The following is a 72,089-nucleotide window of genomic DNA, read 5'->3' on the forward strand; positions in this document are numbered from 1 at the left end:
CTCTTTTTCTAGTTCTCAAATTCTGGGAAACACTATTAAATGCAGAAATTAAAAAAAATATATTGTTGGATCATTTGTTTCAGCTTTGAAACAGTTAAGATATAGTTGATTTTCTACAACTCACATAGTGCTAATGTATAAAATAGATTTTTAAAAAATTGCTGGCAAGTTAACTGCTTCTGAAGAATTGAGAATTCTACCCAAGTTCTATAATATGAGGATGATGGTGTATATGGTATTTTTAGTAAAAGACTAGCCATTGCCCCTGAAGAGCTTATGACACAAACTACAGCTAGGTTCTCAGGCTTTAAACCTCTAGTTAACAGACCCATGGGTACCAGTTTGTGGGGTTTATCTTAAAATAGACTAGAGAGGGAGACAGGAAAAAGAAAAATGTGAACGCATTTGAATTTTCTTATCGTTTACTTATTTGAAGATCATTTTCGTGCTGCGTGTTCACTACTTCTGTTCTGCTTTGATTCAGTGACAACTGAAACCCATCTTCAACTTTCCAAGAAAATGACATTTTATTTTTGATACCCCACAAACAGCACTATTTTATTCATCCTTTTCTTTAAAAATTACTTTTCTATATTATTATCTTCGTTTGTTAATCGCAGACGGAAGCATCTTGTTAAGTGGAAGAAAATGAGCTTCATCGCCATAGAAACTGCGGAAGTTTTGGATGAGATTAAACAAGGCAGCTTTAAACAACCAAAAAGTGAATTTACCCCTGCCCTTGCTGGCCAGATCACACAGACCTCCAACCACCTGTATCTTCTTTCTAGCATCTCATCTGATTAAATAAATTCAGTTGTAAAAATGTTTCCTTAAGTCTAAGTTAAAAAAAAAAAAAAGGCTTTTTACCGTCTCCCCCAAGAGCAGGAGGTATAAAAATTCTCACAATTAATAAAGGGCATTTGTGTCATTAGAATGTCTCCATTTTCTCCTATTAAGTCTCCATGTTTTAACCTGAGTTGTCAGCCCACTCACCAAGATGTGCCCCTGGTAACAGTATGACATGATTTTTTCACTCCCCCAAAGCCGTGTTCCTAAGACAATGCACATTTCAGCTGCCCTGTCAATAACAGTGTTGTTTAAAAACTCGAGAGGCAGCTCCCTCTGCCTCCCTTCTTACCCAGCCCTCCCCTGACTCCGAACTGAACCACACCTCTCTAGAAATACTCGCTTTCTTAATGAAAACCATATTTGAGGGGGGAAAAAAAAGGTTTGCATGACCTGCTGAAACGCCTGGACAATCTTTAATGTCAGCTTCAGACGACACGTGTCTTATGAAAGTCTGGGGCCCTGCTTGTCTGGCAGAGCGAGCTCTGTCCCACATCTTTATGAGAAAGAGGGACAAAACTTCTGTTTTTGGCATTTTATATTGGAGTCTGTTTTAAGCGAGGAGGAAAAAAAGGAGCAACGTAGAGTCTAGACAGAAGAGATGGGGGTGAAATCTGGAAGCCATTCACCCGGCGAGGGCAGCGGCAGCCGTCGGCAGCCGGGATCGCCTTACACTGCCTAATTACACATGAAAAATGTACACATCGTTTCTCTCAACTGCTCGGAAAAATAGATGCTCAGATGGCGCTTTGGACTGTGGCAACTGAGCCAGCCATATATTCTGGACGTCGGATGCCTTACTCCCTGCATTTTGCAATATGATTTTTTGTTTTTAGGGAAAAAAATCCCTCCAAAAAAAAAAAGATTTCGTGTGTTCTAAATTTGGCAAATGGTCACATTCGATGAAGAATATTTAGATGTTAAGTAGGTTATATGTGGGATGAAATTAGACACACTTCTATTGTAAAGACTTGCTCAATAGTAAGATTAAGGGTCTGCTGTCCAAGGACAGGGGAATAGCTCAGTGGTAGAGCACATGCCTAGCATGCATAGGGTCCTGAGTTCAATCCCCAGTACCTACATTAAAAAAAAAAAAGACTCTGTGATCTGGAGGCTTATTTTAGGATCTAATGTATGGTTTGAGTTGATTCCTTGTTACAATAATAACTTTTAAGTCTTTAACTTGGCCTGCTCATGCAGTCACAGCCTTCTTGCTGGGCATGGTTCTACATTTTATGCAGGATAATGATTCTTTAAGAATCCTTTAATAGAGTGTCTTTTCCCCAAGACTTCAAAGCATTTTTCAGACATTGACACTTGGTCACATAATATTCCCGGGACCTAAGGAGATGCGGCCGTAGCCAGGGACCGAGTCGGCAGAGGGCGCTGCGTGCGGGCGCGGATGCTGTGAAGTCTCTTCACTTGGAGAAATGAAAGGGGGCGGGGAAGAAATTTAGACTCTGTCCTTAACTAATGTGTGTGTGTGTGTGTGTGTGTGTGTGTGTGTGTGTGTGTGTGTGAAAGCAAGAGACAGACAGAGACTGAGATAGAGACACAGAGAGATAGACAGAGACAGTGGGACAGAGACAGAAACAGACACAGAGAGAGAAAGAGAGAAACAGAGGAAGAGAGGGAAAAAAAGGCCTTGTTTATAAAATAAGAAATGACATAAGTTTTAGTGACTCGCCCACATTCTCCCAGTGGCATTTATGATTGAGACCAAAGTAAAGTCACCCCCACCATCTCCTTCATCTTCTCCAGGCTTCAGTAAGGAAGCTCAACAGAGGAGAGTTAACTCAGGAACGTAATAGGACGTGTGAACTGCCAACATGCAGAACTTGTTTTGACTCTTTCTACAATTTTTTCCTGCCTACCCATATCCTTTCTGCAAACCTTGGCTTTCGACCTAGAAACCCATTCAACGCTACAGATTAATACTTGGTTTGAAGCTGATAGGAAAACTTCATCTGTCTTTATGAATTTAGGGTTTGCCCCTAATTGGAAGGCTCTGGTGAGATTAGGGATTTGGGTGCCAAGGAGTGGCAGCTGGTTTTGAAACTGCTTCCATGAAGGTGTCCTCACCTTTTCAGCCAGGTAAGGGAAAGGCTCATGAGTCTTCCTTTATGGCAGCATCGAATCCTGGAAGGGTAAGAGGAGCCACATGGTGTTCAGTGGGAAGAGATGGGGCTGGAATGGAAGGAGGGTTGGAGAGAAGGAACAGAAGAGCTGACAGAGGCCTGTGAAGGGGGAGGATTTAGTCTCCTCCTGCCAAGGCCTAGGGTCGCCGTTGGCCCTGGTCCCAGGCCTTCCCTGGAACAAGATTGAGTGGGAGGGGCCCAGGCTCCTGGTGTGGAGGAGGCCTTCCCACCCCGCTGCCAAGGTTCCATCTTCCTCCTCAGTGGGAACCTCGACATCATAGACGAGAACCCTGTCCTTTGTCGGCCATGGAGCCCCTTGTCTCTCAGGTGACACCTGTGGACTTCCTCTGGAGAAATGTTTCTAGATCCATAAAATAGGACACATAGGATCAAAAAGCAAATCAAAGATACGGATACCAGATACCAAAATGTTACCAAAGCAAATATGCAATCTACATGCTGCTTTATTCACCCACTAAATAAAATGATCTGTTGGTGCATCTAATGGTTATCATATCAGTGTCATGAGGAGCAAAAATCAAGGTTGCGGCAACAACTGTAGTGTGTGGTGACAATAGGTGTGAATGGTGTTGGTGACAAAATCACATGCACTGCTCATAATAATGGGGAGAGGGTACCTCATGCATGCATCACGAAAATGCTAAATGTCAGTGAGGCAGTAGTGAAAATGGGGATTTTTTTCTCTCATCCAAGTTCACCAACTCGAGTTTACTAACCGAAGCCTTAGTGAGCAGAGCTCTTCTAAACATCCCTTGAGCAATAGCCCCACTCTGGCTCCCCACCAGGAGGGGGCAGCAGAGGGTCACACATCCACAGCATGTCCTCCCAGAATCCCAAGAAGACACCCCCAGGGGTGGCGGCCTTCTCACCGCACTTGGCCTCAGTCTGGGAAAAGCAAAGCATCACTTGATGTTCTCAGCTAGTCCCCCGCCTCCAAACACTATTTTCTTTAACTTGTCATGGCCCATGCTTTCACCCACTAGTGTGTTCACTCGGCACTGACTTTGTGTTGTCCACGCTGGGAGGTGGGGGCAATTGAGAAAACAAACCTTAGCTCTTGTGGAGCGTGCATTCAACGTCGGGGGGAGGGGGAAACGGGCCACAAAGCAATAAACACGTGCAGAGGTGCCTGGCAAACCGGAGGCAAGACAAAGGCAGTGAGGGGGCAGCAAGGCCACGGAGGGGCAGAGATCAGGGAAGGCCTTGGATAAAGCAACTTTTTTATTGAAATCAGTCACTTTCCAATGTTATGTTAATTACTCATGCACAGCATAGTGATTCATTTATACATATATATATATATACATATATATTCCTTTTCATATTCTTTTTCATCATAGGCCATTACAAGATATTGAATGTAGTTTCCTGTGCTAAACAGGAGGACCTTGTTGTTTGTCTATTTTATGTACAGTAGTTAGCAGCTGCAAATCCCAAACTCCCAGTTTATCCCTCCCCACCCTTTTCCCCCCACCGGTAACCATAAGTTTGTTTTCTATGTCTGAGAGTCTGTCTCTATTCTGTAAATAAGTTCATTTGTGTCCTTTTTTTTTTTTCAGTTTCCACATATAAGTGATATCATATAGTATTTTTTCTCTTTCTGGCTTACTTCACTTAGAATGACGATCTGGAAATCCTTTCATGTTACTGCAAATGGCACTACTTTATTCTTTTTATGGCTGCATAGTATTCCCCCCAAAGACACACATATATCTGTCACAACTTCTTTATCCAGTCATCTGTCAATGGACATTTAGGCTGAAGATACAACAACTGTTGGACAGAAGCCAAAGGAAGGGAAGAAGGATAACAGGGAGCTATTTGAGGAGGGGTCCCGTGTGGCAGGTTGGGAGAACAACCAGGGCCCAGGAAGAATGCAGCCTCATGGGTGGGATTCTATGTGCCAGGTGCTCTGGGTCTCAGGACTGGGTGGGTCACCTTGCACAGGGCTCCCTGGCAACTGTGGGGCCCGAGGGACGATGCGGAGGGCAGGGGAGGGGTAAACTGTAGCAGTAATGCTGGCAGAGTCGGTGAGACTGGACCAGAAGGAGGGAGGGTCTAGAAACACCTCCCTGACTCTGATTCAGGGCTGACTGTCATCCCGCCAGGACCCAAAGATGATTGTAGCGGTGGCGGCAAAACACCAAAGATGTGCAGTCCTTTCTAACATTAGATTCTGTGTGCCCTTCAGTGAGGACTGTTGGACCATGCACTGTGCAGCTGCCAGGAACACACAGTGCTGCACTGGTTGAAATTCATCCAACTGTGAGCCCTTCATTTTCATCTCTATAAATCAGGCTCCATTATTAAATAACAAGTTAATTAATTTAAAAAATTAAGTCTAGTCTGAGCTTTGAAGCCCCTGAATTTCCACGGTCCTCTGTTTCTGATTTCAGCAACAGCGATAGATAACACTTATGTGGTCTTTGCAATGTGACCAGCGCTGTCCTGAACATTTGCATTGATCTGTTCTCATCATCACCACAATGCTATCAGATAGATACAATGAATATCTTCGTGTTGCTGGTGAGGAACCAGAGGCGTGGGAAGTTACTGAGATTCAGCCTGCGTCTGGTAACATAATAAGTGCAGAGCCATAAGCATCCTCGCCGTCCCTCCTGAGGCAATTCCAAGAACCACCGAGAAGCAGATACCAAAGGGCTCTGAAGAGTACCAAGAGCCTGGACCAGTGTGTGGTAACCACATCTGGCCGGAGTGCCCACTCTGAGGGCTCAGAGCCTGTTGGTCCGTGGAGTTAGGAATCACTGGTCAGTGGTCAGCATCCGACCAAGATTCTAAGAATGATAGCAGCTCCTGAACTTCCCCCGGGAAATGCATAACTACCCTTAACCCCGGTCCTAAGAGCCCTGTTTTCTATCCTCAATCATCGCTTTGGCTCTTTTCTGAATTCTATCCAATTTTCCTACACCCCTCTGCATTGTTTTTGAACACTCCTGACCTTTGAAGAAAGTTTGAAATAGTTTGCAATAACAGACACTGGCGGTAGGACCGGCAATAGACGGACCAGAGTACCAGAAGATCTGGGCATCTGGGAGTTACAGATGTGTTACCAAAACCCTGGCGTGGACGCCGAACTAGGTCCCGAGTGTTAAAGTCGCCAACGAGGAAGTGTTTCTGTTGCAAGACCAGGGGTCCCGTGGGCCAGGGAGGAGGGTCTGTGATTGCCATCCAGGATGGTTTTGGAGGCCGTGATTTCTGGAAGTCTCTGGGAGCACACAAGACTTCCCAGACACCTACCCTGGCCGGGGGCTCCACTTCCTAAGTGACCACTGACAGGCTGGCTCTGGCCAGGCGGCTGCTGTAGGGCCACATGGTATGACTCCAGAGTCCAAGGCCTCCTTCACGAGGTTGTCCGGGTGCAGCCTCAAGGGCACAGGGAGACCCCAGAGGGAATCCTGCCACTGCCATGGGGCTGTGCAACTTGGGCAAGTTCCTTGAGCTCTCTGGGCTTTCTTCTCCTTTTCTACAAAATGGAGATAGTAATGCCTTCCTCCGAGGGTTTCTGAAAACCAGAAGTGATCAGAAGTCAAATGCCTGGCGTGTAGTACGCGTTCCGCAACAGCAGCCTTTGTGATGACGGCAGAAATTTCACCTCCCGTGCTCCCTCCCACCGTGTGCTGTCCAAGGGCCAGAACCTCGGTTTCCACGGCTGTCACTTCCAGGCAGACATGGTGAGGGTGAGCCGACATTCCAGGCCTTTCCCACAAGCAGATTTCCATACCCGGAGTGGCAGAGAGGATCACTTGGGCTCATGGGAAGAAGAAAGAGCGTCACAGAAGATGGGGAGGGGTGCAGAGGCCGAGCTGACGCCCCGTCTGGGAGAGCATGCTCCCTGGCAGCCTTGGGAATCAGCTCCCATGGCTGCTGCTTTTAGGCATTTTTGCTGAAAACCTCAAACCAGCCAGGGGGACGCTGGAGGGTTTAGCCAGAAATAACCCCGCAGCCCTCTCTCTGGACCCTCAACAGTCCCTCAGGAAATCTTAGCAGTGCCGCAGTCTTAGGACCAGTCACGCTTGTTTCTTATACTGTGTTTTATTCCAGTACATATAATTTAAAAACAAAAATTTTAAAAGAATAAAATAAAATAGATGATAAGTACTGACATGGCAATATATCTGCTATTTGCTGTGAGATGGCAAATAAAAAATCAGTGAGTTGCCTAGTTACAATAAACAAGACAGGGAAGCAACCTACATGTTCATCGACAGATGACTGGATAAAGAAGTTGTGGTATATTTCTACAATGGAATACTACTCAGCCAGAAAAAAGAATAAAATAACACCATTTGCAGCAACATGGATGGACTTGGAGATTGTCATTCGAATTGAAGTAAGCCAGAAAGAGAAAGAAAAATACCATATGATATCATTTATATGTGGAATCTTAAAAAAATGACACAACTGAACTTATTTACAAAACAGAAACAGACTCTCAGACATAGAAAACAAACTTATGGTTACTGGGGGGAAAGGGAGTGTGGGAGGGATAAATTGGGACTTTAGGACTTGTAGATTCTAACTACTATATATAAAATAGATAAACAACAAGTTTCTACTGTATAGCACAGGGAACTATATTTAATACATCATAATGGCCTATAATGAAAAAGAATATGAAAAGAATATTATATATATATATAAATAACAGAACCACTATGCTCTACACCAGAAGCTAATGCAACATTGTAAACCAATCATACTTCAATCAAAAAAAAGATTAGTGAATTGCATGGAAAAGACATTAGCTGTGTTTCTATGTGGTGTGTTTAACATGTTTGACTTCGCATATTTTTTAATGTAGAGAACTGAATCGGTACATCCCACTTTCTGAACTATGATTATTCCCTGGGACTGGGATTTAGATGGTACTTTCTGCTGCTCTCCATACACTTCTGAATTGCTAATTTTTTTTTCACATGTTTGAATTATAAAATTTAAAAAATTAAAATTAAAAAAAGTTTTCATAACAGCTGTTGAACATTCTGGTCTTTTCTGTTCAATCAGAGAACCAGGCGTTGTTAGAGTTGGACAGGAATGTAGAAGTTGCTGTGCGTCTTCCTTTGTGATGTCCCCCTTTCTCTTCCTGCTGGAAGGTGCCGTGTCTCATTGTGGGGCAGCCCCGCTCTCCCGGGATGCAGTCTGACTCAGTGAGCTTGTGAGGAAGGGACAGCCTCTCCCAGGTACACACTCAGCACCTGAGCCCTTACGGTGAGGGAGATCATGTCTGGGGGTTCACATGCCCCAGGTTAAGAACCTCTGGTGTGCTGTCTTGGGGTACCTGCACCCTGGAAGGACCCTCTGTTCTTCTGTCACTCTTCCAAACTTTGGGAGGTATTGCTCTGACCCACCGGAGGGCATCCCTTCCTACAGCGCCTGAAACCATCCCTGTCAAATGCCACTTTGCCTTGCTTGTGGGTAAGAGCAATGGAAAACTTCCAAACACTGGGTGACCAGCCAATCTGCACTTTGAGTGGCAGTCCTTCAGATATAATGGGTGGGTGAGGGAAGGCAGGCAGGGCCAGGACAAGCCTGCAAAAAGAGTAATTTATGAGCCCGCCGACAGTCCCTGGACTGCTCCGCCCTGTTCCCCACGCCGTCTTCTCTGACTTTGCCTGTGGGTCCATCTGCCCTTTCCTTCCACAATCATCCAGCCTCTCTGAATGTTCGCCCCCATCACCCACTTCCTCCACTCTGTTCTTCTCCCACCCGCCACATCTCTTCTTTTTTTTCCCTTTTATCTTCCTTCTCCAAACTCTCTGCTAACCAGAATGTGGAATGCAAACCCTGTTTTTTTTTATATTGGATTTAAAATAATCCTTTTAATTTTTTAAATTCAAAAATGTATTTTTCCAAAACATCTTCAGTGATTTAAGAATTTTTTTTTCCCTAATGGCCCTTGATGGATTTTTTTGTTAACTGTTGTGATTTGATTGCTCATTTCATGACTTTATTTGTAACCCATCTTATTCCAAAATCTCCATCAGGTGATTTTTGAAAATCTGTATTTACATCTTTCAGAAAAACTATTTCTCACTCAAGGCTTAAAGATTTAGTAGGACAATAATGTGTGAGACCTTTCACTGAGAAAAAGGAAAAGAAAGCAGAACTGAAGGCTTCCAAGGGCCCAGCTCCACCCAGCAGGAGTCTCTCTGTTTAACTCATCTACTTCTCACACTTGGGTAAAATTGTTTTTCCCCATTTCTCAGGCAGGTGGCCCCCAGGGAAGCTTCACTGTCAGCCTGTGGGGTCTTTGAACACTCTTCCATTGCCAGGTAGCAAATCGAGAGAAGGTGCCCGTGACCTTCCGGAACTGGAACACTCTGACACAGCCACATTGGAGAAAACACAGTCTGTAAACTCCAGATACGGCTCTTGATTGTTACAATTGCGCTTGTCTGGGCGTGCCATCTTCTAGGAGAGGCCAACGTGGTCTAGGACCAAGCAGGTAAAACGGTTTGGACCATTGTGAAGGGTCTACTGAGACTGGACTGAAGTAGACCAAGGACCACAGATGGGAACCTACACCACCAACACCAGCCCCACCATCTCCCCAAAAGCAGTGGGGAAAGTGTCACTGCTGTCGTCAGAGTCCACAGTACGAACTATGCCATGTGCATGTTAGAGTGAAGAACCAGGTTCACAGAGCGGACGGTAGGCGTGATCTCAGACTTCAAAGACACACAGCCTCGGCGGCTAGCAGAAACACAGCCTAGGCTGGCTGAGTCACCAGCAGAAATAGGAATCAAGGGATGGTGCCCAGGCTTCAACATGAATTCTTCCATTATTTCTACTTCTCAGGTCCTGGTAGGTGTCAGAGAAGCTGACCAGAGGAAGTGAATCACTTCCTGCGGTCATTGCTCTGCCCACGGTTGCTCTATTTTTAACTATCTGCATAAAAATCATCAGTCCAACCCTGGGCGTGTATATTATTTGTTTTACAAGTGCCCAATAAGATGAGGTGTGGGTGGAGACAAAAATGGGCAGAATTAAGCCAGCGAGGAGGCGGTAGTGCAAAAAATTCTCCCAGATAAAGAAAAATCTCTCTTTTTTTTTTGTAACTTCTTTCGGAATGCTTGTCACAAAGGACGAGAATCAACTTTTGAGAATCACTTCTTAGAGTAATTTTCCACTCCCTATGGAAGAAACGATGCTTAACGCGAAACAGCTGCCCAGCTTTCACAGTGTCTATAGGAAATTCCTCAAAATATTCCAGCCACCAGCCGGATGACTTTTGAAAATCTCTCTGCCCTTTATCAGTGCTATTTCCTTTGCTTCAAATATGTGCCATCATTTATAGCGAATCTGTGAATAATTAGACAAGAAATGGGAAATGATTCATGAGGAAATGTTTGCATATTAAAAGGACAGCTCCACTCCGACATTGAACGAGGTGGTGTATTTGCTTGCTCGCTAGGACTGCCGTAGCAAAGTGCCGCCAACTAGGTGGCTTAAAACAACAGAAACCCATCTCTTCGCAGCTCAGGAGGTCAGAAGTCCAAGATCAAGGTGTGGGCAGGGTGGGTTCCTTCTGGGGGCTGTGCGGGAGAGGCTGGTCCAGGCCCCTCTCCCTGGCTTGTAGATGGCATCTCCCCTCTGAGTCTTTGCATCGCCTCCCCTCTGCGTGTGTGTCCTAGTCTCTCCTCTCACAAGGACACCGGTCCTGTTGGCTTGGGACCCACCCCAAGGACCTCGTCTTAACCTACGTGCCTCTGTGAAGACCCTGTCTCCTGATACGGTCAGAGTCTGAGATACTGGGGTTAGGGCTTCTCTGACACGTGAATTCGAGGGATGAGTCGGAGGGGGATGGAATTCAGCCCATCACGGATAGAAGTTCCAAGTGGGAGCTGATGTGTCTGTTACATTGTGATTTCAGCATGTACCAGGGTTTCTCAGCCATTAGGTGTCTATCCAACACCTCTAGACTCTCTTCTCTACATGAGGATGTAGAGAGAGGAAACCAACGTGAATTCTGGTCCTGCCTGCTGCAGACACCACTATTCAGAGACCTGGTCTAGGTGCTCCTCCTGGCAACATCTCAGATGCTCCAAAACCAGACTCCAGACCGAACTCTGGGAATGATTTCGGATGTAACATACACGACGTACCATGAAAGCCATACAGGGGACTGGGACCGTCTTCCCTGCCCCTTAATGATGCTCTAGGAGTCAGCAAACCTCTCCTCGAAAAGGCAGGGTGGCAGACATTTGAGACTTTGTGGGTCACTGGGTTTCCTCGCAGCATCTCTGCTCTGCTGCTGTCCTGAGAGCGGCGGTACGCAAAAGAACGAGTGGGGCTGGGTTTCAGTAAAACATTTTTCCATAAAACACTGAAATTAGACTTTTATCTATTTTTCATGGGTCACAAAAAATCTCTCATCTTCCAACCATCAAACAATATAGAACCACTCTGAGGTCACAAAACCACAGCAGGTGAGACTTGGCCAGTGGTCTCAGTGGGCCCACCAGCTCTGTGCCTTTGTGCTCCTGCTGAACCGCAGTCATCTTCACCCTGTACCTGTTTCTTCCTTTCAGGTCCTGATTTATGCCTTTTGGTCCACATTGACCAGCTTGTCACAACACAGCCCTGCATCCTTTTCGACTGATTTCCCGAAAGGCGCTGCTTCAAGTGCATTCTGAGAGATGAGCGCTGCGTGCTGGGTGGGGAGCCTCCACCGCCATCTTCCAAGTCTTGGTTCCCCTTGATCAGAGTCTCATTCAGGATCAGGAACTTTCCTGGCTGTAGCCAAGGGGTGGTGGTGAGAGTTGAAACCTCTGGCTGTAGGCAGGGTCACTTTTTACTTTGAGAGGAGCTGAAAACAGCTCTCCTACTGAGCCAAAACATGGACACCATGACACTTCTTGAACAGCCTCCATGTCCTCCCGCCACCACCCGCCCCTCCCAGCAACAGCCCTGGGCGTTCTTCTTTAGCCAGTTCAGGCTCAGTACCATGTCGCTGATTTGCTGGCTTAGTAGAGCACTGGGTGTTACCAGCAAACCTTCCCTGAATATTGCTTGAGTGGAGGTGGAAAACCCACAGGGTGATGATATCTCTTTATTGCAAAAACCATTTCCCTGAACAACGCATTCCCCTGAACAATGCATTCCCCTCTCCTCTGTGCTGGAGGCAAACCCAGTCCTCTGCTTGCAGGGAGAGAGTTATGGAAACATCGTCGGTGCGGAATGGTGGCTCAGATGTGCAGGCTCTAAACTCAGAGATGGGTTGATGTTATTTTTCATGCTAGTAATTCATTAATGAGCAAGTGCTCCCCTGGTAAATACACAGGAGAGGACACCCACCTTTCAGGAGAGATATAAGGAAGCAGGAAGCCCATGTTAAGGAGATAAGTTACAGACTGTGTTTGTCATGTGAACCATGATGAGGAATTTTCACGTAGCATTAGAAGCTTTGACTTGGATGCTAAAATTCGCCTTGTCTTGTTCATCTTAAGTTACGGTATTAATTATGTTTTAATCAGACTCGGATGTTGCCCATATTTGAGAAATGGAGACCTATCTGTGGGATAATTCTCCCAAGGACTAAGCCGAGTGGCCAGGACGTACTGCCTCCTTGTGTGTGGGCTCAGACCTCAGCCAGGTCTTTGCTTCAGCTCCACCTTGGATTACAAAATCTTTGAGGGCAAGGGCTGTGGACTGAAGAACTTGCTCGGGGCACTCAGGTCAGCAGACTGCAGTGATGTGGGAAGACAGCTTTCCCTGCGTGGGAACAAAGGTTGGCGACAGTCCTGGGCAGGTGCGTGCATTGCTGCAGGGACCTCTCCCGGCCATGAGCCTAACTGCAAACTGTCGTATTGCTTGCTGGCAGCTCCACACTTCATCTGTTGATTCACCCCGGTTCCTGGATGACTTTATAATTGGATAGTGACTTTCTCCACTAGGTCATGGGTTCAAAAGCAACTCAGGTCCTCTGGACATGGCTATAAAATGCTGCTATGTTCTCCCTGCTGCCAGTGTGCACAGCATTGCGCCGACCCCTAGGGGCTGCCCATCCTGGCTCTGCCCTGTTTCCAACCTGGGATGCAAGCTGAGCTCAGAGCTGGCTTTGAAGCATGGAGTTTCCACAGAGCTCCCTGGTGTGAGGCCACCACGAGGAGCCAGACCACAGAGACAGGAGCAAAACCAAGGGGCAGCAGGAAGCTGATGTGACCTGTGGGAATCCGAGCCCTGTGCGTCTTCTGGGCAGCCGAGGCCAGCTCCTCCAACAGCACCCCGCAGATGAGAGCAGCCCTGCCAGGTCAGCACGGGTCACAGAGCCTTTCCATCCGAGAAACAGACTAAGAGGGGGTTGTTAAAAAGGAAGCCATACGGACTGGCACAACAAATACCAACTCACCAGGGGGTAAGATGTTTTCATACTGAGAAATGATCGTCACTCCCATCATTTTCCTGGTGCAGCTCCATCCTTACCGCTGCCTCCCTTAGATTAATTTTTAAAAGATTAAGAATATTCAGTGTTGCTGTTCCCAGGATATTAAACTGCTCAGGATGTGAACTTGGGGTGCAGCCCCTCCAAGAGGGCTGTAAGACATGGTATTGTTCTGATTCCGAGGACTGAAAGGAAACAGGTTTTCACAAGTTACCCAGTTGTTTTCTGCCAAGTGCCCTGATCCTAAGCTTGACCTCATCCAAGGCAGGGGCCCAGCCCCTGCTGCCCCAGCCCTGGTACCACAGCCCTCTGCCCGGCACATCTGCTTGGCTGTTAAGAGAGAAGTTTCTCATGGTTTACAGAGAAAATGAATTCTCACCAGGGGCTAACCAGCCAGCTAGGGGCCAAGGAACAGTGACGCTAGAGTCCACGATCCAACTGAATTTCAGGAGACAGACAGTCTGCTGGGGCAGCCGTAGCAAAACACCATAGTCGGGGAACCCTGAGCAATGGAAGTGCACACCCTCAACTCCCTGGGGCCAGCAAGGTCCTAGATCAGCATGCCGGCGGGGCCGGACTCCTGGGGAGGGCTCCCTTCCTGCCTTGCAGAAGGCTGCCTTCTCACTCTGTCCCCACATGGCCTTTCCTGAGGGACAGGGAGACAGAGAGACAGAGTGAGCTCTCTGGTGTCTCTTTTTCTAATGACACGAATCCTATTGCGCCCTGGTCCATGGGTTGACCTCATTCAACCTTAATTACTTTCTTCAAGGCCCCAGCGCCAAATATAGCCACGCTGGGAACGGGGGCTTTAACACATGAATTTCGGGGGTGTGTGGAAGGGGGCACAGACACTCAGTTCCCAACCGGTATGTGAAGACGCGCTTTCCTGGACCACCTTCACCCTTCGTTCATTTGTGTGTTCATTCCCTTCTTTAACGTCCGTTCAGTGACGTTTCCACGCAGCATGTGGTGGGATTACAGTGGGGAGCACACCACTGTCCCCCAAGGGGCTGCCATCCTGGGACAGAGGCCAGAGGAATAAACCCCCAGAGAAACAAGGAAACGTCATGTGACATATCCCACAAATGCTTTTCATTTGTGCTCAACTTTCTACCAGTTTTGAAATAATCTGGCTTGTCGTCTCTGCGAGAAAGCCCTGCCTGTATCCCTTCTTTAAACTTGGCGAACAGAATGTGTATCTTTCAATTTTTGGAAGTGATGTCCTCAGCCTTCTTAGACTACACGCCCCTTCTCTGCAGAATTTAAACAACATCGCTTGCTGTTCTGTGTTGTTTGCAATAGCTCATAGCAGTCATGGCCGTAAGAGCTAGGTCTGAGCTGAAGGGTGGGCATGATTTTAAAAATAAGAGTGTGAAAGTATTTCTCCTCTGAATAACTATAAATCATCACAAAGAAGCCATTGTTTCTTTCTTTGCTAATATCCTTTTAATACGTGGATCTCTACATGTCCCCCCGCCCCCAGATTTGTTGCTCTGGGGGAGAAAAAAACGTACCGTAAAAAGAAAGAGACACTGGTGGGTACAGTCATTACCAGCCTGACATTTCTGAACTGGGTTTGACAGTGGAACTTTGAAAATATTTATCTATCAGAAAATAGTTTCAGCCGTGGGCAATTTGGTGAAAAAGTTTAGTTGATGGAAAAACCATAACTCAGTGTGACTGGCTTTCATGTAAGATGTTCTTGAAGGCCACAGGATAACCAGCATTTCCAACAACCTGGAAAATTTAGACCAGCTTGGAAAAATAACAGAGGGGCTGGGGGCGGTAGCCAAAGCACTGCACAGGATCAGATAAATTTATGAGCTTTAGAGACTTGAATTTTAATATTAAATTATGAACGAAAGCAACACTCAGGCTAAGTGTTTAAGCAGGTCTCTCTGCCTGGGCCTTTTCCTTCCTCCCCTCTGAAAGACTGGGACAGTTTTCCAGCACAAGGTGTTCTGCTCCATCTATATGTCATTCTTTCCCATTTGCATTTTTGTGTACTTCTATGGCTCCTTTATATAGTTAAGAAGGACTGTGTCCTGGGGTGCTGGCTTGTGTCTTGGTATTTTTGCATGGCTTCCAAGCCCAAGGCAATGGTTTGCCACTTGGCCATGCTCAGAAAGCCTACCATCTGCCACGGCTGATGTCTGGACAAGCAGCCCCACAGCTGCCCGACACAGCTCCTCTAGGAAGCCGCGCTGCCCGCCTGAGGTCCCCCCACCTCCGGCCCTGGCTGGTCTGGCCTCTATACAGGCAGGGAGTTGGGTCACTGGAAGCTCTGAGGCCACTTCTTCTGCCCTATCACCCGCAACTGCCTTGAAGCAACCCTGTCCTGGAACTGTCTCATGAACACAATCAGGGCTTACCCATCTTCTTCTGCTTTCACACCCGAGTTGAATAAAGCGACTCCCCCAAGAACAAACAAACAATCAATGGAACAAAGGAAAGGACACACAGGCCTCCCCCCAGGGGTCCTCCCTCCCAGGGGGCCTCCCTCCCAGGCCTCCACCCCAGGGGTCCTCCCTGGCACGGCTCTCGCCCCTCCTTCATCCCTCAACCTGTGTGCAGAGTGGCGTTAACCATGCCTCGGTTTAAAACTCTCCTCCCTGCTTGGGACTTGCAGATGCACACTACTATACGTGAAACAGATACACAGCAAGCACCTACTGCCCAGCACAGGGAGCTACACCCAATACCTTGTAATAGCCCATAATGAAAACGAGTATGAAGAAGAAAATATATATAATAGCATCACTATGCTGTACGCCAGAAATTAACACAACGTGGTAAACTGACTATATTTTATTTAAAAAAAAAAAAAAGGCCAAAAAAAAAAAAAAAGATGGCAACATTTAAAAAAATAAAATAAAAAAATAAAACTCTCCTCCCTGTTACCCCTGGAATAATTTCCAAAACCATAGCAAGGCTTCCAAACCCCCACCCATCTCCATGGCCTCAGAACTTCCCCAACACCCCCATTACGCTATTTCCACCATGGCCAAGTATGTTCTGTTCCCTGTAAACCACCCCAGGCCTTGGAACATTCCAGAGGAGAAGTGTTATTCTTACAATTCCTTTTCCCCCTTCGGTTGGCCAACTTCCACTCTTCCTGCCAGGGTCACTGCTTTCCCTAAGGGTCGCACTAGCCCTGGCTTAAGTGCCCCGCCATGACTCCTCTACTGTTTTTACCTGTTTGCACAGCTGCTCCCCGTCAGGGTCTTGGAAGGCAAGGGCTGTGTCTTATTCCCTGTTGTACCTTCACAGCCCAGCTCTGTGTCAGACATATGATAAGTGTTGCACAATTACTTGACGAGTGGATGAATGTAACAACAGGAACCAGTGTTTAGATTAAGCCATGTGAAATTGCTGATATTTGATGACTTTTGACCTACAAAAATGGCAATTTCATGATTCTATCCAACATGCAAACTGTCTTAGGAATACCAGCCCCCAGCACTAGAAAGTACTAAAAATTGCTTCCAAAAGACAGAGGTCTAGACCCCATGAAGAGAAGCTTCAGATAACACAGAAGGGGACAAAGGTAGAAGTAAAAAAGGATATTGTTTTAAAAAAAAAAAAAAGGACTGAACAGGCATTTCCAATCAATTATGGGCTGGGAATTTTTCCTGGTCTCCCAAATATTGCCCCTCAGCCTTCCAAACCATCTGGAAAATTCTTTCTTCTGGATGAAGCATAATCATGCCAAATGTGAACTCTGCACCCTCTGACATTCACAAGGAAGCCTGTCAAATTAGGGAACACTATGGGGGAAAAAAGAACTTTTCTAAATCAGAAAATGATTCAGTCTCGTTCAGTCTTCAGAGAGCTCGGTAACAATGGGATTAATATACTGAATGTGGAGCATATTGTGGGTTTATAAAAAAACTAATGTTCAGAAAACCTGGATTCTAGGAGGCAAAAGAAGCTCACAACAAGAAATGAGAAAACATGAGATGGCCTAATTTGGGTGAAAGTTGGGAACATGTCACTCTTGTCAGGCGTAATTGAGAGTTTCATGGTTAAAAAGAGAAAGGATTTGACAGGCTTCTCCTCCCCTGTAGGTAAGGTAGTCAAGGGCATAGATCTTTGCTCAAATCCAACCCCTCTGACTGCTATCAAGGGGAAACAGAGAGTGTTCGAGCAGCAATTACGGTTCTCCATGGTGGGAAGTTCTCCAGTAATCAAATGACACAGTCTTCAAAAATACAAATAGGAAACCAACCCCAAAACTAAACTGTGGTGTCTATGCATCAGAGTGGTGTGCATTCAGGTTGTACAGATTCTGTTTTAGAAAGATGCTCCCAAGAGGTAGGATATGTTCAACAGTGTCACCCACAACACCGCCACCCAGGGAGTATCTTTCCACAGTCCACCAGGGAAACCCACAACAACCACTTACCAAGAGTCCATCAGGAACGTGGCTGTGGGGCCAACAGTAGCACAGATAGAGGAGCAATGACTCTGGTCCTCCAGGAGTTTGCCCTCTTATTCAAGAGCTGCACCGAAAGAGTCGCTGAAGCCAAGTGGAACGGGCAAACACAGAACGAGGATGCAAGGAGATGGGCCGTGGTTAGTGGCCAGGTGTGAGGGGTGGACGTGGTGTGCTGAGAGTCAAGAAGAGGGTGGCAACCAGTGGAGACTGGGAGGTCTGGGAGGACATCATGCAGGAGGCAAGCTGACCAGTGTTCAAAGGTGATGACTGATGGGAACCACTTCTCTGATACTTCTCTTTAAGAAGCATCATCAGAAAGGAAAAGCGAGTTGGGCTGCCCTATGCTTTGGGCCCAATTCAGGGATGAGAATATAACTGGGGATGTAAAATCTAATACCCTTTGTGCTGATACGAAGTCAGTGAGAAAGCACTGCTTGGTCTGACGTTTAAGCACAGTCAACTGTTTTGGGTTTTTTTTTTAGTGTTTTCTTTTTATGGGTAAATTTATCTCATTTACTTTTATTAGGGTGTTTTGAATTAGTTCTATTTTTAAATTTCTTTGTATGCTTTCTGGGTTGTTTCTTGACCTTTAATTGAATTATAACTTAAGAACAGAAAAATGAACAAATTGAAAATGTACATTTGAAGGATTTTCATAGTTAACGCATCTGAGGAACCAGCGCTCAGATCGAGAAACTGAACACGACTGTCATCTAAGGATCTTCACCTTGTGACCCTTCCAGCCACCAGCTCTCTCCAAAGGTAGCCACTAACCTGACTTCTAAGTCTGCAGATTCATTTTCCTACTTTTGAACTTTATATAAATGGAATTGTATGGTATAGGACTTGCCCAATATCATGCCTAAGAGACTCAACAATAGTGTTGCACATGGTTGTATTTTATTCACCCTAATTGCTGTGTTGTATTCCGTTGTGTGGCTATACCACAACCAGTGTATGCATTCCAGAGCTGAAGAGCATTTGGACAGGTTCCCGTCTGGGGCCATCATGACCAGGGCTACTATGGCATTCTCGTATTTCTCTCTCCGTGATCACATGTGTGCGTTCCCGTTTGGCACACACCTAGGGAAGGAACTGCTAGGTCATAGGGTTTGTGGATTGTCAGATTTAGTGAGTTCTGCCAAGTAGCTTTCCCAAGCAGCTGCCCAAATTTATACTCCTACCAGCAGTCAAAAAGTCGCTAAGATTTGGTTAACAAAAAACTCTAATCCTCTCTCAAGCCATGCATGAATACTGAAGAAATCTCTTCTCTACCACGTCAGCATGACCTGAGGGCTTAAGTATTAAATATTTTTTGCTTTCTTAGAACAAAAGTAAGAGTTAGCTGTACTGCTTTTTTTGACAGGAAGGAGACTAGAAAGAAGTGTGTGCTGATAAGCATTCAGGACTCCTTCCCAAGATGAATGAATAATGTAAAATAAATAAAGGTCAATAAAATGGCACAAAATAACAGTTAAGAGCTGCCAAGCTCATGCCAGATGGTGGTTAGAGAACCGGATGTTCCAGGAAACGATGGTTCTTGTTTTGAACTCAGCTGGCCCAAATCTGGGTAAAATTGGACATGCCAAACTCTCAGGGCAGTCTGACAACAATGCTTAACCTATTTTGCAAAGAAGAATTTCCTTGGGCGCATCGGGAACAAAATGCTGATGAAAATTTTAAGACTCATGGGATACATTTTCTAATAATTTTCCAATTTTTCTCACTGATGCATCATTTTTTAGCATCATTAGCTCAAAAAAAAAAAAGTTGAAAGAAATTGAAAGTGAGCATCCAGACTCACTGGAGACTTAAAAAGGCAAAGTCTCTTTTACGCTGCAGGAACATACAATGGAACCACAGTTACAAAGACAAACCCCTTTGTGATGACTTCCCATTGGATCTGAAGAGGGTGTACAGTGTAGGACGCAAACCTACATAGAGGGGCATAGAATATTTCCAGAACAAGATAAATATCCTGCCAGATTTATTCTCTCCTTAAAATCCATCAGTGTTTTCTTCGCATTGTCTAAAATCCCCGCTTTTTGACATGGCATCCAAAGACTTCCATGAGCTAGCCTTTGCCCCGCAGCCTCCGTCCCATCGCACTGCCTTTCACCCTCCCCTTTGCACGCCTCGTTCTGGCTGGAGAGAACCATCTCCAGCTCAGACAATCTGCTCTGCCATCTCAGAATCCCTTCTCTGAGGAGCCCTCTCTGACCTTCTCATCAAGGTCACCTGTAACCTCCCTTTTGCCCAAACACATGGTCCTTTCTCGGTCCCTCTCTTAGTGGCCCGCCCGACTTCCACTGTGTTCTGGGAAACTTATCGGCCAGACTGTCCTCCCTCACCGGATTCTTCCTCCTCTGCCTCCTCCTCCTAGCCCTGAAAGTCGAGGTACCCAAGGCTCCAGTTCTGAGGCTCTCTTCACCTTTATCTCCATCACCTCCTTATTTGATCTTGACTGGTTTCATGGCTTTAATTGCCATTGAATATGCCACCAGTCCCCTAACTTTATATCCCCACCCCAGCTTTCTTTCTGAGCTCCAGTTTCCTGCTCCACACTCCTACCTGGGTGTCTGCCAGGCGTGTCCTGGACCTGCACTGCGCAGGCACATCCCTCCCCAGGTACTGTTGGCTGCTAACGGCACACAACTGCACCCTTTCCGGAGTGCTGCCTTGGCTGATGGATGATGCCCCAACTCATGAAAACCTTCACCCAGAAATGTTGGGGAGATTGTACCCTAGAATAAGGAGCAGGCGCCCTAGCCAATGACTAGCTCGTACAGTGACACAGAAGCCCAGCCTCTGTGCATCCAGGAGGGACACCTCTACGGTGCCATTCAGGCCTCCTGTGGGCTCAGGCTGAGAGGAGACTCCAGCTGCAACCACGTCTTTGCGCAGCTGTTCCCCCGCCCTGTCCCGCACCACTTTGTCCTGAGAGCTCCTCCTCTATAAATCGCTTGCACAAAAATCCCCAGCTCAGGCTCTGCTTCAAGGAAACCCTAGATCTAAGAGCAGCATTTTCCCCTTCCTGGCCCCAACCGCGCTGTGGTTGGCTCCTCCCGCCCACATGTCTCCTGTGATCTGTGGATCCGCTTCACCCAGAGCAGAAACCCAGACCTTGTCCTGTTTCCTCTCCTTTCTCCTGCCCCAGATCCAATCCGTCAGCAAATCCTGTCATCCTCACCTTTAAAATACATCCTCCATCTGACCCCTTCCTGGACCATTGGAAGAGCCTCCTCACTGGCGTCTGCCTCCCAAATCCTCCCAAGATGCAAACAGAACCAAGTTCCCCGTCTGCTCAGAGTGCCTCTCTGGAGGCTTCCCGTTGTGCCTGGAATTACCTCACTCCCACCACTCACCTTCATACTCCTCCGCAAGAGGGAAAATGACATCTCTAGAATGTTTTTAAATCCCTGTTTAAGGTGCAATTAGAGATATTCATTTCGTGTGCTTTATGCAGATACATGGTACTTCTGCTACCATCACTGCTGAATGTTCATCCTTTACAAATTCAAAGCAAGAAAACATTTGAGGAGTCTTAAAAAAACCCAGTACATAGCCTGTCTAAAAACCATATTTATTAACAATGCAACCTGCTTTATCTTTAAAGGAAGACAAAATAACCGTGGGCAATGGATAAAAGCAAAGAGTGGATACTCACCATAGTATGAAAGTCAACATGCTTTTTAATGTTCCCGGGCCATCTGAATAGGGTGTGGGAAGCGTATGCAGTGCTTTCCTGTGCCGCCCTCTTTTCTCCACTAGGGAGAAGATCAATCACACATGGGGAAAAGATTCTCAGTCAGGAACTGCCTTTCAAAACAGCTAAGTGCGATATTTAAGCAAAAAGCATCCCTTGTCCCTAAGACAAGTACTGCTGGATCTCGGTGCCTCCTCCAAGACCCAGTTCAAATTCGTTTTGCAGCCACATGGATGGACCTAGAGATGATCATACTGAGTGAAGCTGGTCAGACAGAGAAAGGCAAATGCCATGTGAAATCACTTATATGTGGAACCTAAAAAAATTATACAAATAAACTTCTTTACAAAACAGAAATAGACTCACAGACATAGAAAATAAATGTATGGTTATCAAAGGGGAAAGGAGGGTAGGATAAATGAGGAGTTTGGGACTGACAGATACACATCAGTACACATAAAACAGATAAACAACAAGGACCTACTGTACAGCACAGGGAACTACATTCAATATCTAGTAATAACGTATCCGAAAAAAATCTGAAAAAGAACATATATATATATGTATAACTGAATCACTTTGCTGTACACCTGAAACTAACACAACATTGTAAATCAACTGTACTCCAATTAAAAAGAATTTTTTTAAAGTCATTTCCTCCATGAAGCCTTCCTGGCCTTCAACAGAGCCCGCTCTGTTGCCTGTGCATTTCCGCTTGATTTTGCCCTCTCACCTTCCTCTCCTTAACAGTAAGGCCAGGCCCTTGGCACAGATGGTGTTAAGTAAACGTTTGGTGATGAAATAATTGATTGAAAGTGTTAATCATCTAGAAAAGTGACTGTGGAGTTGGCTGCATGCCTTCTGACATTTCCCCACTTCCTTATGGGGAGATGAGGCATCTAAAATCCAGGAAGCTTAGCATTTTTCCATACCAAGAGGGTGTGGAGAAAAGGAAACCTTCTTACACTGTTGGTGGAAATATAGTTTGGTGCAGTCATTTATGGAAAACAGTATGGAGATACCTCAAAAAACTAAAATAGACTTACCATATGATCCAGCCTTCCCATTCCTGGACATATATCTGGAGGGAACTCAAATTTGAGAAGATACATGCACCCCAATTTTCCTAGCAGCACTATATACAATAGCCAAGACAAGGAAACAACCTAAATGCCTATTGACAGATGACTGAATAAAAAAGCTGTGTTATATTTATACATATATAAAAAGAATAAAATAATGCCACTTGCAGCAATGTGGACGGACCTGGAGATCGTCATTCTAACTGAAGTAAGCCAGAGAGAGAAAGAAAAATACTATGTATCACTCATATGAGGAATCTTTAAAAAAAAAAAAAAAAAAAAGACACAACTGAACTTATTTACAAAACAGAAGCGGACTCTCAGACATAGAAAACAAACTTATGGTTATGGGAGGGGGTGGGGGTGGGTGGAGGGATAAATTGGGAGTTCAAGATTTGCAGATACTGACTACTATATATAGAATAGATAAACAACAAGTTTCGACTGTACAGCACAGAGAACTATATTCAATATCTTGTAGTGACCTATAATGAAAAAGAATATGAAAATGAATATATGTGTGTGTTTGTGTGACTGAAACATTTGCTGTACACCAGAAACTGACATAACATTGTAAATTGACTTTACTTCAATTAAAAAAAATTTGTCCACTAAGCCGTTGTCAACATGCATGAAAGGAGGCTCTTTTTGTCCTCTGCCAGGTTCAAAAAATATATCTAGTTGAACACTCTGCTGGTACAAGAACCTCTAAGTAAAAGCAAAGTTTGGGCATCCCAAATCAAACATGCTATTGCCTGCTTAGAGATCAATCCAGCACACCTGCGTAAAAACTCCTTTCTAGAAAGGCTGCTTGTCCATCTGCTTCTGTTTGGAGCACCAGATATCCATCTCGTGTGTGTCCGGGAGTCAGTGAGGACAGACAGTAAAAAAGGGACTCGAACACTCCTCTGGGCTGGAAATCACGACCTGCTCACTTAGAAAGTCTGCTCTTGGGGTGAACGGGATCCACCACCACTAGCTAGCTTTCCACGCCCAGAAAATCGGGGAGGAGTACGAATCTCTCCAGAGTTCTGGAAATAGACTCTGGGTGTGCAAGCCATTTGGCAAAGTTAAGCATTAAACATTTGGGAAGTCCAGTTTTGAGAACATTCAACAGACTCCATTTCCATGCACCTCCCATCATTTCAAACCCAAAAGTATAACGAACAATTCAAATTAGACAAAACATTGTAGTCTGGTGAAAATTCCAAAGAAAAAATGTTTCCAAAATTGTTCTCCTTTCTTTCCCTCTTTTTTTTTTTTTTTTAACAGACCATTATAGATGCTGGTCCTCTTTACAAAGGCATTTTAAATTGCGTGGGATGTCCCACATAGGACTGCACGTGAGCCTGGGGAGCCCTGGTGCCTTGCAAAGTGGCAGTTAGCACATTTATAAAGCTCAGCTTTTAGGTTTAACTACAAGGCACCTCTAGCAAGCCACCTGGTTACAAGAATTGAATGACAGAAGAGATTTGTGTCCACGGGGACCCGCAGGTAGAGTGAGCCCTTTTTCTGTGTTCTCACGCTAATGGGAGCACAGCTGTCTCCCATCCCCCACCACTGGCAGCCTCAGCCCACCTGGCTTGCTCCCCATCGAAAGCAGCAGTGAGGGGTCTTGGTCCACCCTCTGAAGCTGGAAATGCGGCCAGTAAAGGTCCAGACCCTGTTTGCGAAGCTCTGGTTCCACTGACACCTGTGGGTCTCCATCCAATCTGACCCCAAGGGTGGACCTTGAGATCCCCTGCCCATGTTAAGTCCTCAGAGATTCAGACAAACTGTCCTGCACCAAAGCCTTGACCACAACAGCAGTGCCAAGTGCAGCGGCGGGTTCCAGGGGTGATGCTAAAAATTAGGATGAAATAAGTAAATTTTCTCTCTGACTCTGTGGAACTTCAGTGGCCCCTCTGTCCCCACCATCTTGAAATAAAGGAGCGGCAGGAGCAGTGGCCCGACCCTTTCCCGGTGACCACGTGCAGCACTGGCTGTCCCTCAGACCCCACCCTGCCCACCTGCCCCCGTCTCCCCATCACCCCTCTCAGGGTGCTTCCTCCCTCTCGACACCTAGGAGAGTCTTTAGAAAAAAAAATCCTGCTTTCTCATCCGGAAAGTGATGCCAAAAACCATGTTCCTCGTTCTCCACAAAGTGAAAATTAAGCAACAGTATAGTATAATTCAAACTGGCAAAGATTTAAAAAAAGAAACTCAATGACTTAATGTTGGTGAAGAGTGAGGAAGTAGATATTCTCAAATGCTGGGAAATATAAACTCATATAACCTTTCTCTTTTTTTTGGCTTTTTTTTTTTTTAAATGAGGGGGAGGTAATTAGGTTTATACATTTATTTCTGTTTGGAGTAGCTACTGGAGATTGAACCCAGGACCTCCTGTGTGCTGAGCATGTGCTCTACCACTGAGCTATACCCTCCCCACCAAACTCATATAACCTTTCCATACAGCAATTTGGTTACAAATAACAAAATTTTAAAAACTTCCATAGCCCCCTAATTTCACTTCAAGGAATTTGTTAAGAGGGAATAAAGAAGAATCTATACAGAGACATATTCACTGGCATGTTTGTCTCAACTTTGTCCATAATAGTAAAAATTTGGAAATAATCTAATTTTTCAATAGGAAATTGGTTGAAGACTTGTGTATATAATAGAATATCACACAGCTATTAAAAATGATGTATAAAAATGATCATGGCATATTATAAGGTGAAAACTAAAGCAACTACCAAAGAAAACATGCCCTATTACACCAGTTTTGTAAAAACCAAAATACACCTACAGGCACACCTCAGAGGCATCGCGGGTTTGGTTCCAGACCACCGCAGTTACGTGTACCTGGTTTCCCAGTGCGTACAAAAGTTATGCTTACACTACACAGCAGCCTGTTAGGTGTGCAACCGTGTTACATCCAAGAAAACAATATACTTTCCTTTATTTAAAAATACTTTATTGCTTAAAGATGCCACCCATCATCTGAGCCTTCAGGAGTCATCACCTTTTTGCTGGGAGAGGGTCTTGCCTCGGTGTTGATGGCTGCTGACTGATCAGGGTGGCGGTTGTGAAGGTTGGGGCGTCAGAGGCAATTTCTTAAAAAAAGACAGCAATGAAGTTTGCCTCATTCATTGGTTCTTCTTTTCACTTGAACACTTAGAGGGTTACTAAGTGACCTAATTTCAGTATTGTGGTATCTCAGGGGATAGGGAGGCCCAAGGAGAGGGAGAGAGATGGGGGAACAGCCAGTCTGTGGAGCAGCCACAACCCACACAGCATTTATTGATAAGTTCACTGTCTTACACAGGCGTGCTTCCTGTGGCTCCCAGTTACAAGGGTAACATCAAAGATCACTGATCGCACATCACTATAACAAATTATAATAATAAAAAAGCTTTAATATTGAGAATTATCAAAATGTGACACAGAGATACAAAGTGAGCAAATACTGTTGGAAAAATGGTGCAAATAGACTTGTTCTGCGTAGGGTTGCCACAATCCTTCAGTGTGTAAAAAACACAAAATCTGCAAAACATACTAAAATGAGCCACAATAAAATGAGGTATGCCTGGATTAACTAAAAAGAAAAAAAAATCCTAAAACATCACTGATGAACTTTAACAATGATACTTATGTCTAGAAACATCATAGAAAATGCTTTGTTCTTCACATTTTACAGTTTTCTTATTTTAAACATCAACAAACCTACACCACCTATTAGAATGGCCAAAATCTTTAAAACTGACATCACTAAGTGCTGACAATGATGAGGAGCAGCAGGAACTCGCATTCATTGCTGGTGAGAACGGAAAATTTAGTAGGTGAGCAGATAAACAGCTGTGGTCCATTCAGACAATGGAATATTACTCATTGCTAAAAAGAAATGAGTTATCAAGCCATGAAAAGATATAGAAGAACCTTACATGCCTATTACTAAGTGAGAGAAGTCAGTCTAAAAAGACTAAAGACTGTATGATTCCAACTCTATGAGACATTCTGGCAAAGGCTAAACTATGGAGACAGTAAAAAGGTCTGTGTTGCTAGGGGTGAGGGGGAGTTTACTAGGAAGAGCTCAGGGGATTTGGGGGCAGTGGAAACACTCCGTACGACACCCTAATGGTGGATCCAAGTCCTATATGTTTGTCCAAACCCATTGGATGTTCGGCACCAAGAGTGAACTTAATGTAAAGTATGGACCCTGGATGTAGACGATGTGTCACTGCAGGTTTATCAGTGGTGACAAAGGTACCCTCCAGTGGGGGATGTTGACAGTGGGGAGGCTGTGCATGTGTGGGGGTAGGGGGGATATGGGAACTTTTTGTACCTTCCCCTCAATTTTGTTGTGAACCCAAAAATGCTCTAAAAAATTATCTTTAAAATACTGAGGGGTGGGAGAGGGTGTAGCTCAGTGGTACAGCTCGTGCTTAGCATGCATGAGGTCCTAGTTTCAATCACCAGTACCTCCACTAAAATTTTATTTAAAAAAATAAACCTAGTTACCACCCCCCCAAAATAAGATTTATGAACCTTTGTTCCAAGTCATCAAGTAAAATATTAAATGATATCTTCCAGGGCTGACGACACATTTTCTCCCAATCATTCTCTGCATCGGTACTCTGGAAGGAGGAGCCTTTTCTCACTATCAACTGCTCAAAGACACAGAGAGAGAGGACGCATAATTAAATAAGATGGCAGAAAAGTGAGAGCATTTTGTCAGTGACTCATAAACTCTGACACAGAACCTATTTTAGGAAAATTGCTCTGTTCTGCTTCCCCAGCACTTCCTTACATCAGTATTTTGATTAATTCTATCATTCTCCATCAAAATTTTGAGCCTACTATGTTCCAGGCACTGTGGTTGATGACCAGGACAAAGTCCCTACATTCGTGGGCTTACATCCCAGGGAGGACAGGCAGGGGGCGGGAGAGAGAACGGAGGTAAACGAGTAAGCAGTGCCAGGAGGAATAAGATAATCTCTGGTTGTGGTAAGTGTCATGAGAGACACAAGCCAGGTGATAGGATGAGAGCAACAGTAGGGAAGGGGACAATGAGGTGTCATCTCACACTGGTCAGGGTGGCCATCATTCAAAAGCCCACAAATGATAAATGCCAGAGAGGGTGTGGAGAAAAGGAAACCCTCCTACACTGCTGGTGGGAATGTAGTTTGGTGCAGCCATTATGGAAAACAGTATGGAGATTCCTCAAAAAACTAAAAATAGACTTACCCTATGATCCAGCAATCCCCCTCCTGGGCATATATCTGGAGAGAACTCTAATTTGAAAAGATACATGGACCCCAATGTTCACAGCAGCACTACTTACAATAGCCAAGACATGGAAACCTAAATGTTCATTGACAGATGACTGGATAAAGAAGTTGTGGTATATTTATACAGTGGAATACTACTCAGCCAGAGAAAAGAGTAAAATAATGCCATTTGCAGTAACATGGATGGGCCTAGAGATCATCACTCTTAGTGAAGTCAGCCAGAAAGAGAAAGAAAAATACCATATGATATCACTTAAATGTGGAATCTTAAAAAAAAAAAAAAAAAAGACAAATGAACTTATTTGCAAAACAGAAGCAGACTCTCAGACATAGAAAACAAGCTTATGGTCACCAGCGGGGAGAGGAGGTGAGAAGGGATAAACTGGGGGTTAGAGATTTGCAGATACTAACTACAATATATAAGATAGATAAACAACAAGTTTCTACTGCATAGCACAGAGAACTATAGTCAATATATTGTAGTGACCTATAATGAAAAAGAATCTGAAAGGGTATATATGTGTGTGTATGTGTGACTGAACTATTATGCTGTACACCAGAAACTGACACAACACTGTAAACTGACTACACTTCAATAAAAGAAAACAGTAAGGGAAGGGCCTGCTTTAGGTCTGGAAAGGGCTCCCTGAGGGAGGAACTGGAGGGAGGAGCAGAGGGGAGCAGAGAAGAGGAGGGGAGGGTGTTTCTTGCAGGGGAGAAGGCAGGTGCAAAGACCTGGAGGCGGGATGTCGGCGTGTCTGAAGGTGGGTGGAGTCCAGCGAGTTCGGGTGAGAGTAGGATGAGGTGTGATGGGAGGCAGGGGAGAGTCTAGACCACAGCGAGCAATGTCTGGGCCACTTCAGCTTTGTGATGCCAGTGGCACATCAGAATGGAATTTATTGTTAGATCTGAACATCTGGAGCTCAGGGGAGGGACTGGGGCTGCAGATATAACTCTGTGGAGTTTCCAGCATTGATGGGACTTGGGTGCCCAACTCACCCCAGTTTGCTTGGGACTTTCCTGGTTTCAAAGTCCCACATTCCGTGAAACCCCTCAGTCCCAAGCACACTGCGGTGGTTGGTCACCCTGACATTAAAGCTTTAAAAAAGGGTAACATTACTGGGGAAAAGAGTGTTGATGGAGAAGAAAAGAGGCCCCGGACGTGGTCCCAGGCACTTCAGCACTTAGCGGTCAGAGAGGAGAGGCCCTGTTCAGGCCTCTCTTAGAATCAGACCAGAGACGTTCCATGCAGTGAAGTGGAGGGCAGTCCGCAGAGCTGCCGTTAATTTTATGACTTGGAAGGGAATGGGCTCGGGGAGTCAGGGTGCAGAGCAGAGGCCCCAGCGTCACCCAGTGGGGATCACAGAAGCGGTGGGCATGCTGAAGATGAGGAGGCTTGCCTTGGGGTGGGGGCCAGGGTAGGGAGTGGGGTTTTCCAGGCAAAGCAGCAGAGCACAAAGGTCAGAGAAAGAAGTTCAGAGACACGTGGGTCCAAGACGAGGTAGTCAAGGCCAGGAGGCGGGGCCAGGACTTTGCCCTTCATTCTGTGGGCCGAGGGGCACAAAGGATGGCTTTGGGGCATGAGAATGACGGGATGAGATTTGCATTTTAAAGGAATCAATGGCTTGAATGTAAAGAAGAAATTTGAGGAGGATAGGGATGGAGATGAGGAGAACCTCTGTGGGGGTGGAGCAGTCTTGGTGGGCGTAGTGTGGCCTGAACAGTGGTGGAGATGATTATTCGGGGCACGGGGGTGGACATTGATCAGGTTGGGTGGGACGGAGGCTGGTGAGGATGGTGGGTGAGGCTCGAGGGGCCGAAGCCGCAATCAGTTCAATTCTGTTTTGCTCACAAAGTGTTTCCTGTCCCTGGGGCATCCAAGGGGCCCGGAGGGTGTCCTGGGCCTGCAGCTGTGGTCCTCACCAGAGGGCCAGGGCAGGAGACCAGGGGTGAATCATCAGCGTCCTAAGAAAAGACTTAGGAAAGTACATCCCTGTTTAGCAAAATAGTAATAAGTAAAAGAATAAAAACACAATTGAATCGGGGGAACCAGAGAGAGTAAACGAAAGGTTAATGTGAGTGACTTAAAGGTTTTCCCTTGCGCTTGTCTCTGCTCTCTAAAATTTCCCCCACCGACATAAATTATTCTTTACAAAAGAAAAATCAATAAAATGCTATCTTTAAGGGGAAAATGTGTAGTAGTCAGTGAAAAGGAGGGGTTAGCGTTGAAAGATGAGGATGATGTCAGAGGTGTGAAAGGCCACAGGGAGCCCCACCGCTGTCCCCTGGCCTCGCCCGCCAAGGGCATTATTCGCCGCTGGCTCCCACTTCCGGCTACACACACACACACACACACACACACACACACACACACACACACACACGGTGGGTCTCTTCAGATAATGTTCGTTTCCTGGCAGATTACGCCCCATGGAATGCTGATGCCCTGACAACCTAGAACCACACCCCCACCACCATCCCAGTTCCTCCATTCCTTTGATTTTCACCAGGATAAATTAGGCACCGTCTGTGCCCGTGGCAGGCCCAGGGGTGAAGACGGAGACGTGCCTCTTCTGCCTGCCCGTCCTGTTCTCTCTTCACCTTCACAGCCAACTAAGTATTACTCTCATTTTCTGTTTAGAAACCGAGACTCGGATGTATTGAGTAATTTGCCCCAAATCACAGAGCCAGTGAGCGGCAGGACGGAATCTGTGCTGCCGCCTCCGGGCTGCAAAGCCACTGAAATACAGCAGGGTGACTGGCAGGGCGGGCTCAGGAGGGGAGCTTCCTGGTTCGAGTTCCAGTCCTATCCCTCCTGAGCAATGTGACCCGGGGAAAGGCACTAACATCCCACCAGGCCTCCTTCTGTGAGGCGGGCTCCCAGTGAAGGTGTCCACTGCACTGAGCTGCCGGAAGAGCAGGGCTGGGAATCGCGGAAGGAGCCGAGGACCCGCAAGGGTCTCCCCGTTGTTGTCACTAACCTCCCCAGCTGGGCCGGGGCCCCGGCCCTGGGAGGCTTTGGGGCACCAGCTTCCTCAGAGAGCCTCCCACGTGGCGGCTCTCTTGGTAAAGAGGGTGGGAAGACTACAAATTAAAGGTCAGTTAACATCAAGTTCTCTTCCGCTCCTGGTCTTCCTGCCCTGCCTAGAATATTTCTCATGCTCTGAGCGGTTGGAAACTTCCAATTGGATTCTTTTTGGCAAGTACTGATAAGCCCCAGTATGAGCTCTGGGCAGTCAGTCCTAGAACCTCGCTGAGTCTGACGAAGTGCCTTTTATGTCACTGAGTCACTTAGAATCTAGTTACGGAGACAAGAAACCTGTTGAGGGAGGGTTAGAACTGCTTGAGGGGAAGGAGAGGGAAACACTCTCGAGAAATGGATGGAGAAGGATGCAGCAAACTGCAAAGCCGGATGCTGTGTGGTGGGGGGCGGGAGACGAAAAGGAACATCTCTCTGGGAGTTAAGCCCTCGCTGCGCTCTGGCAGTTAGGCTCCAGCTCGTTCCAGTGGTTTGCCAGGCTGAAGCATGGCGTGATGTTGGCAAGTTCAGCCCACTGGGAAGCACAGCCGTCCGGTGGCGAAGGAGCATTGCTCTCCCCGCCCCAACTCAGGCAAACACATGTGGGAAGACAACTTATGATTGAAAGGCAGCTTGGCCAGCTTGAAATCACAGCTGCTGGAGTGAGTCAGGGGAACCTAATAGCTGTGGTCATCAGACGAGGAATCTGATGCCCTTTTCTCCCCGGAGGGGCTTCCCTGTGGCCCAGACCCCACACTTAACACTGTGGGCTGGGCGCCGTCTCCCTGGGAGGCGCTGCCAGTGTATCGTCAATCTGTGGACCTGATGTCACACTTTCCCAAGGGTGGTAGATTTCAGGATACAAGTGAATGGTAAAAGCAATCTCATTGTAAACATTTTTAACTAAATAGCCAAAAATAATTAGAGCGCTCGCCCACATCGGGGCTGTAAAGAGGTCAGGCTTGGGAGGAGGAAGATTTGAGAGAAGGATTTCCCTGGGGAAATTACAAGACATCCCTGTGGGGGTGGTACGTGGAAGTGTGCCTCCTTCTTCAGTTCACACTGGGAGACCTGTTTCTGTAGGATGAGTTGGAGACCGTGCTCCTTGCGTCCTGGATTCCAGGAGGCACGGTGGACTGATGTTTGACATCTGTGTGAAGATCCACCGGTGAGGAGCTGGGGGTTTGCAGCAGCAGCAGGGCAGGGAGAGGGGGACGAGATACAGGGGCCACGAGTTCACTCCCACCGATGGGCGCACGGACCTCATAGCTGTTTCCCATGGACCAGAAGTGAGCCATGATGGAGAGACAGCAGGACTTAAAGTCTGCTCAGGGAAACCTCCCGGAAGAGCACTGGGGCCACAACAAAGAGATTCTGGGAGAGTGGACCTCCGACAACCAGGGGCGGGGCTGAGCAGCCGCAGGGGAACCTACTTCACCTGCCTCATGGAAGGGCTGGTGGATGCTCGAGGCGGGGCCTCAGAGATCCCTCGAGAAAAAGTCGGCTACAAAGCCGAGTCCTGCTCCTCCAAAGGCTTGGGTTCACTGGGACACCAGAGCTGTGGGGCAGAGCCAGCGCTTGGGAGAGACGGCGGTCACTGCTCAGGCACCATAAATATCTACAGAGACAGGAAAATGTGGAAAGAATCCAGAATTCAATCAGGCAGCACAGAACTGAAAGAAGGAAATCAGCTGGAACTTTAATGGGCTGCCTTGTCTGCACAAATCAGATGGAACCGTCAGGTAATGGAATGACTTCAGCCCAAGGAGCGTCTGTCCAGTGTAGACCTGGAGTGTCGCCTACTACAAAATGCTCAGTTGGTCCCCGTCTGGTGTTGCAAATAGGATCTTGTCTGCTCAGAGAGACAGAAGCTCTAGGAAGTGGTAGATTCAACAAGGGATTTATGACAAGGGTTTGACCGTGTGCAGTTGTGGGAGCTGGTGAAGCAGTCTCCCGAAGGCTGTTGTCTCTGTGTCTGTGCTGGGGCTCCAGGCCTGCAGAGCAGGCGGCCAGGCTGGGAGAGTTAGAGACGGTCCCCTAAGTCACGGCTGTACCAAACTAAGGAAGGAAAGCAGCGATGCCGTCGGCTAATTGTGCCGCCGGGAACAGGCACAGTGAGCCCCGTGGTTGGGGTGCCTGATGTGGGCTTCATGGGTCCCCACAAGGCTCCTGGCCCCCACAGCCTTCCTGGAGGTACCGTTTGATGGGAAAAAATTGGATTCTCATAAAATCTATGCGGGAACAAGTCAGAGGGAAAGAGGGCCATGTCAGAAGGTGAGAAGGGCCTCCCATAGACTGCAGAGCTGGGGAGACATGGAAATGTCAGCTATCCTGACTGCAGGGCTGGTTTCATGGGTGTGGACATCTATCAAAATCCACCAAAGTGCACATCTGAAATACGTGCAGTTTACTGTGCAGGAACCACACCGCCATAAAGGTATTTAAAAAAATAACCTTTTACACTCCTCTCCTGCTTCATTGGAGCCTCAAGTCACCCCACAGGGCAAAATAATCAGGCTTTAATGTCCTCCATTTATAGATGAAGAGACACAAGTGCACAGATCTCACTGAGGCCACACCACTGAGGGAGGGAATACACAGCTGCTTACCTGGGTCTCGGGGTCCTGACTCCGTGGGGCATCATTTCACCCCAAACCTCGCAGGGCCCTGTTCATCAAACTGGATGTAACAGCACCAGAAAATGGCAGGCCTGGGGGAGATGCTTCTCTCCCCCAGAGTCCCTGACACCCCTGCATCTCTTACTCTGAACCTCACTTCACACACACACGCTCCCGGACCCCTGTGTCTGCCAGCACTATTGGTTACTGAGTGGTTGGGGATCCCAAGGAAGGATGAGACTAAGTTGCTCAGGAACAGGACCGGGCCCTCAGCATCCCAGGCAGAAATCGAGTAGACCAAGGCCTGTTCAAAAAGTGTGTGTGGGGGGTCACCTGCCTCTACCTTCAACTCATAGACTGCAAATCATACAGAGACAAGGGGTCTTTGATACAGAAGGGATCACCGACTTGACCTCTGCCATTCTCAAAACAGTCACTTAGGGAGATAGTTCAAAATGCAGATGCCAAGAGCCCTGCTCAGAGTACCTGATCCAGCGGGTCTGGGGTTGGCTTCAGACTTTGCCTTTTCAACAAAGAGCCTATGAGAGTCTGGGGGGTATCAGGCAGTGGGTTGGGGAAGCCTCATTATTCCTGTCATAGGAACGAGGACGGGGAACATCGCTGGTGTGAAGGGCTGGTCCCAAGTCCCCTAGCTTTGGGCCGCATAGAGGATCCCCGTTCCCTGGCCCCACCCCTCCCCTGTTTCCTCCCTCCTGGTGAAAACCGCACCACAGTTCCCTGTGCCCGAGACAAGCGGCGTGGATGAATGGACGAACTTCTGCGAGACCACGTCCAGGCATGCGGCTGTATAGAAGTAGGTACCAGAACACATGTTTCAGGACAAAGGTGGGCAGCAGAAAGCCTGTATCTCACTGTGTTCATGTTGAAATGTTTACTCTTCACGAAGTTTCTAGAAGGAACAGACAAATGACAAGAGTTAAGAGTTGGCATTTATGTTCCTCCACACTCTTTCCGTCGGCTGCCCTGTGCAGGCTCGCACAGGGAGAGCAACTGTAAACACACGTGACCCTCCACGGTCGGGACATGTGATTCTGTGTGGCTTAATTGATTCCATCTTTGAGTTTTCAATCCAGCCAAAAGACAAACACACATTTTAGCTTTCAGTTCTCCTGCCCCCAGAAGGAGATGTGTCTTTATTTTAATTCAGAGAGCACAACGCAGCCCACATCTTTCTCTCCTCAGACGGTAGGAAGGGATATTTCCCTGACGCGTCCCTTCGATTTAGACCAATTTGACTGATTAACTGAAGAACTCCTCCCAAAGCGGACAAAAGACGTCTGGAGGCTGCGATGGGGTCTCCCTGCTTCTGCGGTGAGATGACATCCTGTGCAGAACACGTTTATCAGCTGCCGGGGGCTCCCAGACGGCTGCCTGCCAAACCCAGCAATTACACTCTGCAGTTTCCCCGATTAAAAAGTGTTTAAACATCTGCTACTTAAAGGATACTTAAAAGGTAATAAATTAAAAACAGAGAGAAAACGAACTTAGAGTGAGCGGAGAATGAAAAGCCCTCTGTATAAATAGAGAAGCCATATTTTTTCATTTCTGAAGGGATCCCCTGACAGCTGAAAAATAAGCACTAACTCAGGTGTCCAGAGTGTAAAATAAATCTGAGTAGGCTTCATGAAAATCAGGCAGTGGTCCGTGAAGAAACGTAATAGCCTCGCCCTCTTACTTCTAGTCGCTCTGAGTTTGCTTTGCACTGACTTTTGCTGAGAAAGAGGGGCCGCCAGGCTAGTTGGGGCAAGAGCGGGGTCCAGGGGCCCAGGCCCAGCAGGGCTGCGCTGCGCAGGGGGTGGGCGGGGCACCGTGAGCTTGACACACAGAAGGTGTGTTGTGCCTGGTTACTTTCAGGAGGAATTTGCCAGCTTTCTGTCCTGTAGATAACTGTTTTAAAGAACCCTATCAACTGTTGCTCATATTAGCGATGACACCATCATCGTGGCATTTATTTTCATCTCTTAAAAATTAGATAACATTATATTGTCCCTTGCAGTCTAATGGTCCCTTTCCTACACACGACATTATTTAAGAATATTCTATGGTGCAACCATTATGGGAAATAGTAAGGAGATTCTTCAAAAAACTAAAAATAGACTTACCATATATGCTCCCACTCCTGAGCATATATCCAGAGGGAACTCTAATTTGAAAAGTTACATGTACCTCAGTGTTCATAGCAGCACTATTTACAATAGCCAGGACAAAGAAAAAGAAACTGTGGTATATTTATACAATGAAACACTACTTAGCAATAAAAAAGAATAAAATAATGCCGTTTGCAGCAACATGGATGGACCTGGAGATAGTCATTCTAAGTAAAGTCAGCCAGGAAGAGAAAGAAAAATACCATATGAGATCACTTATATGTGGAATCCTTAAAAAAAAAAAAAAAAGACACAAATGAACTTATTTACAACAACAGAAACAGATTCTCAGATGTAGAAAAGAAACTTATGGTTATCAGGGGGAAAGGAGGTGGAAAGGGATAAATTGAGATTTTGAGATTTGCAGATACTAACTACTACATATAAAATAGATAAACAAGTTTTTTTCTGTATAGCACAGGGAATTATATTCAATATCTTGTAATAATCTATAATGAAAAAGAATATGAAAATGAATATATGTATGTGTATGTATGACTGAAGCATTACACTGTACACCAGAAATTGGTACAACATTGCAAACTGACTACACTTCAATTAAAAAAAAAGAATATTCTAACCCACAATATTTTCACCTATCTGTAAAGGAAAAATTAATTTCCTAAAATTAAAAGTTTGGCAGTGATACCCCATGTACATAGAGAGAATGGAAATTGGTGCAAATGTGGCTCCTTGAATTAATTCTGCCCATTATGTATAGAAACACAATTCTACGGGTCTTCTGATCACACGCAATTACAGTTCCCATGCTTTTCCAAATTCCCTGATGGAGACCTAAATAATTTAATGTATTTGTAGTTGATTCTCTTTTAACCATGACTGATTTGGCACTTCGCTCAAAAATAGACTCTCTGTTTTGCATATTGGTGACATTACAGATGTGGGTGGAGGGGTTTGTATAAACAAGCTTTCGGAGTGTGTATGACCTCTGTGGCTTGTAGTTGCCTCCCTCACCCTTTCCCTGTTTGGACATAAAACCAGCTTCTCTCCTTGGTCTCTTTTGCAATTACAGGGAACTTAGCTGTGGCTCTTAGTGGGTGTATGTTTCACCCGTGTAGGAGAGAAATCCTGGTGTCAAAACAGGAGCTCAGGGCTTACAATCAGCCAGCTGATCAGGGTCTGGCCCTGGCTCTGCCTCTCACGGGCAGAATGACCTTCAGGAAGACACTGGTTCCTTTCTTTCTCTTCCTTAACAGTAAAATGGGGGATGATGACATCCTTACATAACTCCCAGAAACCATCGTCAAGTTCAAGTGAGTATATGAATGGGTAGAATTGTACGCAGAGTTTTTGAATATGTGATTCTGTTTAGTAAATTCAGTATCTCGGTAACAAATTTAAAAATATTTGAAAAGAAGGACCTGTGATCAAAGACCTGTGAGGATGCTTCACTGTTATCTTTGCAGAAGCAGTAGCTTCCAATGGTAGAGGCTTGAGTGGTATGATTCTTTTGAATGACTTCTGTTGTCTGTTCCTAATTTCCAAATGAATACATGTTCTTTCTAAAAAATTTGAAAACAAATCAAAATATCACTCAAAACAAGAGATAACAATTCTTAACACTTTTGATTATTACCTAACAACTTACATCTATGAAGGCACTTTTTTTTCTTTCTTACAAAATCTGGATCATACTGCTTGTGAATCTGTGTCCCTGTCACTACTTCCTTTGGATAGGTTCTCAAGAGTGAAGTTACTTGGTTGAAGGGTAGACAAATCTTTGGAGGCTCTTCATAAATTCATCCACATTTTTTGAGGTCATCTGTGCCTGTTTATAATGCCACCAGTAGGGAATGAGAACAATTATTTCACAGCAGCCTCCCCAGCACTCAGTGTGATCATCATTTCAAATTCCTTGCCAGATTTCATTTACTTGATTATTATTGAAGCTGGATTTTTTTTCATATCCTATTCACCATTTATGTTTCTTATTTTTCACATTGCATTAGTCATGAATGCTCTAAGCTGCAAGTAAGAGAAAAATCTGACTTACAAAGATGGAAACAGGTAAGAGTTTTTCAGAAGTCTGCAGAAATTGGTCCTAAATGTTGGTTCAGTAGCTCAATAGCGTCAATGACAGTGTTTCTGCTAATCTCATGGCCTCGCACTCATGCTAACAAGATAGCTGCCCCAGACCCAGCATCACATCTTTATCCATGGCAGAAAAAAAGGAAACAAAACAAGATAGCCATATCTGTTCTTTTGAAGAACACTCCCCATGAGATTTCTGCTTATGTCCCATTGGCCAAAACTGTGACACATGGCCACCTTAGCCACAGAAGAGGCTGGAAATGCTTAGTTTTTCCAACTTTATACTGGATGTGGGCAAAAGTGAAGGGGGTTCAAAAATGATTGTTGGGTGAGCCAGCAGTCATGGTCTTGTCTTTTGTACATCTTCACTATAAGATTTTTTCTAATGAGATGTAAAATGCCAGCCAGTCTTTCCAGTAGTCCTTAGAAGCACTAACTACCATTGAATAAATAAAGCTGCTGATAATCACCTTACCCTATGCTGTGCAGCTTAACCAGGGGAGAGGCAGCTGGATCACAAACCAATGCCTGCATTTTCAAAGCAACCTCCACATGACTCTTTGCCTCATTGGAAACCACGCTTCCTTTTTCAATCCATGACGTCTATGTCTATGAAGAAACACTCACCATGCTCCTTCAACAAAACTTGCTTCTTATAAGATGGTTGCTGCTCTCCCAGTTTTCACACCCAACATCCAACGGGAAAAAGAAAAAGGGTAACCAGGTGAAAGGCAAAAAAAAAAAAAAAAAAAAGATTCCCTTTGACTCTGAGGGGCTGCCGGTCCCGAGACTAGCAGGTACCCCTCCATGCCCGCAGCCTTGCCCGAATACCGAGTGGGCTGCTGGCATTCTCTGCTGCAGACAGACATACATCTAGCCCACCCCAAAGCCTCTTTGTCGATACTTTGAATTTTTAGTCTCTGCTTTTGAATTATTTTATTGCAAGGGGTAAAATGAATACAAACTCCTATGTACTATCACCCACTCTACCCAGTTTTCAGCCCTGTTTCCTTATATTTGGCTCTTTTATTTTCAGCCCCTGAGAACGCCCCTCTTCTCTCTCACAATCAAGCCTGCAGAGGTGCCAACACAGCCCCAAGAGCCTGTGGGTGCATGACTGGGTCCTCAGCAGCTTGTCAGTGGAGAGGCATGAAATAACCCTCTCCCATGTCTGCTCCCCCTTCTCTTACCAGGAGGCACGATTTGTATCTGCAAAGACTGTCCTCGGCCCTTTCTTCAATGAGCCATACATACCCTGCATTGTCTCTGTGTGTGTGTACATGTGTCCACATCTCATGCTCCTTGAAGAAGTTCCAAAATGCAGACACGAGGCCGCCTCCCTTGTCCCAATAATTTTGACTCACCTAACAGGACCACTTTCAATTTCTGAATGGTTCCTCTATTGTCCCATGGAATTCTACCAGGTAGTTCATAACTGGTTCCAACTTTCCTCCTTCCCTGAACATTTTAATGGCATACAAAGTGAACGAAATATGCAGAATCTTTAAGTAAACTCAACAAAGCTTGCTTCTTAAAAGCATCACCCTTTCCAAATATTTTTCCTTCCCCCCCAAGTCCTCTTCAGTATTATGAATTATAGATGTGGCAGAAGAGTAATCATTATAAGGTATCTATGTCTCAAGCCCGCCAATGACTTCATTTCTCAGTGGGGGCCAAATTTACAAATGAAAACAGGTGCAGGTTGATGTATGACCATTGGACGCAGGTGGGAGTGTCCAGTCCCCTCACACAACGGGTCCTTCCCATCACTTCCCAAGGAGCTACCTTGACGGCATTTGCTGGGTATCCCCTCACTAATCTGAGGCATTACCTGAGGCAGAACGTGCTGAGAACCTTAACACAGGGAACTTTGCCAATGAATTTGAAAATGCGAGAGCTGAGAAACGGCCCTAAGGATCCCCTGAACAACTTTTTAATTTTAAAGATTAGAACTCCAAGGCCCAGAGATGTCCAGGTTCCCAGAACTCTCCTTCCAATTTTAATTGTTATGTTACATTAAACAATGAGGTTTGTTCCTGCTCTTTCTTCCTATGTTGGGCCAGAACTGACCTAGAAATAAATATTTTAAAAAATAATAACAATCTGGTGCATCTGTGTGTTCTATGCTCAACCCGCCTAAAGATAATAAAACAGAAAGAAAATAAGATAAAAATAAAATATTCTCCCACTTTGCCGTCTGCCTTTTCCACCACCCGAGGCCCAATGTCGATGTCTGCACACCTTCCCTCTGCCAGCTCTTAGTGCAGAGCTCTCTCTGCCCCGTGGTGGTGGCTGTCATTTACAAGAGGAATGGGAAAATGTTTGTAGAAATTTTGACTTCCAGTCATCACTTGTAAATGTTCCTTGCATATTCACCGAGCCAACCAAAAGCATGTGTACTGACAAGCTCACACTCTCCCACACCCCTCCCAGGGGTCCTCAGGGTTGTTTAGAAGAGGCTGCATGGAGAGCTGTTTCAGGCTTTGATTCTGGTTTCTATTTTGACTTTTGTTCTCGAGAAAGCAGCTCAGGGAAGCAGTTGGCTACACGGCTCACCTAAACTTAAGACAGAGAGACACAATAAGTGACCTAAAGAAGGTAACCAATAGTAGAGATTCCAGAAGACACTCAAGATGGGAGAGAAGGTGGCAGAGAAATTAAGCCCAAGAAATACTGAGTTGATCCACAGCTGATCTAAACAACACATTTCACAGAGAGGGATCACTTTCCTCTCACAACGATGCTTCACGAATTTGCAATGCAGATCATAAATGATGCCAGGAGGGGACTGAACTCTACTTCTTGGTGTTAATTCTTGGAAAAGAATGTGATCATCCAAGGCTTCCAAAGGAGATGCTCTATCTCCACATGAATATCTAATTTATTGCAGTTTCTGAAGTTGTTAAGACATTTTTGTTGTTAAAGTCATTTATTACTAATCATCACCACCGTCACTGTCATAATAAAAGCCACATTTCTTGAGTGCCATGTGAAATGGGCCATTGTGCCCATATCACGAAGCACATTGACTATCTTTAATGTGATCTGTTGAATGACATTTCAATTTGCTTCTACATCGTGTCACCCGTGTGTGCACCCTGTGGCAAAAGTGTATTTGGGGCAAGGATAAAAGCAAACAAATAAACACAAAGGAACATGAATTACTAATGTGGGTAGGGGGGGTGGGGTCATATAGCTCAGTGGTAGAGCACGTGCTTAGCATGCACGGGGTCCTGGGTTCAATTCCCCAGTACCTCCATTAAATAAATGAATTACTAACAGGAAGATAACTTCCACTATCATCTTAAATGCATCCATGTTTAATACCAGATTGACCCAAGCTCCAAAAAGCTACAGTCTGGAAGACATCAGACTGTGGTGGACAGGTCTCAGGATCTAGAATTGGGAGAAGAGTGGTCTCAGAGAGGCTCGGACAATGCAAATGTGCAGCCAACAGCAATTCCTTGCATTTGTTCTGCCCTCAGTTTTGCAATGTGTGAAATGATGGCAATGTGTTCACCGGATGTTCCCTGGGATCCACTCCAGCCCACACACCCACATGTGGCAGGACTCAGTGGGGGGAGAGAGGGAGAAGAAGAAAGAAAAGACAATGTCACTGATATTTGTTATTGGCCTTCCCAGCCCTCACTGCTGCCTCTTAGAGTAGTAGTTTCCGATTTTTTAATTACAAATCCACCCCTCTTCCACTCTGAGTCCAAGAAGCCTAGATGAGGCTCAACTCTCAGTCCTAGGAGTGAAGGATGTAACTCAGGCTTAGCCAAGTACAACATTGTCATCTTCCAGCCTTAATGATCAAGTGAGGGATAGACACATGACCTAAAGCAGTCAAGTTAGAATTAATCTCAGAGCGTCAGCAGAAGTTACTCTTTCCCAGTGGAAAGGAATCTGGAAGGTTGCTGGCTTAGTTGGAGTTGCTTTAGCCTTTGTGCCACCAGCGGCAAAGACGGCGGGCAAAAGGAAGAGCCAAGAGACACAAAGAAGCTAAGTCCTGGTGACTCGTCAGTGTCCCTGGGCCAGTGTTAATTCTCTCCGAGACAGTATTTCAGCTTGGGTTCCTGCACAAGCAGACTATGAGATAAGGCTTCTAGTGCAAATAGTTCTTTCGGGAAATGATCCCAAGAAAGACCAACAGAGGAGCAGGATGTTGAGACAGAGAGGGGATGGAAGTCAATAAAGGGTGCTGTCTTAGGAAGAATAATGGTCCCCAAGGATGTGTGCACCCTGGAATCTGTCAATATATTGACTCACAGGCAAAGGGGAATTAAAGCTGCAGATGGAATTTTGTTACCCAGTTGACCTTAAAAGAAGGAGAGTACCCTGGATTATTTGGATGGGCCCAGTGTAATCACAAGGGTCTTTAAAAGTAGAAGAGGGAGCAGAAGAGAGAGCCAGAGAGATGGTAGCATGAGGACTCAGTCCAAGGCTGCCAGCTTGGACATTGGAGGAAGGAGCCACGTGCCAAGGGAGGTGGGAAGCCCCTGAAAGATAGAAAAGACCAGGAAATGGATTCTCCTTTATTGCCTCCAGATGCACACTGCTGGCACCTTGATCCTTAGCCCATTTCTGACTTTTAACCTCCCAAACTGTAAGATAATGAAGATGTGCTGTCTGAATCACCAAGACATGACAACTTGTCACAATCACAATAGGAAGCTAATGCAAGTGTGTGAGGAATCAGCCACCATGTGGGCAACGGGGGCCCAGGCCCCTCAGGGTTTCTGGAAGATGGTGGACAGCGTGCTTTTAGGTTGCCCAACCAAGGGTGAGGAGCTGGGCCATCCACCACCCATCCACGGCCGGCTGGGCGAACGCTCCAGCCCTCCTAGTTGTCCTGTGCACCTGAGTGGACTCTGCAGCCATCCAGCAACAAGCCTGCCGGAAGAAAGTCTCAGGTGTTCACAGTAAGCAGCCTTCTGTGTCAGGGGTGACATCCAGGGACACCAATAGGCTCTGTGGGAAACAACTTTTGGAGATAAATGGTGTGTGTGTGGCAGGTTGGGAAGGTTTACTTGTCACAATAATTGGGGGCCCCTACTTGTGTTTCCTGGCTTGGGGTGCACTTGGGGTGATTCTGCACCGCCAGGAACTGTCTCACCCACCATTTGGAAACCCCCCCCCCCATAGGAAGTACTGGCTGGGACCAAGGGCTTCTCCTCCTAGGCCGTCTGTCAGACTAGCTGCCTCCCTGCTGGGCTAACTTGGGGTGAGCTTCCCTTCACTTAGCCCAGGGGCCCTGGAGCCATGCACACAGGTGACAGACAGACAGAGATATAGAGAAAGATCTCGGTGTCACTCTGTGTGAACATGTCCAACAACAGCTTTCTGAAGAAAAGAGAAAGATAGCCAATAATTCATACCAGCTGGGACCCAAGCCCCATCCATTCGTCACACTTTTTTGCGTAGTGTTGAAAGGAGCGTAAAGTCAGCCCAGCGCCGTGAGAACTTTCTGTCATAAAGTAACAGAGACATGTTCCAGAAGGAAGGGAAGGGACCACAGTGTGCTGTCCTGCTCCCCGAAGGCACGTGTACGGTAAAGCCCGAAACGTGTAAGGATCAAACAGGAGCCTGGACATCCTGCTTCCTAGTGTCTGTCTAACACCCTTGTCAGCGAGCAACTGCAGGTGAGGGAGGAAGGCTTAGGGAGAGTTAACAAAAGGAAGGAAGGACCAGAGGAAGGGAGGCGGGGAGGGAGGGAGGGAAATACTTCCTTTTCTTGTCTTTCTTTAAAACACCCTGTGGAGTTTTGTTGAGCACACCAGACTTTTGATGGGCCAGGCTTGCGCTCTGGAGTGGAATGCCACGTCAGTGACACTGTTTCAGACTTGAGTGACCCTGGAAGAGGAAACAGAGGGAAGAATCTGGAAGCAGAGGTGGGGCCCAGAGCTCCCACCCAGGGATTCTCTCAGACAACCACCTTTGCTAGCTTTTCAAAATACCTCATGGATGAGCCCCTGGGGGGTCACAAACTAGGTGGCTTACAACAGCAGAGAGGCAGTAATCTCAGTTCTGGAGGCTGGAAGTCCAACAGCAAGGTGTCGGCAGGGCCAGGCGCCCTCTGAGGAATCAGGGGACAGTCCTTCCTGCCTCTTCCAGCCTCTAGTGGCTGCCAGCGGTCCCTGATGCTCCTTGGATTGTGGACACATTGCGCCATCTCTGTAGTCACATGGCACCTCCTGTGTGTCTGTGTCTTTCTGGGTCCAAATTTCCCTCTTCTTATAAGGACATGAGCTATTGGATTAGGGCCCACCCTGACCCAGGACAACCTCATCTTACTGTGGCTACACCTGCAGAGAACCTGTTTCTAACGCAGGTAGCATTCACAGGTACGGGGGGGATTAGAGATTCGTCGTATCTCTAGGGTGGACACAACTCAACCCTGAACACCTCAAATCACATTGCTATAAACAGCCACTCAGTCATACATCTCAGACATAAGAAATATCTTAAACTAGACTTGTGATGCCAAATGACTGACGGCTGATGTGAGAGTAAAACAAAGGTCTACCCCTAGCACCATGCCCATACAGCCTTCTGCTCCCTGGAGTCTTGGGGCCCCAGTGGTCATGCTTCTCTAGTACTTACAGCCACCAGGACTTAGAAGGATGATGTTGAGAGCAGCTGGGGGGAATGAGAGGAGGAGCCTGCCCACAAGGGCGCTTTAACCAGGTCGTGGTCCTGTCTTTCGGAGATGCTCTTTTTGTTGAAGCCCAGCAATCTTCATGTGGAGGGGATGCCCTGGACTTTTCTTCCAAGGTTCCTGCCTCTGAGTAGACCCTCAGCCCCATGGTCCTAGAGCTCCTCCTTCCTCCTCCTGCTCAGCTCTGCAGGCTGGGCTCCCCTGCCGGCTGCTTTCCAGCTGGACTTGGCTGGGTGGGGGTTAGCATTGGCAGGGAACTAGCGGAAATATTAGGTTAACCAGATTATATCACCAATATTTGTCCATTGTGTATCTGCAGAGGCAATTTCATATCGACTTCCAATCATTTCTGTTTTGCCAATTGTGCCCGGTGAGGCACTGATTGAGCTCACCTGCAAAAAAAAAAAAAAAAAAAAAATCAGCCCTACTGGGGAGATGAGCCAGCCAATCTGTACGTCCCTTCTGAAGTCAGAAGAAGCAAAACCACCCATATTTTGTTCAGCTTGTGCTAATTTGTTGATCATATCCTTTAATTCCCTCCAGGACTGAGTCATGAGAATGAAGGGAGCCTGGGGGCTGTTTCAGTTGGTCATGGCCCAGGCAGAGGAACAAGGTCACAGTGAGTGTCATGGGATAGAGGAATTCTAGGACTTAGACCTTCTGCAATTGTGGGAGGAGCTAAGGAAGCCAAATCCAGAAGGGAGAGGAGAGGGTCAGTGTTGGAGACCCCCAACCCATCAACTTGAGAGCCAAACACATTGAGCTGCTAAAATGAGAGCACAAAGGTAGAGCTTGGGGAGGGGAAGGCTGCTATCACCTCTGAAGGTTTGCAGCCAGCGGTCAGGTCAAGAGCAGGGAGGAGCAGAGGAGAGAAGATGAACGGAACCCACCAGACCTCTGCGTCCACCCACCACCACATCCAGATGAGCTAGAGACCAGAGAGTGACCTTCACTGCTTCGCTGCCTTTCGGATATCACACAGATTGCTCTTCTGGCGAGCTCTAACTCAGGCCCACATGGGGCCATGCAACCGGAGAGTCTGCTGAAACATTTTCTAGAAACATAGCATCCATGGAATGATTTGGGAGCAGGAAGATTAGACTATTGATCAGAAGTATTCATCCTCCACCCTTCTCATAAAAGGTGCAGGGTATCTCCTATCCCTTGGCTTTAACTCGCGTGCCTTGCTTTGTCAGTGGAACCCGGAGAGGCCAGAGAGCTCACTTAGTCTCCTGGGCCTCAGCCTTAAGTGTCTTCATGAGTTTCCACTCACCGTCTTTTACTTCCACCGTTAACAGGAGACTAAACTGCTAGGCTGGACTGTTGGTCTGAGGAGGAGGATGAGAGACACGTGGAGCAGAACTGAACAGCCCCAGCTGAACCAACCACAGGTCAGCTAATCACTAGCTGATCCCCAGAGGTGTGAGTAAACCTGGCCAAAATCATCAGACCTGCCCAGCCAAACCCAGCCTGGATTAGCTGGCCCCCGGCTGACTCCAACAGGCAAGAGTTAAATAAACGCTTGCCGTTGTTTGCTGCCGAGATTTTGTGGTTGTCTCTTACACAGCGTTGCTTTGGCCACACGAAACCAGAACAAACATTGGTACCAGAACTGGAGTGCTACTGTAACAAAAACCCAAGATGTGTTGGACTGGCTTGGGGGATGAGTAGCATGAGGTTGAGAAACTTATAGGAGCTGAGAAAATGATGAGAGAACAATTTTAGGGGGCTGAAATAGTGACAATCAATGATGGGAGTAAAAAATAGAAAATGTACTTAATGAACATATGAACCTGGACAAAGAAATCTCCCTGCAAAATACCGAAAGTGTGAGTTGCTTGCTTTTAGCACATATGATGAGTTACTTCAAGAAAGAGATGGGATCAGAAGAGAACTGGCCAATCTAGAAGCAGAATTTGGAGGAAAGATAGGAATCAGAACTTGCTGAGTTAGAAAATTAAACTATTTCTCATTTCCAGACTTTTTAGGCAGCAAAATATTTTCAAATCAGAATACAACCTGGCAACAGGGATCAATCCCACGGTGCCTCTGGTAAGACCGGGCCTCAAAGTAAAGACCAAATTAAGCAGATGACTGTAAGATCTTTTGTTAAGAACTTCCCAAAACTAAGGTGAGGTCTGGTGCACTCTCTCTGTTAGACAAAAAGACTTTTAGAAACCATTAAGGGTGGGGTGCAAGTGCAGTCTGACGTGTCTACAACACCAGTAAGTGCAGTGAGAGAGGACTCTCTCAGAATGAGTTAAGAGTGTGGCTTTTGGTACTTGGAGTAGACTGGAACCAAATATACATAAAACACACAATGTTTTTGAGGCAGCCATGTAGGCAAAGTGCTGGCAGCCAGCAGTAAAAGAGAGTGTTCAAGATACAAAAAGATCTGTGGGACCCTGTATCAGTCAAGGTTCTCCAAAAAACAAAACAAAACAAAACAAAGTCAATAGGATCTCTCGATAGATAGATAGATAGATAGATAGATAGATAGATAGATAGATAGATAGGTAGATAATTTTAAGGAATTGGCTCACATAATTTTGGAAGCTAGCAAGTTCTAATTCTTCATGGTAAGCCAGCAGGCTGGAGACCCAGAGAAGAACTGGTGTTGCAGCTTGACTCTGAAGGCCATCTGCTGGCAGAATTCCTTCTTCTCTGGAGGGAGTCAGTCTTTTCCTGTTAAGGTCTTCAACTATTTGGATGAGGCCCACCCACGTTATGTAGAGCAATCTGCTCTACTCAAAGTCTACTGATTTAAATGTTAATCTCATCTAAAGAATATTTTTACAGAAACATGTTTGACCAAATATCCGGGTACTTTGATCTAGCCAAGTTGACCTATAAAATTAACCATCTTAATCTCCAACTTTCTACAGACAAAAAATAGGCCAAGAAAATTTCTGATTTGCCAAGAATAGCATATTTTCCAAAGTCCTCTTCAGATGTGAACCAGGAGAGGGATGAAAAAGAGAGGATAGCTCAGAGAACCTAGCCATGGGCTATGGCGAACAATGGGATGAGGAACTGCACCCAGTTGACTGAACCTGGCACTAATAAGGGAAAATTCACCAACCTCAGTGTTGGGGGGTCTGGAAACATTTGCCAAGCAAGATTTCAAAATTGCTATGGACCTATGACTGCTATGTGCCTCCCACGTTCCCTCTTTTAGATGGGTGTGTTTCCTGCGCTCATCCTGTTTCACTGTATTTTGTATATGTGTGTAGAGAGGAGGAATGAACTTGCTTTTTTTACTTTAAAGACTACAATGAAGAGGAGTTACATCTGGCCCTGATGTAGATCATGAGATCTTGACCTTCAAGTCTTGACCATGATTGGATGAAACTTTGGGGACCTTTGGACGGGGGTTAATGTATTTTGCATGTTGAAAAGTAATTAATATTCATAAATAAGGGGGTGATTATAAGTTATATTATTATTCACAGATACTCGCTTACCACCACCACCACCACCACCACACACACACTAAGGCAGAGTATGTTTTGCTGTCTCTTGGCTTTCAGGATAGCCAAGTGACTTGCTTTGGCCAATAGAGCAAACATGGGAGTGATGATGTATCAGGCCTGAGCCTAGTCTTTCTGAGGCTTCATGTATTTCCATTTGTCTTCTTGAGAAAACAAGCCCAAGCTAGCGTGCTGGTTCCACAAGGAAGATGAGAGTCACAGGGGCATTGCTGAGCCCAGTGTACATCAGCTGACCTCCAGCCAATTCCTAGGTGGATGAGCAAGCCCAGCCAAGATCAGATGAGCCTAGATTATGTCATCTGGTCCCCAGACACAAGATGCAAAATAAACCCTCTTTGTTGTATGAAGCTGAGATTTTTTGTTTGTGATGCTATTGCGACCATAGGATACCTATACAAAAAGTAAGCTATAAAGAGCTTTGGGAAAGTGAAAAGGGAAAATAATATTTACTGAGATCTCATAACAATGTACTAATTCTTTTAATTCCCAGAAAAAAAAAATTAAAAACCAAGGTGAGATTGCGCCCTAATAGATGCTTCCAGTTTAATAAATGAAAGCCAAACTTCTCTTTTCCACTCTTACCCTCCTATCATCACCACCTCTAACCATCTCCACCATCTTGAAAAATGGCTCCTTTGTTCTACCAGTTGCTCAGGTCAAGACCTTAGAGTTTCCACTTTGACTGCTGGCCCCTACCTGGTGCTCCTGCTTCTCCACCTGCCCTCCAACACTCCATTCCCCACACGGCACCCAGAGGGTTCTCCTAGAACAAATCAGATCATGCCATTCTTTTGTTCACAACTTTACAATGACTCTCATATTACTCAGAATGAAATTCCCTACAATGGCCCACAGCACCCTAGTGATCCACACCCCTGTCCCTCACCTCTCTGAATGGAACTCCTGCCACGGTCACCCTTGCTGATTCAACTCTAGCTACAAAGGCTTTTGTGGAGATGCTGGCAGTGCCCAGTCTCCATCCCTCAGCACTCACAATTCCTCAGCCCAGGTTATGACTTCCTGCTGTAAAAACCAGCAACGCTCCGTCTGAGTGCTTTTCCGGGTGTGCAGGGCCCATGCTCAGCAAAAACCATAGTGCTGGAAAACAGTGCTCAGCTAATGACAGGCTCGATTAGTGGAGGATCAATACCCCTGCTTCCGCATCCCTCGGGTGGGACAACACTGAGGGCTTGTTTGATGCTCCCTGTGGTCCTGGGCACTGATTGAACCACAGTTGCCCACAGTGACCATTCACTCATTAATGCCCCTCAGAATTGCTTCCTCCCCTTCTCTATCTCACCTCCCCACTTCTTCACCCATGCTTCCTGGGATCGTAGGCAGTCCCCTTGAACGCGAATCCTTATCTCAGAGTCTGCTTTTCGGGGTAACCCAATCTTATATAGTCTCCTTACTGTTCCTTAGACGTGCCAAGCATACGTCAGGACCTCACACTGACTTTTTGCTCTACCCCTAACGCTCTTCTCCCACATTCTGATTGGCTCACCCTCATGCTCACTCATGTCTCTTCTCAAATGCTACTTATCCAGTGCCTCCCTGACAAACACCCCTCTCCCACACCTGCTCTCATTTTCCTTCAAGCACTTTAACCCCTTGTTTGTTTGTTGTTGTCTGTCTTCCCCACTAAACATGGTTCCATGAGAGCAGAGACATTGCCTGCACTGATCACGCCTGTACTGCTGCGTACCCAGCAGCCAGGACAGTGCCTGGCACAGAGTAAATGCTCAGCAAATTCAATTAATATTAGTTTTTCCATTTTAAAGATATTAATGATAATAGTTAACACTGAGTACCTGCTATGGGTCGAGAATTTACGTATGTTGACCTTAACCCTCTCGACAAATACTACCACTATCCTCACTTCACAGTTGAGGAAACTGAGGCACAGAGAGGCTAAGGGGATCACTCCAGCCAGGCGAACAAGATGAAGAGGAACCAGAACTTGAGCCCAAATAGTCTGGCTCTAGAGTCCTTGGTCTACAACGCCTTCCTACTCTCCTTCTGAGTCCCAGAAACACCCACAGTCACACTCAGAAAGGTGGTCAGACCACAAACTCCATGCTTATTTTGGGTTTGGAATCCAATTATATGTTTTTTCCAATTATTAAAAAAAAATACATGTTCATTGTAGAAAATTTAGAAATTCAGGGGAAGAAAACAAGACTATTAAATCACCTAGGAGCACTATTCACATGTGGCTGTTTTTATTCCAGACTTTTTTTGTGCACATGTTTGTCTCAAATCTTTGATGCAAAATTAGTGTCATGCAATTGGACACTTTGTCTTACTTTTTACAATCTTAACATCATATAATGAACATTCGTTGGGCTAATATGCTTTGAAAACATAATACGTAATGTCCACACAAAATTCCACTGAACAAATTGCCTTCATTTATTTAGAAATGCCCTTAGTCTTAAACATTTAGCTTGTCTTAAAATTTTTGGAGTAACTGAGAGTGAACATAAATCTCTGTCTCCATCACTGGACTATTTCCTTAGGACGAATTCCTAGAGGCAGAACTGCTGGGTCAGAGAGGGTGCATGTGGCTCACAAAGCATGCGATTCATGCTTCCAAATGGTGCTCCCCAAAGGCTTGACTAATATTCATCCCTGCCAGGGTAGATAAAACCCCAGAGCTCTGTTGCTAGAGGTTCTTGGCTCAATCATGCTGCTCTCCCAATGTACCCAAACCCTGACTTTACAGATGAGGAAAGCAGCCCAGTTCAGCTGGATGCCTTGTCCACAATTAGTGGCAAGACCAGGCAGGAACAACAGTAGCATTTCTTCAGAAATAGGAGAAGGTAGATGGAGAGCCAGGTGATACCCAGCAAGCAGAGATGCCCCAGCCTGGGGTGTCACCTCTCCATTCTTCAGCTTTTGGCCACCCACAGACTCTCTTGCAAAGCAAATAACATACTGCATCTTCAGTGATTCCAGAAACTGCATCTCTTGGAAACTGCCAGAACGTTTCCAAATTATGGTCAAATTATGATTTCTCTCACCCACACAGTCACCAAATGACCCATGTGATGAGGAATTCGCTATTCACTGCAGACAAGATCCAACACCAATAAAATGTTCTGGCCTCAAGCTGTTCAAAGGAAAGCCTCTGTTTTAAAATCTAAAATAAAAATAATAATAAATTTGACAGCTGTCAGCACGTCATAGGTAAACGAAAAACGGAGGGCTTTGTCTTTTGCCTTCCTCTTAAAACAGGACAAGATTTCTGTCCGCTACAGAGCTTTGGGTCACACCAGTGGGACCATACTGGTTTTAGATTTTAGTCAAAGCTGTCACTTGCAGAGCAATTTATATCATCATTTCAAAGCCAAGGTTGCATATTAAAATATTCCTACTTCTCCTTTTAGAACTTGGAGTTTCTCGTTTCTTTGTCCAAAGACATCAAAAATGACCTCTGAAAAATGGCAGTTTAGCCCTTGAATCATTAATTCTGTTTTCTCCACCCACTTTGAAAAAAGATACATTCAAATATAGATATAATGTAGATTTATCACACAAGGTTCTAAATTTTTTAATTGGTAAGGTTAATCTACTTAAAGGGCACTAAACTTCTGTAAACAAATTTCATTCAACAAAATGTTCAGATACCTTCCCATATTGTATAAATATAAAGCATCACTTAATTTATTTTTTAAATTGAAGTAAAGTTGATTTACAGTGCTGTGATAGTTTCGGTTGTGCAGCCAAGTGATTCAGGTACACATACATATAGATTCCTTTTCAGATTCTTTTCCATTATAAGTCATTACAAGATGCTGAATATAGTTCTCCATACCTGTTTATACTTTTATTTTGAAACGTCATATAATTTTTCAATTCAAGTGGAAGTTACACTTGATTGTAAACACTTTAAGATAACTCAATCTCCTGTTCACCTATTATTCTCAACACACCCACCCCATCTGGTGTCCAACACTTTGCTGATTCTCTTTACACGTTTCTTTAGCAAAGGAGAAATCTCAAGGATGTGAAATGATTTACCCAGGTTTCATAATGAGGCCAACCGAGGCACGTTCACAACCCCCTTCTGACTCTAATCCCATTCTAGTCCCCAACCCAGAGGGAGATCTGGCTAAATATCCTGCAGGCCAGGCCCCGTTCCAACCGCCTGGACACTGTTATGTTGCCTTACAACACCAGGTAGGACTGTGTTGAGAGCATCCTTAAGTTTCATGCATTTTTAGACATTTAAAATGTTAATGATTTTTGGTCACAAACTTCTGTCAGCAAATCATTTCTTAACTGGCCCTCTTTTTTTTTTGGAATTTTGAAATTAATTTTAATAATACATTTTGTTTAACTAAAATTTCTAAGTATTATTATTTCAACATCTAATAAACAGAAAAGCCACTGAGATACTTTGTACTTTTTTAATTCTTATTTTTTATTGAAGCGTAGTTGATTTACAGTGTTAGTTTCAGGTGTACAACAAAGCGATTCAGTTTTACATATACATACATATATATTTTTTCAGTTTCTTTCCATTACTGCTCATTACAAGAAATTGAATATAGTTCCCTGGCTATACAGTAGGTCCTTGTTGTTTATCTATTTTATATATAGTAATGTGTATCTGTTAATCCCAAACTCCTAATCTATCCCTCTCCCCACCATTTTCCCCATGGTAACCACAGTTTGTTTTCTATATCCATGAGTCTTATTACTGGCTTGTAAATAAAATTTGTTTTTGTTTTTTTTAGATTCCACATATAAACGACATCATATGATATTTGTCTTTCTCTGTCTGACTTACTTCACTTAATATAATAATCTCTAGGTCCATCTATATTGCTGCAAATGGCATGATTTCATTCTTTTTTATGGCTAATATTCCATTGTATATATACCACATCTTTGCCCATTCATCGGTTGATGGACACATTGTAGCTAACTACCCTCTTAATACCTTTTAAAATAGTAATTTGTAAAAGATATGTGATAACTGTTCTAATAATTTTATGTACATTATAAAATATAAATACTGAAGTTTGAGATAAAAAATAAGTGTACACAGAGTTTCTAAGTTTTCTTTCAGCACCCCAGGGGTTCAGATCACACACACATACACACACGCCCTGGGGTGTACATACACTTTTTAAAACCTTTCTTCCAGTTCATTCTGGAGCCCAAGTCTGTCGCATCAGTGCTGCGATTTGGCCAACAAGGAGCTGGGGTGCCAGGCTGTTTGGGGAGCCACGGGAAGGGTGAAACTTTTCCATTTAGACCTGTTCCACCATATAAATGCTGAGAAAATAGGTGAGGAAAGAGTATTTTCTGAATGGTCCTATTATTGTCTTTTTATATTACCAAGGTGTATCATATCCAGCCATTTATAAATAATATAGTTTATATGATTTTTAGTTGACAGTACAGATTCTTATTTCAGTATCTCTAAAGCCAACTATTGCAAGAGAAATGTGTAGTTATTCAGAGGAAAACTGCCTGCACTAGTAAGCGAGGCTATCCATCACAGTCACTTTACAGAAGATGGATAAGGGCAGGGACTGTACAAAAACTGGAAATGCCACCTGAGCCATTTTCCCAGTTGATCCTCAGGGACGGGCGAAGGTCGTTCCCGTTTAGGCCAGGCGGTGGCGCTCCAGGCAAATGGTGGTTCTAAGTTGTCCCGGGGAAGCGCGCATCCTGAAGGTGCTCTCCAAGCACGTTGGTCAGAGAATGGACTTGAGATGGTCAGAAACGACGCGCTGGGGTGAATGGGAAAAGCATCTGGAGGATGTGCTGGGTGAGACTGCGCTGCCGAGAAGACAGGGCTCTGCACAAAGCCGAACAGAAGGGCCCGAAAGGAGTGGGGCGCCCCAGAGGGAGACCTGGCCACGGGATACGCGAGATGTCAGAGCAGCCGGGACGGGAAGCAGCGCCTGGTGCAGCTGCAGGGAGCGACTGTAGGAAAACAGCTGCCCCTCTGCGGCGGGAAACCCGGGCAGGAGCAGAGCGGGCAGCTTAGAGGAAGCAGGAGGAGCCAAACCAGCATTTCAGAGTTAACCCCCATTTCTCCTTTCAGATGGAATGAGAGGCCTTTTCAGGTTACTCTGCTGTCCTTTCATATGCCGATGAATGCAATGTGATTGGTTTCACCCCACCCTAGCCCCGCGTCTTACTACCTTACAAAATTACGATTGACTTTTGCAAGTCGAAAGATCTGTCCTTCTGATCATTGTTTGAATATGGGCAATTTTTGTGTCTATTTAAATAAACCTGAAAAAAATAAAATAAAATAGGGCCACATAAGCAAAAGTTCAATTTAAAGAAGTTAAGTTCTCCTAAAAGCTAGATTTGTACATTTTGCTTAAGTCTGCATATTTTTCCAGGAAAGATTTCTAAAATGGAATGTTCCCTAAACCCAGAATTTTCTAGCCTTTTCAGTAAACAAAGCATAGCCTGCATCTCTGCCCTTTATAAGAATAAAATAAACTATCCAGAGGTGTAGACATTTGGATTCATCTGCAATGTCTAAATAACCTCTCATTGGAGTCATAATTATAAAAGCTTTGTTCAATTCCTTGAAAAATTGGGGAAGGGCAGAGAGAGGTTTGTGGCTTACAATGGTGCAATAAGGAAGAATAATGAAAAGAATGAGAAAAGGCCAGCGTTCTCCAGGGCAATAACCACTTTTTATGAGGCTGCGCCTTGAAACAGATTGAACAGAATAGCACATACTTCTTCCAGAAACACTCAAGTTCAAGACAGACTTTGCAGTAAGAGAAGAGAACCGGATCCTCTGTTATGTCATTTCCTATTTTTCTATTTCATTTTGTACTGGTCCCTTGAAAATTCTTTGTGACTTTTCCAACTCACAAGGGCTCTCTGTTCCAGGAGGAGCCAAGTCCTAGAAGAATGAACAACTGAGACCCCTTTCCCTCCGGAAACACCCTTTGAATATCCGTGCATGTGGATTCCTTCCCAGACTCAACTTTCCCACAGCCTCCAAGACTGTGTGCAGATGTCAGGTTGTTATCTGTTCATTGTGCAATTTGCAGAAAGAGGCAGAAAAAAATGGAAAGCAGGCTGCTCAGATGTGTCCTGGGTGGCTGACTGGAAAACACCTACGCAGAAAAGACAGTTGATGCTCTATTTTTTCCAGCTGTACACATTCTTCACAGCAGATGTGCACTTCTGTGACAAAGGAGGTCATGATTGGTAAAGAAGAAATGCTTATTTAAAAACAATGTAGTCATTTTCTCAAAGTTATACCATAACCCAATTTAAAATAGGATGGGAAGCAACCCACTGATGTTTTGCTCCAGCTCTGAATTAGCGTTCAGAAAGCCAGATGCCTAAATAAACAGTCCGTTATGCAAAAGCCCATATGAGCTCTGGCCGTGGTGTTTGGAAAAATTATCAGTTTACTAAAATTTACTTGACCTGTTTTCTTCCTGATAAAGAATAATAAAGGAGAAGCAGCAGCAGAACATTCCTGATTAAATACTCAGAATAAAAATCCTACGCCAAAAGTCCATGTAGACCAAGTGGCTGGGAATACAGCGTCTGGTGGTAGATTTCCTGGGTTCAAATCCCATCTCCGCAAATCACTAGAGTGGTGACCATGGGCAAGTCACTGAACTTTTCAGTATCAGGTTTCTTTTCTTCTGTTAAATGGAGGTAATGATAGATCTACGTCTTGAGATGACTGCAAGGTGCAAGTTCATACCTGTAAAGCATTTGAGGTGGTTCTGGGCCAAGGACATATAAAGTGCTCAGCATACTTTACTGCTATTTCTCATACCTCATCACATATTCCCAGCACACAGATAAACAAGCTTCATTCCCACCATGTTTCAATGATCCTCTATCTAATTCATCATGTTCTGTAAGGTTTTCAAAAAAGCATGTTAATATATGTTACTGTAAGATATTGAATATAGTTCCCTGTGCTATACAGTATAAACTCGTTGTTCGTCTATTTTATGTATAGTAGTTAGTATCTGCAAGTCTCAAACCCCTGTTTATCTCTTCCCACCCCTTTCCCCCCGTATATGTATGACTGAAACATTATGCTGCACACCAGATATTGACACAACATCGTAAACTGACTACACTTCAATAAATAAATATTTAAAAAATAAAACACTTGAAAAAGGGAGGAAAAAAGCATGTTACATTAATAGCAGAGAGGGTAAAAGGGCTGTACAGTTTAGGGCTAGCTCCATATAATAAGGGTAGAAAAAAAAAGATTATTTTTAAAGAAATTAATTTTGTCAGATAAATAACTTGACAAAATATGATGTTTACAATAGAACACATTATTCTTATAGATTATAGGTTTAGTCTTTATACAACCCAAAATAGTATCCGAAAATACTAAATTTATAAGAGTTGTTTTGATTTTTTAAAAATATTGTTTCTTTCAAATCTCTTTGTTGAAAGTGCCTCCTAGAAGTACAAATCTAGATTTTCCCTCTAAATAAAGGACATAACTACTATATTATTAAAAGAAATGTACTTTCAAAAGCATATTTGAGTTGGGGATATCCTGTAATATTTTTCTGCAACTTGGATCTGGAAAGGGTCATGTGGAAAACAGAATTATAGATTGAACAGTGGATGAAAATTGACTTCCACTTAGTTAAGAATCGTAAACCTCCATAAAATTCCAAGGTTTATTTCATTTTTTTATCTTCTTTGAGGATTGAGGTGAAGAATTTGAACATAAAAGTGGGAAAGAAGATATTTCTTCTTCATTTAAAAATACACTCAATTTAGCATCGTAAGTGAAGCACACCTGTGTCTTTAAAAAAAAGGATTGCTGGTCTGAGATCCCAGCATTACGGGAGGTGGTAGGTTACAATGACCAAGGGCATTCACCCCATGAATTGACATTCCAATATTTTCATTCAACAAATATTTATTGGATGTCTTCTATGGTACCAGCCACATCTCTAAGATTTAAAAGCATTTGGCAAATCCTTTTTGAAAAGCCTGCCTGGTCCAGGAGTTTGAGGTTTAGCAAAAAAAAGTCTCCAGATGCTTGGATCTCAGGAAACAGAGCATCAGGGGATAGACTGAGCCATCCAATGTCAACTATGGACAAAGCTTCCTTTCAAAGAAGAAGACATAAAGAATTCTCCCTGAAAGCGTCAGCAGATGATGGAAAAGGTAGACAAGGGCTTGGATGGCGAAGGGAGGTAAAACCTAGCAACTGACCACGTGCCAGCAGCAGACCTAAAATAGGCAGTGAACTTTGGAGAATTAAAACATGCCTAAGACCTTCAAAGCAGGACACACCCTCGTTGACTCCAGCTGGCATAAATCCTCCTGGCTTTCCCCTTTTTGTTTGCCTGTTTGTTTAATCAAATTACACTGGCCATTCCTACAATTGCATAATATAGTGATTTCTAAAAGGAAACCACTGGAGTTCATTCCATGTGCATCAATCAAAGAAGCTTTCTTTCCCTTAAAACTGACTTCCTTCTAGCCTTTAAAATTAAACCAAAGGGTGGCTTTTGTCTCACACTCTTACCAGAAAGTATGAGAGCAGAACAATTTGATCTCTCTGTAAGAAGTGCGTGTAAGGAGCTGCCCAGGAAACTGCAGATATATTATAAAATATTCCTGTTCTACAGTTTTTAGGAGATGCGCCCAGACCCCAGGAAACACAGAGTGACTGACATGCTCCTGGGACCGGGACTCTCAGGGCTCAAGGAGGTTCATGGGCTTGACCCTGAGTGAGGAAGGGATCAAGCCTCTAAGTCCACACCTGAAATACAGAGAGCTTGAACCAGTCTCCCCAAGGCTCCTCCTTGTTCTCACACTGTGGTTCTAGAACAATGACATGGCAGGACCCAGGGACGATGCCTTTCTCCACCGAGCTTGCCGGGCACTGAGGAAGAGCTTCCTTTTTCCCACCCTGCTGGACTGTATCAAACACTCTGGGTGCCTCAACTCAGGGTATTTCTTGATTACCCTTGGGTCAACCTCACCATCCCTAAGGGATGGGTTCCAAGCCACCAGCCATCAACAGCTCTGACCCTCCTCTTGGGGTCTTTCAGCACCCCCTTAAAGCCCCAGGCAACAGGAGAAAGAACCTAACATTAATCCATAAATGTAACGAGTGCTGGGAGTGAATGAACAAACAGTTCATAATCATAATCACCGACTCTATTCCAATCCTTTCATCCTTCCAGCAGCCCGATGGGAGCCAGTCAAGCATTCATTCACCCAACAAACACTTCAGAGATGACTCTTATGTGACTGACACTGGGCAGCCTGATTCTCCAGTGGGGACAGAACAGAACTTTGCCCTGACCCCAAGGAGGCAGGAAACTGATAGGAAACAAGGGCGCGCGCAGATTCATAGATTGCTCCCTCATTCTCATGGCCCCAGGGAAGAAAGGGGAGAGCTCTGAGAGGACGTGAAGAGGGATGGACCTTAAAGAGGAAGCCTGAGGGAGTGAAGGAGCCACCAAAGGGGTAAGAGTTCAGAGCCAAAGCCCTGGGGAGCTTGGCTGGTGAGTCCCAGACTGGAGAGGTGAGTGCTGCTGGGCTTCCTGGGACGGAACGCAAGAACCCTTAGAGAGGAAGTTCCTGCAGGTCCTCGGACGATGGGCAGCAAGTGCGGGTTTCATCCTGAGCGCAAAGATCAGCCACAGCAGGCAAGTCTAGTGCAGCTTCCATCTGCAAATACCAGGCGCCCAGGGCCCGCACGCCCCTCTCCTTCCCCTGGACAAAGATGCACTGTCTGCGCCACCTCTGGTATCTTCCACGGCACGTTGTGTGTATCTCAGTCCATCTGCACTTGTTCTTTGTCTTATCTTTCATCGTAGCACAGAAGGGTTTGGCCTCTGCGTTGAAAGTTCAAGATAGCAGTCATTTGAGGAAGAAAGGAGAAGGAAGGAGAAACAGAGTAGCTCCCCCAGCCGCCCTACCTCACTGATGCAAAAAAACCATTGTGGAGACAGACTGTCCGACTACAAGAGCTTCCGCAATCGTTCACAGAGAAGCTGGTGGTCAACTTTGACTGAACTGTTGGGTTAATGGAAGGTCAATATTTCCCCAAGTGTGGACTGTGGATGTTTTGAGAGATGTCAAAAATATGTTGTATGGAAAGATTCGGCAAGATGGAATTAAGGGAAATTAAGTAGGTTTCTTTTTTTTTTTTCACATTTTACTTGATTTCTCCTTGTAAATCTAAATTCTTTTTTAAAAACATCTTTATTGTGGTATGATTCCTGTACAGTAAACTACACGGATTTCAGATGTACACTTTGATGAATTTTGACAGATGGATACTCCAATGAAACCACTATCACAATCAAGATAGCTAATATTTCCATCACTCCCCTAAGAGCTGCTATTTTCAAATTCCCAATTTATCCCTTCCCGCCCTCTTTATCCCTTGGTAAGCATAAGTTTGTTCTCTATGTCTGTGACCCCATTTCTGTTTTGTAGATAAGTTCATTTGTGTCTTTTTTTTTTTTTCAGATTCCACATATAACCAATATCATATGGCATTTTTCTTTCTCCGTCTGGCTTACTTCAACTAGAATGACGATCTCCAGGTCCATCCATGTTGCTGCAAAGGGCATTATTTTATTCTTTTTTGTGGCTGAGTAGTATTCCATTGTGTATATATACCACATCTTCTTTATCCAGTCATCTGTCAGTGAACATTTGGGTTGTTTCTATGTCTTGGCTATTGTAAATAGTGTTGCTATGAACACCAGGGTGCATGTGTCTTTTTCAATTATATTTTTCTCCAGATATATGCCCTGCAGTGGGATTGCTGGATCATATGGTTGAGTCTATTTTTAGTTTTTTAAGGAACCCGCCTATACTGTCCCCCATAGTGGTTGCACCAATTTACATTCTGGCCAACAGTGTAGGAGCATTCCTTTTTCTCCACACCTTGTCCAGCATTTATCATTTGAAGACTTTTTAGTGATGACCATTCTGACTGGTGTGAGGTGATATCTCATTGTAGTTTTGATTTGCATTTAAGAGAAATTAAGTGGATTTCTTGACCACAGGACTTGTCAGAGCCTTTGTTAGGGCAAAAAGTCTGTAGAGGGGAACTAACACATAAAGCTAGTATTACAACCTCATAGCCAGTCTTTTTCATGCATGTCATCTAAACATGTCTTTGCTATCATTTCAGCCAAAGCACATAGGTTTGGAAGTGAAGCGGTTCCAGGTGAGGGAACATCATCCCAGCCTTCTGAGTGCAAGTCATGAGCTACATCTTGACTTGTCCTGGGACAGGTGGGGGTTTTCCTCAGCCCCTGACTGGGTCAGGTCCCTCATAGTCTGCACCTTCCAAAGACCCGAACGACTGGGCCGGAGGGCATTAGGGCATTTCGCAGCTCACTCTTGAGAAAGGGAATAAGCATGCTCTTTTTTCAATCCCTCTCTAAACATTTGACTCCCCGCATTCCTAATGTGCAAGCAAGCTTTTCACAGAAACGCATTACAATCTTGTAATGAAATTAGGCACTTGTGGGAAACAGCACAATTAAAACCAGAAAATAATTTAGAAAGATTAAACCCATTAGGGTAACACATTTCTTATTTAGTGGAGAGGAAATACAATTAGGTGAACTAACTTATTAAAAACACCTACACAGATAGCTGAACATCCCCCAAATGCACTGAAATGCCTTGCTCTCCATGAAGCAGAGAGATGCCACTTCCTTTTTTTTTCTAAATCAAATTAGAAAGCTAAACCCAAAGATTCCCCAGGAGAAATATTTACACCTCAAAGTAGATTGAAAGAAATTTAATCTGAAGTTTCCCGGAAATTATCATAGAACTAAGTTATCTCCATTGTCTTAGGGCGGTAAGCTCATGATTTTGTGTTAAGCAGATCTGTACTAGGATCTAAATTTATATAAACCTTAAAGAATGAACCAGAATGCAGAAATCTACTTTTCAGATAGATAGAGACAGAAAAGTTCTTGTGACCATGATAACATAAGGACAGGTATAGATAGGACCTAATTGATTGCACAGTAAATAATTTGGGTATTATATTGACTAAATGGATGTGCATGTTAACTGTGTGTATATGGGAATGGTTATCAACCAGACGTCCTCAGAGTTCTGATGATTAAAAAAATATGACAAAGGGGTTTAAAATTTTGCCTTTGCAGTCAGACTGGTTTGAGCCCAAAGTGATCACAGAAACATTAAATGTCTCTCCAAATCTCAGTCTCTGCATCTGTAAAATAGGTATTCTAGAACCTTCTTTTAGTACTACTATGGAGATCTGATAAGGCAAAGCCTGTAGTTTTCTTAGCATTGCCCCTGAACTCAGGAAATGCCCAAAGTTAGCTATTTTAAATAATAAAACTAATAGTTCACACATTTACAGCTCACAGCGTGAGCCAGGCTCTGTTGTAAATGCTTTATGTATACTACCTTATTTAACCCTCACAAATACCTTGTGAGTGGGCGTTATTAATTCCATCTCTATGTTACAAGAGAGGAAACAGAGACACAGAGGGTTTGGGTCACATGCCAAGGTCATACAGCCAACAAGTCGCTGAGCCTGGACTGAAGCCCCTCACCCCAGAAGCGTGTTACAGGAGCTTAGCTCATCTTCACTGGATGGAAAAGGTGGTCTCCAGAGCAAGGAAGCAGCATGGGAACCCTAGGTACTTACCAAAAAGCAAATGTCATCAGTGTTGGAAAATCAAGCATCCAGCCCTCGCCTTGTCACCATACATACCAATTCCAGTCACCATGGTCTAGTCACATAATATCAGTTCCCCCAACAACATGGTTCAAATTTTGGTGCCCAGGGTGCACCTGGTTACCTGTAAGTAACCACATCAGGCACAAACCTCCACGCTAACCCTTCCCCCACAGAGGGCTGCCCAGGTAATCATGTCACTGCTTTCAGTCTCTTGGTGGCTGGTCACAGCACATCTGTGACTCAGCTCACACACAGACAGCAAAGTGTGTAGTTGTGTTTCTTCCTTGTGTCCCTGATAAACCCACACGACATTTCACAAAAGTGAACAACTGGAAAGGGAATTGAAAAAAAAAAAAAAAAAAAAGGAAGAAAGAAAGAAACTCCATCAAAGGAAAAACTTTGATTTTGTTGTATACACGCAAAGTGGTTCATTTCTCCCCAAATGGACCCCAACGCTATGTGAAAGTGTGCTTCTCCCACACTCTTCCGATCTTTGTTGTTCCCACTTGTCGGGGTGCCTCGGGCTGGCTCCCACCTTCAGAAGGGCTCCTTCTTGTATGATGCGCTCTCCTTCCTGACACCCTCTCTTGTGTGTGGCTCTCCCCCCGTCTCTGCCTCCTCTTCCTTCTTCCGCTTTGTCCTGAAGCCCCTGACACTTGGGAATTCCCAGGCTGTCCTCGGCACCTTCCATCCCATGACAACAAGCACTAACGTTTGTCGATACTCATTGCCAATTCTCCAGTGCAGGCTTTGATGGGAAGTTGTTTTGTGTCTCAAGTTTAAGTGTAATAAAAAATAGAATTGGTCAGCCAATGTCAGAAAAAAAAAAGGTGACAGAAGAGATCAACACACACACATTAGGAATGAGGAGAAGAGGAAAATATGAGTAAAAATCTATTTTAAAAAAAAGAACTAACGTGTTGAGCTCATGCTTCTCACTCAGTTCACTGTCACCCTCACAAGCCCCCCAGCAAGGATGGTGAGATTAGTGTCACTTCCACTTTGGAGAAGACACTGAGGCACAGAGGGAGCTGGTCACTTGCTCAGGGCACCACAAAGTGATAGGGCAGAACCGGACCGAGTGGTCTGGCTTCAGAACCTGCAGCCTTGACCTCCAGTCCTGGCTGCCGTGGGTGGTCCTCGCTCACAGCCAACTTAGACACCGGGCCCAGGGGCTCAAGCTTCTCACAAGATGACAAAAAAATATTTAAAATTTGGTGAAAGAAAAATATATATAATCCCCAGAAAATGAAAACTGTGAAAAAAAAACCATTTAATTAAACGTGTACACAACACATCATTTATCAACTTTAAAAATGCCTAAATTTGCTGTTCAAAAAGTTCCATTATATTTTAAAGCAATGGGTAAGTCTGATTTTATGACTCAAAAGCATTCCTAAGGATACAGGTTGGTTGCCTATACAAATTAGCTAAACATAAAACAACTCATATTTTAAACAAATGTGTAAAAAGTTTCAAATTGTTTTATAGCCAAGTACATATGTACATGAGATGAGCTGTGACTGCATTTTAAAATGTGTGACTTGAAAGCAGGGGTCTCCTCCTTAAAAAAGGAGACCTCAGGCCCTCCATATGGTCTGTCTTGCCCTGGACCCTGCTTTCAAACATCGCTTATTTCTAGATAGTTCCAAACTGGTCTCTGCCGACCCTGGATTTGCATTTTCAGCTCCCTGCCTGGGACCCCCAGCCTGAACCCCAGCTGTACTTCTGAACACAGACGTGGGCGGGCACGGGGCCTTTTGTCCAAGACAAAAAGCTTTCGGGGCCAGGACACTGGAGGCAGGCTGCCTGCGTTCAAATCCACATTCTCCTGCCCACACAGAGTGCACCTGCAGGGGGCTGCTTCACCTTTCTGCCCTCAAATGGAGATGACAGAAACGCCTACTTCTGGGAGTTATTTGTGAGGATGGAGTTAATACGGGGCCCATGGAGGGCACTCAATACATTCATTCACTCATTCATTCAGAAAAAGGCAGCAACACCATGTGTCAGGCACTGTACTAGACCCTGGGTGGCAGCAGCAGACAAAACAGGAAAACACCTTCCCGCAGGGAGCTTACATCTGGCGGGGGAGACCAATGACAAACAGAAGTAGAAGAAATGGCGTGTTCAGTGCCAGGGAAAGAAGTCGGGCGGGGAAGGGACCGGAGGGCTGGGGCTCCCCGTTCAGGTAGAGCGGTCACGGAAGGCGGCGTCTGAGTGAGGACTTGCAGCAGCTGAGCTATGGGAAGTCTCGGGGAGGGCGCCCCAGGCAGGGGAAGAAGGTGAGGGAGGTGGTGCTGTCAGCTGCTGCTGTCCTAACAAAGAACCACGGGCTGGGGGCTTTGCTGGAGGACATTTATTGTCGCACAGCTCCGGAGGCTGGGGGTCCCAGATCAAGGGGTCTGCAGGGTCGTTCCTTCCGTGACCTCTGTCCTTGGTTTGTGGATGGCGTCTCCTTCCTGTGTCCTCGCATGGTCTTTCCTGTGTGTGTGTGTGTGTGTGTGTGTGTGTGTGTGTGTGTGTGTGTGTGTGTGTCTGTGTGTGTCCTATTTCCTCTTTTTATAAAGACTGGGTCAGAGCCCACTGTCATGACCTCAGTTACCTCTTTAAAGACCCTGTCTCCAACTGCAGTCCCATTTGGAGGTCCCAGAGGTGAGGACGTCAGCGAGTGGCTTGCGGAGCGCAGGGGAGGGACACAGTTCAGTCCGTCACAGGAGGGGAGAGTATTAGCTGCAGCCTGGGAACACAGAGGCTTGGATCGGGAGCTACTACTGTCGGGGAGTCACACAGGGAGGAATTGACAACAGGGACCCTTTTATGAGCTTTTTAAAAAATTCTTATTTTTTATTGTAGTGTAGTCTATTTACAATGTTAGTTTCAGGTGTACAGCAAAGTGATTCAGTTACACATATACATACAAACATACATATGTATTTTTTTCAGATTCTTTTCCATTACAGCTCATTAGAAATTGAATGTAGTTCCCTGTGCTGTACAGTAGGTCCTTGTTGTTTATCTATTTTATATACAGTAGTGTGTATCTGACAACAGGGACTCCTGCTTACAGAACACGGAATGGAGCTCAAGAAAGACTCTCAGACCACACAGGACTGACCCCCCAGGGGAGCCGCGAGGCCACCCTGGAGCTGTGAGTCCAGGAACTTGCCCCCATCATTGCTGCCTGGCATGCAAGGAGCTTTCATAACTGCTGAGTTAACAAGCAAACTCAGCCCTGATGTGTGGGGACCCCTGGATGGGTAAGAACCAGACGACAGTACCGAGCTGAGAGCTGGCTTGGCTCTGTCGTACTTTTTCAAGTACATGCCCATTAGCCTTTCTCTTGGTTTCTTCCATCTCTTTCTAGACCTCTTCTTCTCCTTTCATCAAATTCCTGGAAGTCTGTGGGGTGCCCCTCACCTCCTGCTGCTCCTCCCTCTCCGTATATTCCAAATGACTCCTTGCATCTCTTCTCATTTTCTCCCTGCTCCTACCTTGCTCAAATCCGTCCAGCCCATCATGTCATTTCCAAACTCACTTCTGTTCAGCCAGATCCTTGCATCCCCTTCTCCCCTCTTCCCTCTGCGAAGAGCCATTTTCTTACCCTTCCAGGAGCAAGGATTGTGGCATCCGCAGACACATGCTGGGGAAATGAGACCAGGAATGATTCTGATACGTCCCGCAGGAGGCTGGCACCAGCACCTGTGAGCCCCTGAGGGGGACCGGACACCTAATGCACACCCACCGCGACTCACAGCAGGAGAGGTGACTTCCACCTGCGGTGGCAGGAAATCAAAGACACCAATTAGTTTTCTCCTTCAGCTGCTCCTGCCAACCAGAAGTTGACATCTTTCCTCATATAAACAAGAAGCGGCCGGGGAATCTCCCTCCATCCACATAAGGGACTGTGTGGCTCCGCCCTCTCCCAGACAGAGCACCTCACCTGGCAGCATCCCCCCCAGGGCTGCCGCCCAAGGTAGGAGTCAGTCCCCAGGGATCCCGGGAAGGAGGCGGTGTGTTGGGGAGAGCTGACACTGCCCGTGGCCTCCCCGGTCCTCTCTGCTCTCCGCTGAGCCCCGTCCTGCAGGTTATAAGACTGGCATCTCTCCATCTGGCTGCGCTATCTTTGAAAATTACTCTTGGGGTGAAAGTCACCATGTTCAATAGTGACAACCTGGTGTTTACATTTCCAGCCTCCTCTCTCATCTGGAGGGAAAGGTGCCCTTGCTGGGGGCCACTTCAGACCCCACCAAGCAAAAGGAGTGGTGTTTAGGGAAGGCAGGAAGGATAGGAACTTGCATTTTCCAGCACCTTCTGTGGCTTTGGTGGGTCGCTGGGATGGAGTGGGGATGGAGGGTCCGCACCCAACACCTGGGCCATCACTCACACAAGTGCCCCTGGGACTCTGGACTGAGACAGCTTCTGCAGGATCCCTGTCCTCTTCCACCAGTCGAGCGGCCACTTTCCTCCCCGAGAGCCTGGGTTTCCTGCTGTGTCATCGTGAGTTCTCCTGAGACACAGATAAATCCCCCAAGGGCCGGCTGGGGAAGCCCCTTCCACGTGGTGGCTCTCCCTACTCTGGGAACCATTTCCTCTGTGTCCCTGCTATCAGCCCAGGACGACTGAAAGGAGACGTCCAGCCTGATTCCCCAGGACAGGACACCTGGACAAATCTCCACCCCACACCCTTGCCCTACCCCCACCTCCATCTCCCCCTGCCCTGCCCTGGAGGGGCCACCTTCTCAGAGGCCCCAGTGACAGCTTGGTCTCCTGGGCAAAATGGAAAACCACACTCCACATTCAACATACGGTGGGCCACAGGGACCTCCTCAATTCCTAGGGCAATTTTGCTGCTTATATTTCTGGGGAAAAACCACTTCGTTTTTGAAAAAGCTGATGGGTAGTGGGATGATCAGGGCTGCTCCAGCGAGGGTGAAGGGCACGTGGGTCCTCTTACAGCAGAAGGGGCAGGTGGCTGCCTTGGGGAGCCACAACCACACAGGCAGCTCACATAGCATCTTCTGGAAACGGAGATGACTGATCTCTGCCTTCACCCAATGGACAATTCCTAAAAACTCTGGGGGAAAAAATCAAGTTGACTTTCCTGAAAATGTAATACCATCTCATCCCTTTAACTCTCTCTCTCTCTCAAGTCTTTTTAATGTAGTGCTTGTCTTATCATTTCCTCGTCTTAGCGAGGATTGGTTCAAGACCGGGCCAAATTTGTTTAGACAAGCTCTGTAAGATTTTTTTTAAAAAACAAAGAAGAAAGCAAAGTACATAGAGTTTCCAAGAACAAGTCTCGAGAACATTCCGTTCCCATCTGACAGCTGAATGTGCTTTACATTAGAAGACAAGCTATAGCATGTGGAAATAATCCGAAGAATGAGACACCCATTATTTATTGTGTAATTGGAGAAAATTCTGGCTAGGGGAAATCTTTAGCTGAAAGCAAAGATGATCCATCCTTAATTGTTCTTAAACAAAATTAAAATGTGTCTGTGGCTTCGATAATATCTTGGTGGGAGGCAGTTTCTCTTGTAGCCTGCCACGTGAAGCTTGCCAAGCTGGGCGTCACACACAGTCATTACGATGGCAAAGTGAGAGTTCCTTGGGCAAGAAAGTCAAATATTTCAAGTGTTGACGTTTTCTTAAGCGGTTTAAAAAAAGAAAAAAAAGCACACTCAGAGTCTTAAATTTACAGCGATGACAGTTTGTCCCCCAAATCGGTAATCTTCAACAGCGTCCAAGATCATTTTCTTTGAGAATGTTCTCTGCTTTAAAAGCATTGTGATATTATTCCATAAACTGCCCCTTATTTTAATAAGTACAAATCACAATCACAGTTCGATCCGGTACAACCAAAAGCAAGAAAGGCTTTTAATGACCTTTTGATCGTCTTCTGTTAGCAAAACTGCTTCCCCAGTGACCGCTCCCTCATGCCGTCCAGGACTTGTGGAAATCCAGCGTCTCGTGTAAGGATGTTGACCTTACAAAACGATCCTCCTGCACCTCTTGCCGCTAGGGCAGGCTTTGTGCAGGGCTGGGGCACTCTCAGCTTTCTGGAGAGGGGGCGTACCCCCATACTCACCTCCGCCACAATCACGCTCTCCCCTTGGGCTGTTTTATCTTCTTCACAACATTTCATATTCTCAACTCTATTACTACTGGACTCGTGTGCTGTCTTTCTCTCCTGACAAGAAAATCAACTCCCAGGGGACAGGAACTTTTTCTGTCTTATTCACTTCTGTATCTCCAGCTTCTAGAAATCACCCAACACACAGTAGGTGCTCAATAAATATTTATGGTCCTACTGAGTCAAAGGCACTGTGAATTCATTAACAGCGTAACAAGATTTTGTCTTCTATCACGTGTAATAAATACATTCATGTGAAAATGGTGGTATAAGTGTAAGAGTTGTATTTTCTCACTGCTACGGATTTCTGAACCCCTAGGAGGAACTCCAAGGACCACTTATTGAAAATCACGGATACAAGGGGGCAGGTGCTAAACTCAAATGCTAAAGTCTTGCCCCTATTACCAGCCTTGCAACCCTGAGAAAAACTATTTAATCTCCCCAAGTCTTGGTCTCCTTGTGTGGCAGGTGGGAGGAATAATAGTGGATTTGCCTACCCAACAGAGTTGAAAAGAAAATGAAACTACGGTATGCAAGCAAAGTTTGTAGGCTACAAAGTCCCACACACATACAGCTTATACTTGTAAGTCTGTTATAATGAACCCCTTGGTCCATGATCCTGGCGAGGCAAAGGATTACGTTGCCTGCACCTTTAGTCAACGTGACCACCCTGGTCTATCATGACCAACTTTGCAATAGAAGCACGTTCTCTTCTGGGATCTGTTGACCTCCTACGTGCTTTGACTGTAGACTCCCCATTTGCCACAGCAGTTGTATCCTGGGTTCCTACTGTGTGGATTCAATGACTCATAGAATATAAATCTTTTGTCTTTGCAGCCCTGACCAGTCTTTAGAATCTTTCTCTAACAGACCTTCTCAGCTATCATAGTATTGTCTCACAGTAACACTGCTGTTTCTTTAAACCAGGTGAAATTTTAAAGCCTGTTGGAAACATTGTATCTCTGACCTTCCTTCCTATTTAGTACCAAAAAAAAAAGTGCTTATGAACAGAATCATAATGATGGGTTCCTCTCCCCTATCCTGACCAATGTGCTGTTTATCGCCATAGTTATGCAACAACCAGCACACACAAGTGGGATCATCAAGGCTCCCGGGTATAGATTACCCGGTTTTCCTCACTATAGTTATCCAAACATCACCAATAACAGACCCAAACAACTTGGTATTTTTAAAATGTAGGGAAATTGTGCTATGGCTTTTCAGGTTAAACATACTGCACATACAGAAACGTGTAAGAAATGAACAGCTCAGTATGATAAACACACACACACACACGTAACAATGCCACAGGTCAAGAAAAAGAACACTGGGATCACTTGACACTCCCTAGTGTCCCCTCAAGGTACTATACCCTCCTCCCCTCCAAAGACAGCCGTCATCCTTTCCTGACTTTTGCTGAACGTGTTCTTGTTCTTCTATAATTTTCCACCTAAGCATGGGCTCCCCTAACACCATAGTTAACTTCTGCCTATTTTTTAAACTCTCTGTCAGTGGAATCCTACTGAGGATTTTGTTGAGTATCTGACTTCTTTTGCTTATTATTATGTTTGTGAGAGCCATTCACATTCATGTAACTGTAGTTCACTGCAGTGCAGTAGTTTGTTGTGTGAAAATAACATTTTCATGAATCCATTCCATTGTTGATGGGCAGTTGGGTCACCTCCAGTCTAAAGAGACTACAAATAATGCTGCTGTGAAGATTCTTGTCCAGTGTCTCGGTAAACACAGACATGCTTTTCTTCTGGGCGCTTGCCTGGGAGTGGAGTTACTAGGAAAGAAGGCATTCACTTACGCACTTTTGTAGCTAACACTGAACTGATGCCATCAGTGATGAGTGCTGCAGTGTATGGAGACAGTTCCCACTGCTCCCCATCTTCACCAGTTCATGATGTGGACACTCCCTTTAATTTCAGGCCCTCCGGTGAGCTTGTTGTAGAATCTCAGTATGTCTTTAATTTGTATTTTTCTATCTCTTCCTATATTTATCTGACATTTGAATATCCTTCCTGGTCGAGTATCTTCAAACCTCATCCATTTTTCTATTGGGTAACTTCAGTTTTGTATACATACCTCATATCAAGGAACCTTGCTAAACTTACTTATTGATAGGACTAATTTAATGGAATCCTAATTCATTTTTTATTCTTTATATACATAATTATATCAGCATTTGGGGATACTGATCATTTTATTTCTTCCTTTGCAAACCTTGTACCTTGTATTTCTTTTCCTTGCCTTACCACCCTTGTTTGTGTTTCTTTTTCTTGTCTTATTGCACTGGCTAGGACCTCCAATCAGTGTAGAATAAAAGTAGCAATAGTAGGTTGCCTTGTTGCTGATTTCAAAGGTAAGGCTTTCAACACTGTACCATAATGGATGGGACTTCTTTATAGGTTTCCTATAGCTATCAATTGGTAAATCAAGGGAGTTTGTAGCCATTACCGGTATGCTAAGACTTCTCCTACATGGATGTTGAATTTTATAAAATGCTTTTCCCACATCCACTGAGAAGATCTTGTTATTTTCTCCTTTATTCTGTTAATGTGGTAAATTTACAATGATTTGTTTTCAAATGTTTATCAACCTTGTATTCTTGGATTAAACCAAACTTGGCCATCATGTGCCATCCTTTTCCATTTAGTTGGATTTGATGTGTTAAGATTTGATTTTTGATGTTTGCATCTGTATTGCATTCATGAGATTGGCCTGTAATTCTTCCTTTTGTGTGACGTGCCTGTAAGGTTTCTGTATCCGGGATACGCTCTTGTGAACAATTGAGAAGTGGTTCTTTTTTTTACTCTATGAAACAGTTTATGTAATTTTAGTGATAGCCTTTCCTTAAATATTTGTTAGGTTTGCTGGTAAAGCCCTCTGATCCCAAAGATTCGGGGGGGTGGGGAGAGTAGCCAGTAGCCAGGGGAGTAAATCCTGGATTTGATTATTTTCATAGTTGTAGGACTATCCTGACTTGTCTTCTTTTAAATGTTATTTTGGTAGGTTGCATTCTTTTTAGGAATTTGTGAATTATTACCTTAATTTTTATATGTTTTGCAACAAAGTTAGCCATTATATCCACTTACTCTAGAAACTGCAGTGCTTTCTCCTTTCTAATTCTTTGTGTTGGTTTTTTGTGTCTTCTGTCCTTCTCCTTAATCTGCCTCACCAGAGCTTTATCTATTTAATGAATCTCTATAAAGGACTTTGGTTTTGGCTTTGTTAATTTGCTCTATTAAATGCTTGTTATAGAGACATGTGACTCATTCATTCCTGCTCTTTAATATTTCCTTTCCCCTCTTGGCAAGCTCTGGATTCCATAGTTTCATCCCCATAAGGCTCAGTCTCCCTACCTTTCCAATGCCCTTGCAGGAATCAGAAGAAAAAAAAAAGGCAGCCTAAGACACTGGCCACCATCTTGGGATTTCATCCTTCCCTACATCCTGGCCTGATAATTTGTTACTATTTTGTTGGCTTTTGATGCCCTCATGAAGATTTTTTTGAACTATTTTAAGCCAGAATTTCTGGCTGTCCTGAATTACCCAATTGTAATTGACTACTACAATATAAAATTCCTCTCTCAAACTTAACCGCCATGGATGTGCATGTGTGCGTGTGTGTGTGTGCGCGCGCAAGAGGACATGCTTGTTTTAGTGGCAAAATAATTTGTTCATAGAATCCATGTTCTGAAGTAAAAATTACATCCATTTTCCTGTTCATCAACTTGAAGATAAACGTGCAATAGCTGTAAAATTGTACTGCCGGGTTGAGATAGATTCTCCCAGGCTCCGCTGTCTAAGGAACTCACGGGAACTCTTAATTAGTGAGATTATGAGAATGTTCTGGTATTGGCCCAACCGAGATTCTGCTGTTTCCAGGTTATAGAGATCTTTTTTCTGTCTTCTTTGGCTTTATTTTGCTTTCCGCACAGTCTGGTCCCCTGCAGACCTGCATGGTCTTGCTCACTTTCCTATTTCAAGATTTATAGATTTTTTTAGATTGTGCTGATATAATTGTTCACAATTCACTCCAACTCACTGTCTTCATCAGCTGGTTTTCATGAAAGTTTGTTCTTTTCAATACAGGCAGTGAGTAAGAGAAAGGCTTGTCCTTGGATGGAGGAATTCTCAGCCTGGTCTTTCTCACATTTTAGTAGCAAGAAGGAGGTGGTCAAGTCCACCCCTTTGGCTAAAAAAAATCACTTCCGAATGAGGAGACAATCTGAAAATGGGTTTTCCCAAATACCCAGAGACATGAGCTTTATGCAACATTCCTTTGCCCCATGCCTGTCTCCTGCCACCCTATTTCTTGGGATCTGACTTTCTTGTCCATTTTA

The sequence above is a fragment of the Camelus dromedarius genome, chromosome 2 (assembly GCF_036321535.1).
Source record: "Camelus dromedarius isolate mCamDro1 chromosome 2, mCamDro1.pat, whole genome shotgun sequence".
NCBI classification, from domain to species: domain Eukaryota; kingdom Metazoa; phylum Chordata; class Mammalia; order Artiodactyla; family Camelidae; genus Camelus; species Camelus dromedarius.